The sequence below is a fragment of the Malania oleifera genome, chromosome 9 (assembly GCF_029873635.1).
Source record: "Malania oleifera isolate guangnan ecotype guangnan chromosome 9, ASM2987363v1, whole genome shotgun sequence".
Taxonomy (NCBI): domain Eukaryota; kingdom Viridiplantae; phylum Streptophyta; class Magnoliopsida; order Santalales; family Ximeniaceae; genus Malania; species Malania oleifera.
In genome coordinates, this window is record NC_080425.1 from 39,094,572 (window position 1) to 39,166,660 (window position 72,089).

The following is a 72,089-nucleotide window of genomic DNA, read 5'->3' on the forward strand; positions in this document are numbered from 1 at the left end:
AAGACAAGCAAAACCTAGTAAGACTTGTTTGGGGCTTTCTGTGAACATGTTGTGGGTCACTAAACTCCATTCGGATCGAAATTGTGGTAATTTGAAGTTGGGACAGGAACATAGTTTATTACTAAGAGATTTGCACAAAATGAGAGAGAGAGAGAGAGAGAGAGAGAGAGAGAGAGAGAGAGCATAATTTAGTTACTAGAGAGGGAGGCACAAGAAGCAACAACGGACATCTAAAAGACAATTGGCTATAGACGTAAATGTCGTTTAAAAAATGAATGTCAATGTTGTGTGTGAACATACTAGTACTAATATGTTAAATCCCATAAGAACTCTGCATTAAGCATTCTTGGGTGAGAGTAGTACTTGAATTTGTGCCCTTTAGGGAAGTCCTTATGTTGCACCCTTTTTTAAATTTTTTTCATGCCACAATTTTCGTTCTCATTACATGAAAGCACAAAGACAAGCAAAACGTTGTAAGGCTTGTCTGGGGCTTTCCATGCATATATTATGGGTCTTGTAATTCCATCTAAATCAAAATTTATAGCAATTTTAAATTGGAAGGGAACCATAGCTTGTTGTTGAGAGAAAAGAGAGAGAGTGAGAATGTAATTTAGTCACAAGAGAGGACAGCACAAGGAGCGACTGGCCTCCATAATTCAATTGGCTATAAGGTGAATGTCATTTATATGGGGAAAAAAAATGCATGAGAACGTTTGTGATTATACCAACAATAATGCATCGAGATATTATCATATTCCATGGTTAAGCATGTTTGGGCGTGAGTAGTCCTAGGATTGGTGACTTCCTTGGAAGTCTTCGTGTTGTGCCCTTTTTTAATTTTTTTTCCATACAATTATATTTTCGTTCTCATTACATAACAGTGCAGAGGTGAGTAAAATGTCATAGGGCTTGTCTAGAGCTCTCAGTTCATATGTTGTGGGTCTTGCAACTCCACTAGGATTGAAAGTTATGGCAATTTGACCTTCGGGCAAAATCGTAACTTGTTGCCAAGAGGTTTGCAAGGAGAGAGAGAGAGAGAGAGAGAATATTGGAGTAACAAGAGAGAATGACACAAGGAGCGATGAGCATCCGAAAGACAATTGGCTATAGGCATAAATGTCGTTTATATGGGGGGAAAAAATTGAATGTGAATGTTGTGTGCAATCATACCAACATTAGTGGACCAATCCCATCAAGACTTTGTAATTAAGCGTGCTTGGACAAGAATAGTACTAGGATGGGTGACCTTCTAGGAAATCCCCCTCACTCCCCTAATATTCATTCACGAAAACCTTCTTGCTCCAATTACAAAGGCATACATGAAAAAAAAAATTTAAAAGGAATTAAAATTAAAAGTGATTGTGCAAAAATTTGTCTAGTGTGCATGTGTTGGCCGCGCGCGCGTAGAAGATAGCCTTATTCTATGCATAGCTAACTTCAATAACTTTCGAGTGCTTAAAATGATGTTAGAAACATTAAGGAGATCTATTGCGTTGAAATTTAACATTGACAGCTCAGCTTATCAATTTAGTGACCACACTCCCACTACATCAAAGAAGATGATGGGAAGGAAACTCAATAGTCAATCTGGGCATGGAATATTTTATCTGAGGGCAAGAGAACTGCTTCGTTAAAATCAGCCAATTCTAGTGTTCCTATCCATATGATGAGTTCATTCAAACTACCCATCATTGCATTTAGCAAAATATAAAGCAATAATCAAGGAATTTTGTGTGGGGCTAGAAGGCAAATAGTGAAAGGTACACTTCAAGACCTAGAAGGTGTGCAAATCAACTTCCTTTGGAGGTTACTTAAATTTAGATGGAAATTCTCTTGTATGCAATAAATATATAAATAAATAAATAAATAAAATGTTCTTTTGGAATCGAATGCTTGATATTTTACAAAGTGGAATATTGTCAAATTGCATTAAAAAAAATAAAAAAATAAAAAAGATCAAGCTTGCAAGTTATCTGGAAAGGATAATGAATATCTCGATAATCTTTTCATGAGATGTGTAAAGGTGCAAAATGGTACCCTTTACCAAGGTGATGATTGTTCAAACTTCCTGGGTTTTATCACTGAAAACAACTGTCCCTTCCTTTCTCTAAAGACACTTTAAAGCTCAATTCCTTTGCTTTATGCTATTGCTAGTGTATCTACAAGTGAAGAATTAGTCATTTCAATAACTAGACTTGGGATTGTTTTTCAAATGTATCAAAGAAGCACATGCCGTTCGTAACACCAAGCGTGACTATTTGATGCAGGCACAACAGATCAATTTGGGGCGTTGCTGCTTTAGAGGAAAACTCTCATGAGGCTACGGCTTGCTTTGCTTTTTGTGACGAGGAAGGAAGGCCTTTATGCATAATCGGCCTGTAAAACTTAAAACATCAGCTAAAGAGGCCTAAGCTTAGGCAATCTGTAAAGGTGTAAAATAATCAATCAAAGAAGGGTGGAGAAAATTTACCATCAACTCAGATACGAAAGAAGTCGGTGATGATATCAACCATCTTCATAGCCAAGATGAGCAAATTTACTTCAAATATTCATAATTTTAAACATAAGATTTAAAATTGCATACATTAATTTGTGGGCATAGTTTGATGGCCTCGCTCATTATTTAATAAGCTGATGCAGCAGTCAAAAATTTCACTCCTCTGCCTCCTATTTTTTCTTCTGATGCATAATGATAATGTCCTCGAAGCTATGGTTAATGAGTGTTTTGACTTATATTAGCATTCTCCTTTTTTATACTAGTGCTCTCTCACTTCTTGGCATGTGGAATTTCAATTGTCATATCCCTTGAAATTACTATTTAAAACTTAAGGCCTCTGACATAAAAGTCCCCAAACTTTTACAGTTTGATCGTCTCCTAAGAAAATATTTAGCAATTATGAATGGTACTATTTGAAGACGTTTTGCAAATAAAAAGGAGGATTAAAGAAAGATCTCTAGCAATTATTAAGCAATTATTGAATGTGATTAGTTGTTTGCCCGTTTAATGGCTCATAATAAAATTGGAGAGATTTCACGGAATAATAGAAGACAAGACATGGGAAACCCCCAGTGCGAAACAAAATGTTGAACGCTAGAATTATTCTCTCTTCTTTTTGAGTGGAGAAAATTCAGGATCCAATCGGCAACCAACAGTAGTCTTCCTAAGTCTGAAATCTTCTCCCTGGCATAGCCCCTGATCTGATCCAAAGTCTCTGGACACACTAACAGCCCATCAACTATTCTGCCAAAGACTGTTAAAAGACTCCTGAAGTAGTGAAAAAGATGCCCAGAATCTGATTACTGAAAAAGCACATAACACCCAAATCTGAAAACGGCACCTACTTGGCCTTCACATGTGACAGGTGGTCATTGTTGATCCTATCAATCATTCCGGTACAATTCATCAAAGGTTAACATGCATTTCTTCTCCAGCCACTACAAATATTTCATCCACCCTGCAAAAGATATTCAACTGTCAGAACTTTTTGCAATGACCAACAGTGAAACAGAATATTTGGAACTTCAAGCCAGCAATAGAATTCAATATTTTCTGGAGATCAAACGGGATTCTGTGTCAGACAACTTCAGTATGGGCATGGAATGTGTTTGACACACTTGCAGAGAGTGAAAAAATTTGACATTCGCATGTCCTAATGGTCAAAATATGACTTTCAAATGGGCCTCTTTTGAAATACTCATGCCATTTAGATTCTTACTCTCTGTTCTAGGATGAGATGCTGTGGAGATTCCACTAAACAGCACATTCTCTCTTTGCTACAAACATTATACGTTCGGGAATTTCACACCATTACACGGCATGACAAGATGTGTAGCTGGCTATGCTTTGTATCTGTGTTTAAATATGTTTCAATTTTACACGATCCTGAAACAGAAAATACAACTAAATGGCTGGTGGTAATTAACTTCTACATTGCAAATTTATGTTTCGTACTTCATATTTTGGAAATTAACTCAATTTAGCCCATTCTTTTTATTTTATAAAACTGACAGAGGTAACCTCAGATGCAATCATTCAATTTCTGATTATTGATGCTTCTAGCTGCAACATCTGTTTCCTAACAGAAATGTACACAATTGAGCTCGAAAATTTTGGGTTCAATTCTAACCTGTAAGTATCTATGTTCACCTCAGCAAGCCATGTTGTTAGATAAACCTGCAAGACAATGATTTTGTGGTTCCGTCAAAGGCGAGAGCATTTGAAAACGAAGGGTAACTAATTTACAACACCATGGTAACTACCTTTTCGACCCCTAGTACTTGTGATTGTAGTACTATGCATTTAATAATAAAAATAATTTTTTTTCATATACTACAACTAAATACCTAGCACTACAATCACCAAGCAATAGGTTCATCATTGTTGAATCTTAAGTTCTTGGATGGGGTCTAAAGATTCATAAAATCACAGTAGCTTACATAGTTCATGCCTGAGTTGTTTCATTACACATGCATGCCATATTCATAATCCATAATGCAACATCCCTAATGCAGGTAGGTGATAACATAAGATAGGTGGTGAACCATGTGCAGTTGAGTCCCGCACGCATGATCCAACACTCTACACAAACTCACAACTACATGAATGTACTAATATTTGTATTTTCATTTTCATAATACATGCACTACGAGGTGAACCTAATACCTGTAACACCTCGTTGTTTGGTTGATGGTTAGATTGCATAGCCGGAGTATCTGACTTAAGGCCCCTTATTGTTGGAGGCACCAGCTCACAATTTTCTTTGGAATACAAGTTGCATTTGCTCAAATCATCAAATTCCCCAGGATAAAGCTCATTAGACCAATGCAAATTGACTTGTTGAGCTGTCTCATGACTGATGCAAAGTAAATCCAGTACAAGCAACCGCTGCTCCAAACGATACAAAGGATAAAGGCATAGATATAGACTGAAAAATGCTATAAAACTGTGCAAACTCATACACCAAAAACAAAAAAACAAAACAAAACAAAACAAAAAATACCTTCAAATTTAATTCCAATATGAACATCTCAACAAGTTCTTGTGCTAATTTCTCTGATAGTCAGCATGATGAAATTCATCAAAAAATGAAAAGAACACAGCACATTGGAAGAATAAATTGAGAGTGATAACTAGCATATCAATACAAAACAATTGTACATTTTATGCATTCCGTTTTTATTAAAGGGAAAAAATTATCTAAGCACCTCTGAGGCATTCTTAAATATACTAAGTGTTAAACGTTGCATTTGACAAAAATGACTAATTTTTTTCAAAAAAAAAAAAGAACTAATAATTATTCATACCTACAACATAAAAGCCCAGTTAGCTACTATTACCCCAAGCGCACCTACCACATATGCTACATGATGGAGATCACACTCAGTGAGAATTTTTCTATCATAGGCATAGATATGCTATAGGGTCATTATGATTACCTAGGGTTTTATGGTCCAAATGTTTGACAATTATGTGTTGGTACAATTTTTAGGTATTTGATGTTTTGTTTCATTAATTATGATTTGATATTGATTCCTAGAGATTGTTTATTTGTGTAGAATTAGGAGAAAGCCTATATAAAGGCTAGATGTGTAACCATGAAGGACAAATTGGAATATTGAGCATTCAGCAATAATTGAGTTTTGTCTTCATTTTTTTTACAATTTTTAATTTCCAATTTTTTCTATTAACTTTTTGCATCCTTCCCTCATGCCAATCAGTCATGCATCAATTTGGTATCAAATCTTGGATTTCAAAAACTCCTTGAAGCTTAAGTAACATGGATCTACCAAAGAGTGGTAGAATTTGTTTTCCTATTTTACAAATTGTTTTTCCATTTTGATTTTCTTTTAATAATTTTCATTTTTCAGTAAGGATTAGGGACTTTATAGTGTATTAAAGTTTATATGAGCTTGTATATCTAGTGATAGAGTGCTTAAATTTTTTTAAAATTTATTTTCTTTGTTATACTATTTTATTAATTTTCATTTTTCAGCAAGGATTAGGGACTTTATTTTGTGTTTTGAAGTTTATATGAGCTTGTATATCAAGTGATACAGAGTGTTTGGGTTTTTTTAAAATTTATTTTCTTTCTTATACTATTTTATTTTAAAATTTTCTTATCTTCCATTTATAAGTTAGTTATTAAATATTTCATTTCATAAAATATAAATGTTATCTAGTTACAAATTAACAATTTAGAATTTAGTCTTAAGATTACAATAAAGTTATGTTATGTACTTTTAATTTATACTCATGTAATATACTAATATCTAATATGTACAATAAAGTTAGTTACGTAATACGTACATTATGAATATGTACATTTGATAATTCGACCTATTTTCTTCAATTTACTCATATGAAAAGAAAAAAAAAAATTTGTTCATTCATAAACTTACTAGATAGAAAATTACACTACTTACTAGTATAGTAGTTGTAGTCTTGTAGACTTGTAGTATATAGTATTACTTAGTGATTCGTACATAGCATAGTAGTCAGTTACTACTTACTCCTAGTACTTCTTTTTGTTTTTTGTTCTTGTTTTTCCTCCCTTTTGCATCTTCAAATTACTCTTTGAAGGCTTAAAGTAGAAGATGCCTTGCAAGAGAGGAGACGGTCAAGTGAAAGAGAGTGGTACTGGGTCTAGAGAGGATTTCAGGTGGCAATTGACTGATATTATTTCAGGAAATAGGAATCACGTGAAGTGCAAATTGTGGTAAAGAAACAAAAGTGGGCATCACAAGATTGAAACAGCACTTTGACCCATGTAAAAAGGGAAAGTTACTAAGTGTCCAAATGTATCATCTAAAGTTAAGACAAACATGATGCAACATTTGAAAAATATAATGGTGGGAAGGAAAAAGAAGTAGATGATAAAGGAAGACTTGTAAGATAGATTATTTGTCAAGAGATGATGAAGACTGTGAGACTACACTTCCAAGGAGGAAAGTTTTAGGGAATGGGAAGAAAGACAAAGGGACTGGGCATAGTTATGATGACAAAAATGATGGGATCATGGGGCACTTCCACTCAGCGTGACGATCTTGGATGTGGTCAATAATGGGTTGACCCCAAAACTCTTGAAGGCAGGTTGAGGACTATGGATCCTGAACTCTAGAATTGGTCAAAAATTAATGACGGGATTGAGGGAAAAGCTTGGTAGTGCAGTGTCTCGCCTTTTGTGGGGGCGGGGGGAGGGGAGAGGGGTGAGGATCACAGGGACCGCTTAGTTAGGGTGAGGTCTGTAGGTCAAAAAACGGAGGGACAGCTGGGTCTAGGGATACAAAGAGATTGGAGGAACCTATTGACATGTTGATCTTTTCTTTTTTGGTGTTATAATTATTATTGTTCTTTTTTCTGGATTGTTCCAGGCATTTTTCGAGAGATGTCTCATTCTCCCTTGTGTAAATTCTCTTCCTATTAATGAAATTTTCTTTTGCTATCAAAAAGGAAAGGGGTTCAAGGACATATGGAAGGAAAGAAGAGTGGCCATCATGTGTGATGGATGGAAGATCAGTGACAAGAGATGCAATTTTCAACTACACACTCACTTGCATTCAGCTGGTAATTAATTATTTACAAGTTGGAGTTATAAATTATAATTATATTTCTTGCTTCTAAATCTAAATTATTAAAATTGAAGTTCACACTTCTGAATGTATGATGATCATTTTTGTCAAGCTATTACTTGAACCCTACAAATTCAATATAGTGGCAATCTTTCAGAGCACTGTGAGATAATAATGGATGGAGTTAAATCAGTGATTACATGTTGGAGCTTGATATGGACAATCTAATTAGGACATTCAATCAAGTAAGAACATGGATTGGATTGCTTAAAAAACTACCTTTACTTGAATAATTTATTTTGATAACTATTTGAGGTGATGAATATAATGGATTTTAATAATGAAGTTTTTTACAGCTGTTGACGTTTAGGGATAAAGTGAATTCATTTGGAAACCCATTAGCACAAAGCGTTGTTGGAAAAACAAGTCCAGACTAATGACTTCTATAGTTCTTCTATCTACTGAGTAGTAAGTACTAAGTACCAAGTGGCTAATGAGTGAATGATTTTGACAATAAAGCTGAATGGTGGACACATTATGATAGCTGTGCACCTGAACTCCAACACAATATTGTGAGAATATTAAGCCAAACAACCCCAGCTTCAAATTGTGAGCGCAATCGGAGTACTTCTAGCTTTATTCACACAAAGACAAGAAACAGGCTAAAATATGCAAGATTGCAGAAGTTGGTAATGTCAGCACAATATGAAGTCAAAAATATGGCATGCCACTCGAAGAACTGCACAATAAATAGAGGCTGGCCTTAATCCCATCAACATTGATTATATTTTCAAGGAGGATGATCCATTATCTCCATGGCTAGATGAAAGGGAGGAAACTCTGTATGATGGGCAAGATAATTTTGATTGGTTAGAGGTTGATGTAGTAGAGTCACAAACTCAACAACCAACTCATCCTCAAGCCACACAAATTGAGGAGAATTCTAGTCCATCTGCAACTCAAAAGTGATGATAGAGGAGGTTTGACTCCTCCTAGTGGTAATGATGATAGCCCTAGAAGTGGTAAATCTAGTGATAGTTGCAGTGGTAGTGGCGATGGTGGTTTTGGTGAAGGTAAGCAAGTTGAGCCAAGTAATGCCTTTGGAGGAGATTATGGATAGCATCTATGCTAGATGACTTTGATATAAGTGATTTTCCTCCACCTCCTTCGTGTTTTCCTCGTTCTTCATTATCTAGGCATGGCCACAGGCGAAGTGGAAGTGGAAGTGGAAGTGGTGTTGGTGAGGGAAGTGGTAGTGGTCAAAAAAGGAGAAGTACTAGTAGACATGAAGAAGAGCATATAAGGACATCCATCACCATGGTGTCTAACAAAGCTTTGCAGATTTTGGCATTAGGGAGTCATCTTCTTGTAACACCAATACTAAGAGGATTCAGAGGAGCCATACTCCATATCCACAATATTATCTTTCACAACCCCCACCTGCACACTATTATCCACCTCCATCTTATTACCCAGCACCAAGGCTATCCATATCCTGCATATGCTTACCTTATTCCCTTGCCTATTTTTTCCCATACCTTGACAGTTGACACCCAATTTTACCCATGGTCAATTTGATTAAAATAGGAAAAAAAATCATGAAAATAATGGAAAATAGATTATTAACTAATTGAGGGCTCTCCATCTCTCTCTTGACCTTTGCTAGCATATTTTAAGTTTGGATTACATTAGGGCTTCAAATTTTGTATTTTTAAGGTGTCATTGTTTAAATAGCCATTTTTATTGAAATAAAAGGGTATCCCTAGCCTAGTTAAGGGTTTTGCACTAAGAATGAGGAGAAACTTGTGCCCAAACACCCTTTTAGGAGAAGTGAAGGAAACTTCTTGCATCATTAGGTAGGTCTCCCTTCCTCATGTAACTTACATGTGCAATTGCATCCGATTTCACTGTAAAACACTCAATCAATTCAATGATAGAACCCAAAAGTAAGGTGATAATGTCCTTTCGGAATTCTTGAGGCGAGAGAAGCCCTATGCACTTGACCAAGATACCAAATGGTAATTAGGTGGACCAATATTTAACAGATGGTAATCTAAACTTAAACGAAGAATTAATGGCCATGCACAATTCATGTTTGAAATTTCGAAGTCGTAGTACTATTCACAGAAAGGGTGTATTGGGGACGCTGGTACCTTCCCCTCGCATAAGCATATTTCCGAACTTGGCTCTAGTATGTAGACCCTTGACGATCGATTTCTTGGACCCTAGTGTAGCTAATTAAGCAAGTGGTTATTAGTAATTAATTAGGTGTTCTAACCTTGCCTAGACAAAATAGGTTAGTGGGGACTATGTTGATTTGTTTTGAATCTTTGACCCATATCAAACCCCCACTCCTATATCTTAACTCAAGTTCGCCATCTGAGTTTAGGCAATTTAAAGATTCAACCCCGCAAGCAGTGGCCCCTCCAACATGTTGCAACAACTTGGTTACTCCATTAAAGACATTAGAGAGTCAAGCCAAAGAATAACTTCAAAACACTTTAAACATAGAATTAAGTATGGCCTTTGATTCTTTCCAATCTTAATTGTTTGATAACTTTTCTCAAATTGACTAGACGCATGTGTTAAGGGTTATGAGATAAGTTTTCGTGCACAAATCCACTAGCCCTATACCTGAGCCCGTCCTTGTAGGAATAGACAGAGATGTAATAATGTTTGCTCTCATAAGACAATAGCCTCCGCATGGGCCCACAAAACATATCACTCAAATTGTATCTTTTGCATTCGAAGTAGGAATGCAAACAGAGTAGAATTGAAGCAAAAGAGGTAGAACCTGAATGCGTGTCGGGGAATTATTCATATCACCATTCTCGTCCCATTAAGGGATCTACCTCCCATTGAGGATCCAAATCCGCCTACCAACTAAAAAAAAAAAAATGTTCTATATTATTACTCCAAATCCCCTCGGGTCAACTTGAAAATGCATTTCCTTGCCAGATCTAATCCTATAGGGACGTACCGGGGTGAGATATCCACTAACCTAAATCCATTTACATCCCTAGTTTGAAGTTTGTTATCGGTGAGGATTGGGCACTCTACTAGCCTAAGTGTAGGTGATGATATAAACAATTTGGGGACCTTTAGCCTTTAGGGCATAAAGTCAAGCTTACATGCAACAACCTTAAATCTCATACCCTAGAATAAAGATTCAAAGATGATCCCAAAATACAAACCTACCAAATGTGGGACAAAAGCTTCTACCTTCTCCGAGTGAATGTGTTAGTTTGTGCATTTGTTTGAAATTTAACTTTAGGCTTTCTTTTTTTGTTCTTTGACTGTGCATGTTTTATGGAAAACATCATTTCTTTTTAGGTAAGGTAGGATTTAGGTATATCTTTCAAAAAAGACTAGGGCACTTGCACCCATGGTCTTAAATTTCCAAAAGATTATTGAAACTTCCATCAAATTTTCGCTTTCCATCACCTTCAAAATCAAAATCGCAATCGATTTCCAACTTAATAATTTCCATCAAAATTTATGCGGATCATCCGAAATTTTTTGAAATCTTGAAATTTTAGCAAAATTTGTCGAAATTTTAACTATAGAATGAAATTCCCTTGGAATTCAAATGTGTGATTTAGATGCAAAGTGAAATTTTCTCTGTTAATCTAACTTTTTTTTTATTGAAACAAAAGAATATTACAAGGTATTTTGAAATTATATGAAAAATTAAACTTACAAAAACATTTTATTTAGCCATTTATGTCTAAATTATCTTTATATATATAATAAATAATTACAAATGATTCATGAATTTCATTTAGATTAAGATCGAATATGTTTAAAACACATTGTATTATGAATATGTTTAGTACACATTATATTACAATTATTCCACCTCTTACACAACATAAATGTAATTAATTTGTAATATATTAGTCTTAAAACTTACATTATTATATTTATTAACTATTTTTAGAGTTTCATATAAGAATTCCATGTTTTATTACCAATTTCCATCATTTGTCAAATCGAAATCGAAATTTCCATCAAAATTTCTTTACTTTGGAGTATCAAAATTTTAGTCGAAATCAAAATTTCCTTGCTTGCACCTTGTCTCGTTTCATCTATACTCCCATGCTCAAACTATAAACCTCTACCTTCTATTCTTCACTCTAAAGGATGCCACTCCATCAATGCTTAATCTGTGAACACCCATCTATCCATCCTTAATTTAGGGGCAGCTCTTCATTTATTCTCAATTTGTGAACATCCATTTGTCTATGCTCAATCTAAGAGCATATACCATCCATTCTTAATCTATGGATACCCCTTCATCTATGTTCACTTTGTAAGCATCTACCTTTCATTTGTGCCCAATCCACAAGTACCCATCTATCAATATCTGGCATCCATGCTCAATCTATGAGCACTACCTATTCATTAGCACAAATCCATCCACATTCTATATTTATCTAAGATAAATATGTAAGCGTCAAACCATCACCTATGCCTAACATGTGTGCATCCATTCATGCTCAACTTAGACCATCCTTCTATGAGCTCATCATTTCAACATCCATGTTCAATCTGGGGCATCAGTTTATCTAAGCTTAACTCATAAGCATCTAGTCTCCCATACTCAATCTGTAAGCATTTGTCCAACCACGCTCAATCTAGGAGTAGTATCTATCCAGTTATAAGCATTTGTGTCTCCATGCTCAATCGATTAACATGTCATCACCTATGCTCAATGTGTAAAATCCTATCTCCCATGCTCAGCCTATGAGTGTCTATCCACTCGAGCTCAATTTGTGAGCATTTGTCTCTCCATGCTTAATTTGTGAGCATGCAAACTGCTCACAAATATGAGCTCAGATTATATTTATCGAAACTCAATCTACGAACACCAAGTCATTATCCATGCATCATATGTAAGCATCCATTCACACTCAACTTGGATTGTCCTTCTAAGGAGCTCATTACCCCATCCCCCATGTTAAATTTAGGGCAATTATTTATCTATACTCAATTTGTGAGCATTTGATTTCCAATACTCAATCTATGTTCTCAACCTAAAAGCATCTATTTCCCCATGTTCAATATGAACATGTAACCCTCTATGCTTAATCCGTGAGCATCTCTCCACGAGCATTTGTCTCTCCATGCTCAATCCGCGAGCATGTAACTATTGGTGCTAAATATATAAGCATCTACCTTTTGTACCCAATCTGTGGGCACCCATTGATCTATGCTGATATGAGAACATCTATCCGTTAATGCTTAAAAGTGACCATTTGTCTGTATGTGCTCAATCTTAAACATTCAATCATCTATGCTTGATCCATAAGCATCCATCCTCCATGCCCAATCTGTAGGCACCTATTTGGGCCATTTCCAATCCACAAACATCTACGCGCCCATGCTCAATCTATGAGCACTTCTCCAATCATGCTCAACTATAAGCATATTTGTTTATTCTATATTTGTGAATTCCTATTCACCTATGTTTAGCTTTAAGCGTCTCAAGCATCCACCCATAAGCATCTATCCATCTATGCTCAGCTCATAAGCATCTATTCCTCACATACCATGCTCCACCTATAAGCCTATGTCATCACTTAACTCTTCCTATAAGTATCATTCCATCATCGAGAACTTGCGTGCATATGTTCATCATTTATCTTTCCAAGCTCAACTTCAGAGCATCAACTCATCAATCCAAGTTTGTGAGCTTATGCTTACGTATCCTTAGTCTATGAGCATCTATCAATCACTCAAGCATCTAGGCTCAACCTGTGAGCTTTTATTCAACATCTCATCCTTATGATCAACTTGTGAAATATGTTCATTATTTATTCGTGGGATTAACATTGAACATCAATGCATAATTTATTCATTCATGCTCAACCTATAAGCATCATTCCTCCATTATTGGTCTAACATACAAACACTTATTAGTCATTCCTCTAATTTCCCAATATGTGGACATTCACTCCATCTATTTCTTTACATAGGAGCACTCACTCATCCATTAGTTTTATGCCATTGGTCTTACACCCATGGGAGCATCGAATCTTTCAATCTTCCATTCCCCTATTCACTAGCTTTAGCTAGAATAGGTGTTCATACATTCATGCAATCATTCATACATTCATACATCATTCATTCATGCAATCATTCATGCATTCATTCATTCTACCAACAAAAAAAAAAAAAAAAACTAAAAACTAAAAAACTAAAAACTAAAAAAACCAAAAAAACAAAGAAATAAATAAAACAAAAAAAGCGAGGATCTTAAGCATGCAAGCTTCTTCGTAAATATACATTTCATCCTTTTTTTTCTTTTTTTTTTTGTGGATTGAACCCTATGGTGTCGTGGAGCCAAAGAAAAGAGCCTAGGTATACATGGTCGAGGCAAAGCTTTATCTCAATAGTTGGAAATCATCTTATCAGAATGAGCATATGCGATGATGTTTATTTCTTAGTGAATTCGTTATTTAGTTTATTTTTTCTCTTTTTTTTTCTATTAGAAAAAAGAAGTATCTTCGAAAAATTCTCCACATCTATTACATTATTTCGTCCCATGTTGTATCAATTAGTTTATCATGCTTGTGTTGTGCCATGTTAGTCCCTTTTCTACAAGTCTAAGGACGATGGCTTTATCAGATCTAGGGATGTCAGCCTAGATTTTGACTCAAAAAACTCAATTCATGGATATGAAATAATTCGATGAACAATGCAAAATAGATCTAATAATGCCAATATAGGGAATGTTTAAATTGATTGGATGGGATATAAACAAGCCAAAGAAAAATCCGACCAAAGCCATCAGAAGATGAAAAAGAAAAGCAATCAAGATGAAGGCTTGATTGAAAGAAGGAAAAGGGATCGATAGCCCAACCCAACAAAGCTTCAAGATTTTCTCTAGAGGAGCACTACTATCAATAAACAAGAAATGTCTTTTAAAACATTATGTTTGACATATTGAGCTTGAAATGAATGTTTTGTTTTATCACTCATGTGAGAAGGATTATTCTTAAGTTCACTGCTAATATTTGGATTGAAGATAGGTGGTTATCATTTGGCCAACCAGTAAATCCCCAAAAGAACCTTAATGAATTGAGATTCTATTTGTTAGCCCCCGTTTGGGAGCACTTTAAAAAAAGAAGTGCTTTTGGCACTTATCACTTAAAAAAAGAAATTGTGAAAGTAAGTGTTGTTTGGCTTCAAAAAAAAAAGTAAGCACTTGACAACAATAGCAACAAAACCAGGCCTCAAGTCCCATTAGGTGGGGTCGGCTATATGAATCATTTTCTGCCAATTTCTACGATCATGGACCATTTCTTTTGATAGATTCAGGGCTATTAAATTCTTATTCACTATCTCATTCCAAGTTATTTTAGGTCTACCCCTCCTCTTTCGACTGTCCCCACCCCCCCACCCCCCCCCCCCAAATAGTAACTAACTCACTTTTCCTCACTAGCGCACTATGTGGCCTATGTTGCAAGTGTCCATACCATTTAAGTTGTCCCTTCCCTATCTTATCTTCTGAAGGAGCTACACCTAACTTATCACGAATATGTCTATTCCTTAATTTATCTTTCAGTATTTTACCACTCATCCATCTAAGCATTCTCATCTTGCCAACTTTTACTTTTTGGGTATTCTGTTTCTTCGTCGCCCAACATTCTAATTCATATAGCATAGCTAGTCTTATAGCCGTCGTATAGAACTTCCCTTTTAATTTTAAGGGTTTTAAGGGTATTCTACGATCACAAAGCACACTTGAAGAACTTATCCATTTTACCCAACCTGCTTTAACTCTATGCATTACGCCATCTTCAATTTCTCTTTCACCTTGCATAATAGATCCAAGGTATCAAAATCTTCAAGTCTATTTATTTCTTTATCATCAAGTTTAATTTTGTCTCCAATATTCCTCCAACCATTACTAAAATTACATTTCATAAATTCTATCTTCTTTCTACTTATCCTAAAGCCTCTAGATTCCTAAGCTCTCTCCATAATTCTAATTCAGTCTCTACTCCGCCCCTATTTTCATAAATCGATACAATATCATCTGCAAACAACATACACCATGCAACCTCATTTTGAATACTCTCAGTCAGCTGGTCCATCACTAAAGCGAAAAGATAAGGGCTCAAAGCAGATCCTTGATGTACACCTATGGTGATTGGAAATTCTCTAGTTTCTCAACCTATAATTCTTATACTAGTCACTACTCCATTGTACATATCCTTAATGACATCAGTATACCTACTACATACACCTTTTTTTTTTTCTAAAACCCACCATAGAACTTCCTTATGTACCCTATCATATGCTTTCTCTAGGTCAATAAATACCATATGCAAGTCCCTCTTCTTTTCCCTAAATTTTTCAATTAATCTTCTTAAAAGAAATATAACTTCTGTGGTAGATCTCCCAGGCATAAAACCAAATTGATTTTCTGAGACCTTCGTTTCTAGCCTTAATCTTAGTTCAACTACCCTTTCACATACTTTCATCATATGACTCATAAGCTTAATTCCACAATATTTATTATAATTTTGAATATCTCCTTTATTTTGTATATAGGTATTAAAGTGTTTTCCCTCCATTCATCTGGCATTTTCTTAGTTTTTAAAATTGTATTAAATAAATTAGTCAACCATATAATTTCGTTATCACCTAAGCTTTTCCAAACTTCAATTGGGATGCTATCTGGTACTATAGCTTTCCTATTTTTCATTTTTTTAGTGCAAGCTTAACTTCGTTAGCTCAAATTTTGCAAATAAATCTCATATTTTTAGTCTTTTCCTCATTTGTCAAATCTAAGTTTAAGCCTTTTATTTGGTTTTCATTAAACAAATTACTAAAGTAACTTCGTCATTTTTTTTATGTCTTCGTCCTTAACCAAGACAATATCATCCTCACTTTTTATACATTTTACATTTCCTCAGTCCTTACTCTTCCTTTCTCTAACTTTAGCAAATTTAAATACATCTCTTTCCCTTTCTTTTGTATCTAATTTATCATACAAACTAATAAATGATCTGTATTTAACTTCACTAACGGCCTTTTTTGCATCTTTTCTCGTCTCTTTATACTTTTCAAAGTTATCAAAGTTTCTACATTTTTGCCACATATTATACCAAATTCTTTTTGTCTTTATGGATTTTTGGACATCTTTATCCCACCACCAACTTTCTTTGCTATTCGAGCATTTTCCCCTTGATTCACCTAGCTATCTTTTTAATAAAGCTAGCTAATCTACTCCAAAGAGTCTTTATATCTATCTCATCCTCTATAGTCCGATCCCCATCTTTGATCATTTTATCTTTAAATTTTATTATATTTTCTCCCTTTAGGTTCCACCTCCTAGTTCTCTTACCCTGGTTTATTTTATCATTTTTCTTCTATTTTTTAATACATATATCTAACACTAAGACTATGTTGTGTGGTTAGGCTTTCACCTGGAATAACTTTACATTCCTTGCATGATAAATGATGACTTCTATTTTGTTCACTTTTAAAGGTCATTAAGTGTTCTTTTCTTTTCTTAAAGCAAGTATTCATTATACTAAAATCATATGACATAGCGAAGTCTAAGATCATCTCCGCAACTCATTTTTGATTCCATATCCATATCCTCTATATATCCTCTCACAACTCTTTTATTATCTCTTCCAACATGTCCATTCAGATCTCCTCCTATAAATCTCCTCCTATAAAGTTAATCATAAGTCTTCCTAGATGCGAGAGAAGGAAGCCAAAACCTATAGAAAGTCAACCAAACTATGATATCCAAGGAAGGTTTGCTGAAACGGTGCAAACCTGAACAAAGGCAATAACAAAGAAGGGTAACTTTAGGGTTTTAGGAATTTTGGTGCAACTAATGGTGTAGGTTATCAAAACAAAAGGATTAGGGTTCCAGAGAAGGGGAACATCAGAGTCCCAACAAGCTCGTATTCCCAGAGGGTAGGTTCGCAAACTTGCAAAAAGGGATCATCTATGGTTGCAAACTAGCACAAGGGAGGTGGCAAGGGGAATTAAAGTCGCAAGAGGCCCAATCGCGAGGCTAGTCGCCGATGTGAAAAGCATCTAACAAAAGAAAAGGGTTCTAGCATAATCACAAGCTTGCAAGAGGGAGACAGTGAAGGGTTCTAGCATGGTCACGTCAATTGAGAACCTTCGCTCTGCTGCTGCTTTTGTTGACAAACAATTTTGTCCGAGGTCAATTTGACTAAAATAGGGAAAGCCCTCAATTAATTGGGCAAATAATCTCAATAGATTATTAGAAAACAACTAATTGATCGCTCTCCATCTCTCTTTTGACACTTTCTAGAACATTTCAAGTTTTGACTACGCTACGGCTTCAATTTTGTATTTTTATGATTTAAATCGCCCTTTTATTGCAATAGAGGGTATCACTAGCCTAGTGAGGGGTTCATATTAATAATGCGGGGAGACTTGTGCAACAAAACCCTTTTAGAACAGGGAAAGGAAACTCCTTGAACTTTAAGGGCATTTTAGGAAAGAAGCCATCAAGGTAAAGCCCTAGCTTCCAAAAGTTTATGGAAAGAAAGCTAGGGCTCTCAAGGGGAAGGCACGTTGAGAAGGAAAAGGAGGGATACATTAATCAAAGGAAAGACCCTGTGGAGAAAGAGAGAGTGGCTAATGTTGTGGCAAATTCTAGTGAAAGCAGCGTAAATTGTCATGAGTACGAAGGCCAGATAGCAGCATTATAAGTTGTAGTGAATAAGAGGGTCAAAGAGCAGCATGAAGCTGCCAATTATGTCCTCCATCCAAGCTGCTCCTTTGTTATTTGGTTTAAATTGTGTGTGATAGAGGAGGATGGAGGACTGGTTGCTATTTATTGAGGCAGTTTGGAGATTTATTCCAGGAGGCAGTGGCCCTCTGGCATGTTGCTACACATACAGTTATCCACCACCACCCCAACGACAATTCCATGGAGGATATGAATTGAACCAATAATCAATTCACCCATCTAAGATTCCTTAGTATTCTTCTTCATCCGAACAATATCAAGATCAACCAAGAGATGCTTATAATATTGGTTCCTCATATTACTCACTTGAAGGAGTTGGAAATGGATAGGGTAGTAACTCTCAAACTAGGGATGATAGATATGCAAGTTATGAGGATCCTCCACGCCATTCTCTATGGTGGTGACTTGGGAGTTGGAACTTGAAAGTTGGACTTTGAGAATTGAGAGAGTTTGAGACTTGACAGTTGGGGCTAGAGTGACTAATGAGACATGCTTTATTTTTTTATGTGATTAACCATGTTTTATGTGCTACTTGGTTGTTTGTACTCTGTAATATGAAATATGAAGCTTGACTGGTTGAACCATGGTCTGAAGTATGGAGCCATGAATTATGAGCAATAAACTTGTTATGATGTTTGTTTTTTATTATATTTATGATTTCTTACCTTTATAATCAAATATAATTGTAAAAACTAGCCAATATAGGGCTTTTCTCACCAACAGCGACTTGAAAACCAAGTTGATATTCAGTAGTTGCATTATATGTTGCATATAAGTTAATTAAATTTTACTAAAATTCATTTATAACATTAGTTTTTAAGGTTCTGGGATCAAAACATGTGAATATGTGTGTTTTCTACAAGCTTGCTAATGCAAAAAATGAATTCATAGACATGGCAACCTTTACACGTCACAAAAGAAGTGATGGCCATTATCATCACAAGGTGACCATTGCCGTTATGCTGACTGTTCCTATTATTTTAAACCATATCCCTTTCTCTTTGTATAAACCATAATACTGCAAGAGGCAAGCTATTCTACAAATCCGTATAATTCCTTCAATCACACCTCTCCTAGCCTTCAGTTCTTGCTCAACCTTCTCTGCTGCCGCCCACTTGATACCCAGAGAAGCAAAATGCAGGCTCTACAACACCTTCACCCATCAGTGCGGAAGATGATAACTGTCTCTTCCAATTCATTACGCACATATAATCTCCAACTGTACAATAGACCCATCAATGTTGAGAACCAGCACATCCAGACCAGCTTTCTAGGAAGACGCATACCTACTCCCCAACAAAGTAAATCACACTGCCCCACGAAAATATGCTTTGTATGCTCTCCCATCTCTTTAAATGAAACTGGAATGGGAAAAATGGACATCCAATAAACTGGTAGGTTGGACAGAGTGCTTTTAATCAAATCAGCTTACCCCCTTCCGATAGCAACTAACTTTTTCCATCCTGCAAACCTCCTTTCAAATTTCTTAATCACTGGATCCCAGAGTAGCAGAAACAGCCCCCCAACGTAGAGGAAAGGCAGTTACACACACATGAATAATATTTGTTGGGATTGGATTTCATGAGTGACAAAAACTTATATAGTTGGTGTGTGTAAACTTAAAATAGTTTAATGAAGCTTTAATAGTACACTGGTCAAATAGCGTGATAGATGCATATACAGATGCAGTTACAGGTGCATATATAGATTCATTTACAGATGCAGTAACAGATGCATATATGGATTCATTTACAGATGCGGTCACAGATGCAATAACAAATGCATATATAGATTCATTTACAGGTGCAGTTACAGATGCAATAACAAATGTATATATGATTCATTTACAGATGCAGGACAAAAGCAATAGCAGATGCAGTTATAGAAGCACTCATTGATGATAAGCGACTTGGGTATGTCATATACATAGTTGTTAGAATAGTACGATTCTCTATTCGAACCGTATAATTCAAATCGAATAGAAAGGAAATTGAGTCGAAACGTTAGGGGAATCGAATGTGAAGGAGAATCGAATGACTTGGGCTGAGAATCAATGAATCAAATCAAATCACACAATTCGATCGATTCGCTGCTACCGGCACACGTCCACCTCCAACTGCTTTAAAGCCCAGCAAAAACCCATTTTTACACCTTTTTTTGCACAATTAAGTTTGTAGTGCCCTTAACGTAGCTTCTGTCCCAAAGGAGAGAAGAAATGAGACCTTTGGCCTTCCCTCCAACCATTCCTCTGTGCTCTGTCTCTGCCATTGACAATTGAACTTTGAAGGACTGCCAGAGTGCCAGTTGTCTCCCTCTATTCTTCTGTTCTTCCATAGAAGAAATACCAGAGACCATCTCTTCTCGGCTTCCTATTTCTCTGCTCTTTCTGCCATTGAAGAAACAGACGTGAGTCTCATGACAGGGGAGAAGACTCAGCGCTGACTGCAGAGAACCAAAACTGTGTAGGTACGTAACTTGGTTGCCTTCCTTGCATTTTTTATTCATTTTTTAAATTTTAATCAGTTTTGATTATGCTTTTAATTTACTTTTTTTTCTTATTTTAGTTGTTACTTGTTAGAGTTTTAAAGTAAGCCCATGCATTAAAAATGATATTTTTTCTTATAAAACAGTAAAAACACAATAAAGTTCAAATCTTTATTGCTTTTGATGATACATTCTCTTAAAATAGTCTTAAAAACCACAAATTTCAGTTTTTTTATTAATATTTTCTTGATTCAGTCGCCTATTTTTTTAAAATAATGCATACACATGATTTTTTATTGTTAAATCATAAATGTTAAATATATTGCATCAACTATTCAACAATTAATACAATATTATAATGGCTTGCCTATTGAACTTTGTGACATTTTTATAATATTCATTTATTCATTATAGTATTATACTATTATTATTATAGAATAGAGTTATAATAAATTAGTAAATAGTAATATAGTTGTAGTATTATGTATTTATATTATACTTCTTTAGTTGTTTCTTACTCTTTTTGAATATGTTATTCATTGTTTATTTGTAGATTGAAAGTTGAAATTTGAATTGGAAAGTTTGTGCTTATTTGAGTGTTAGTGTGGGAAGATGGTTTCCAGTTCAAGTGCTGAGCCTAGGAAAAAGAGTTCCAATACAAAGAGAAAAGATCCTACATGGGATACCACTGCTAATTTAAGCTGCTTTTTGGGAAGTCAGTGGAGGTCCATTTCTTATATCTATCCTTCTTCCACCCCTCACACTAAACGTGAGGTGGGGAGGGATTCTCATATTCATTTTTGGAAAAACCGGCTGGGAAATGCACGCCCCATTTTCTACTTCTTTCCCCCGTCTCTTTTATCGAAGTTATGAGCAAAACAAAGCTGTTACTTTTTCTGTTGGTGACTTGAACAGTCCTTTGGTTTCCTAGAATTTTCATTTTAGGGGACCTCTCAACAATAGGGAGATGATGGAATTGCCATCTTTGTTATCTTTATTGAGTGGAAGTAACCTTTCTTCGGGGAGGAACGTCCGCTGTTGGTCTTTAGACCAATCAGGAGTACTTTCTTGCAAATATTTTTTTGAATTTTTTATTTGTCCCAACTCTTCTTTCCTGCTATACTCACCTATTTGGAAGGCTAAGGTTCCCCCTAAAATAAAGGAGTTCACTTGGTTGGTCAGTTGTGCTTAACAACATAAATACTAATAACTTGTCGCAAATTAGGAGACCTATGAAGGCTCTCTCTCCCAATGTATGTGTGCTCCATTACAAGAACTCTGAGACTGCTTCTCACCTTCTTTTGCAATGTGAATTTGCTTGGAGTATATGGAATATGCTTTTTGGTGTTATGGGAGAAAGCTAGATTTGTCCTCCCTTGGTGGAAGACTTTTTAGAAATACCCTTCACAAGCTTTGGTAGAAGAAAGGATGGGGAAACTTTATGGAAGTGTGGCTTGTTCTCAATATTATGGGGTTTGTGGATGGAACATAATACTTGAATATTTTCTAGGAAAAATTAAGTACTTTGCGTCTCTGTGGTGTGTCTGTTATGGATATTTTAAAGAGGCAACCTTTTAGGAGTTTCAAACAGATTGGAGGAACACATTAACTTGATAATCTCTCTTTTTCTTGGGTTTTTTTTTATGTTATTGTTTACTCCTGGAGTGTCTCAATTTGTCTCGGGAGATATCTCATTCTTCCTCTTATAAATTCTTTTCCTATTAATGATATCTTATTTTGTCATCAAAAAAGAAAAAAAAAAATGATAAAAGGATGCACTTGAAGTGCAATTATTGTGGGCTTGAAATATGTGGCGGCACAATTAGAATGAAGCATCATCTTGTGGGGGATCATGATAATGTTGCTCCTTGTAAGAAGTGTCCGTTAAGAGGTGAGGGAAAATTTTGTGAATCTTTTGGAAGGAGTAAAACAAAAGAATGTTCACAAAGAAAAAGAAATTTTTCAAGAAGAGTTTGGAGAACAAGAACAAGAAGTTCAAATTATTGTTGGACAAAGAAGAGGCACCATGGATGCTTTTGTAACTAAGAGCAAAGGGGTTAAGGGAAAAGGGTTTAAGCAACAAACCTTAAGTGCGTGAAAAATAGAGAGGCGGTGGTTCAAAGCATTTTCTGGTTCTTATATGGGCATGTTTTACCATTTAACTTGGTGAAGAGTCCATTATTTGCATCAATAATGAAGATGGATAGGGGATATGGAAAGGCCGAAAGGGGTTGAAGCTTCCAAGTTATCACAAGGGTAGAGTGACATTTTTGAAGAAAAAAGTTGATAGTGTCAAACAAATTATAGAAAAAAAATATAAGAAAGAAATGGTAAAGACAGGATGTACTTTCATGTCGGATGGATGGACTGACACGACACAAAGGCATCTCACAAATTTTTTGGTTAATAGTCCTTATGGCGTGGTTTTTCTCAAATTTATAGACACTTCATGTGTTGTGAAGGATGCGTATAAATTGTATAAATTGCTTTGACTCATTAGTGGAAAAGAGTGGAAGGGGAAATGTGGTTCAAGTGGTGACAGATAGTGCATCGGCTTATGTAAGTGCTGGTAAGTTGCTAATGGAGAAGAGGAAACATATATTTTGGTCTCCATGTGCAGCCCATTGCATAGACTTAAATGATATTGGAAATTTGCCTGTCTTTCATTATACAATTCAAAAGGCTAAGGAGGTGTGTGTCATCATTTACCAACACATATGGGTCCCCAACATGTTTAGGGAGTTTTCTAGGGATAAAAAAATAAAAAAATAAAAAATAAAATTTTGAACAGAGCCAGGGTTACAAAATTTGCTACATATTTTCTCACACTAAAGAGTTTTGATGAAAATAAGCTTGCTCTTTGAGCCATGTTTGCATCAGAGGAGTGGGCCAAGTGTCACCATGCTTCGAGTTTGGAAGCTAAGGAAGCGGAGGTCATGTTATTGTGTGATGATAAGTTTTTTGGAAAGCAATAAAGTATTGCATGAAGTGTGTGAGCCCACTAGTGAAAGTTATGAGGCTTACTAATGATGATGCGAAACCAGCAATGAGGTATATATATGAAGCCATGGATAGAGCAAAGGATCAAATTGACCAAAACTTTAATCATCAAAAGATCAAGTATGATCGTATTTGGAGCATCGTTGATACGAGATGGGATTTGCAACTCCATAAGTCGCTTAATGCAGTGGGATATTTCCTTAATCCTAGGTAAGTCGCATGGTCCAAAAACTAAAAAAATTTGATAACATGTTATGTGAGCAGTGAGTCTATTACCTATGCATTTATCTTTCTCACTTTTTTTGTTATAGGTTCCAATATACTAATGGCTTTAATGCAAACATGGAAATCAAAATTGGTCTATATAACACTATTAAAAAAAATGAATCCAAATGTTGAATAAAGGGTCAAGATCGATCAATAATTGGAAAAGATCAAGAAATCCGAAGGGATGTTTGGCTTAAGCACGGCTACTCTAACAAAAGACAAGAAACAACCGAGTATTATATCAATCTGATAGTTGCCTACTTGCCTTTATGATAACTTTTTCATTTTTTTAGTTTTTCCTTTTTGGTTCATAACCAAAAATATGATATGATGTTTATTCATTTGTTTTGATCATTTGTACAGCTAGCTTTATGGTGGGAGAGTTATGGAGAGAAGCACAAGGAGCTTCAAAGACTAGCAATATGAATCCTTAGCCTCACACGTAGTGCCACAGGATGTGAGAGAAATTGGAGCACATTTGAGCATGTCCACTCCAAAAAAGAAAAAAAAGGAACAGCTTGGAACAACAAGGACTAAATGCTCGTTTTTGTCAAGTACAACATTCAACTAGAGCTAAGGCAAGCGAGGAGGCAGCAAAGTGGCGAGACATATTATCTAATTTGTTTATCGGACATGGAATCAAATGATGAAATGATACCGAAAAGGAAGGCCCTTGTTGACCGAAAGACATTTCAAGGATGAATGTGAATAAGTGCTTTGAGGCTAAAGGAAAAGTTGGGCATAGCAAGGAAAGGAAAGGAGGTATGAGTTGTATGACTTTATATTTGCCACTTTATAAGTCATTAGTTTATGAATGTCGGATGGAGCTTTAAAAAATAATTTGTCATATTTTGATAATTTTATAATGCCATACGATAATGTAGGACCAACGAACCTGAGATTTGATCATAGAAGAAAAGGCAAAAATGTTGAAGAAGATGACATTGAGCTAATTGATGCTGAGGAAGGAGATGAAGAAGAAGGGGCACAAGAAGAGACGATTGTGGTATACGATGAAGATGATGATGGTGATGGTGATGATGACGATGACCTTCCATTAGGGGAATGGAATGATGAATGTAGATGCACCACATTGCACATTAGTAGTCTATATTCTATAAATAGTTTAAAGTTTAGCTTGTTTTGTTTTATGATTATGAGACGTGGGCTTCCAAATATCCTTTTTGTTTTTGAAGATGACATCTCATAACACGTGTTAGACTTATAGTTTTGTAGCAAACTACCATAATTTGATACTTGATAGAGATGGGATAGACCATGGTATATCTTTTGATATATGACTAATATTTCCTTTATAAAAATATATGTAGAGTAAAATAGATCATGGTAGGAGTCAAACCTCCAAAACTTGCTTCAACGACAAGCGTCGTTCCAGTTAACAACATGATGGATCCATACTTGTTGAAAGTTTAATGTGTTTTGCTATTTTATTTTGTTGTACATAAGTGCATATCATTTGGAATCAATTTTTCAAATTTTGTACCAAATCTAATGAATCGATTCGATTCTCGATTCATGATTCACTAAATTGGAATTTCGATTCACAATTTGAATCTCGATTTGACAACTATGATTTTGTATCATATTTTAATGATCTTTTACTCTTAAGTAAAATCTTGATTATTTGCAAATTAACATTAGGTTATTGAAAATTCAAATTCAAGATGTCATATCAAGGTTAAATCAAATTTTTGAATTTTCTTATACAAATTTGAAATTTCTTGGAGATCAACTAATCACTTTTTAGAAATATAAGCTACTCCTTCAGGTTGCCCAATTCATTCTCCAACAGGAAAAACGAATATTAAGCATTTAATGCTGATATAGAAGTCGACGGGCTTTACAAGATAAGGGACGATTTCAATATATATGGCTTCATCCAAATCAAGAAGAACTAATCGAAATACATACATCTGCGACAAAGCTCCTCTGCTGATTATGTGACTGATCTCCACTCTAAAGTTGTATAAGTTGTATTTATGATTCAAAGTGTGTTCATTGTAATGTCATTTGATAGGTTAAGACACTTCACTGCCTCTAGCATCACTATAGGGGTACATTCCAATTGTTTAGTCAGCTAGACAATGATCTTAGAAGATCAATTCTCATTTCTTATGTAAATTGGGATTCACTCCGAAAGGGGATTGAGGTCCGAAAGTGCAATGGCACTAATCCTTAGCAAGGTTGTCAAGAGAGTAAACCTGGTTGGCCTGAGTGAAGTGGTACAGGTGTCCTAAAAATGAGCCAAGGAGGCTCAAGTGAGTTTTGGACAAGTTGTCCCATAAAGAGTAAGCCGAGAAGGCTTAAGAGTGGTAAGGATGGTAGTCCTTGAATGTGAGCTAAGATAATTTATAGAACGGTTGTCTTGATTGTGTGATACTCTTCTATAAAAGGTATCCGAATTTAGGGAAAATGCTCAAACTAGTTGGCTTGGGGAGTGGATGTAGGCATGGTGACCAAACCACTATAAAATATTATGTTACTCTCTCAACCTCTCCTAATTGTTATTCTGCAACTTATCTTGAGATAGTTGAGAATGATGTGTGGTCGTTTGTGATCAAAATATGATAGATATTTGTATTACCAAAAAGTTGTAAACTCAAGATCTCATAATTTTGGGTTTTTGATTAAAAAAATTGAACTAAATTTAGAAACCGCCCAATTGAACCCCTCCCCCTCTCCGGTGCCTTATCGAACCAACAATATTTTTATGGATGAGAGGGAAAATTGTATTAAGAACCAAAATAATGTACAGTGGAGGAGGATGAACTATCCTCGAGAAACCTACAACCAGAAAAATTAGAAAAGAGCTGCCCTCCAATACCTTTGAAGATACATCAAAAGAGTGGACCCATAATGAAGCCAAGAACACCATGCTATAAGAGGCTAGGGCAAAATATGGGGCTCTTAAAGATTCTCATGCTCCTCTCGATCCAAAAGGTAGCAAAATTTGCTCTACTATACAATACACCACCCTTTTTACTTGAGCCAAAACCCCTATGCTAGGAAGAAATCTCCCACATTCCGAGGCACCCCCAAGCTTAACCTTGTAAGAGAAGGGAGCATCCCAACAGTGTGATGCCACCTTACAGTGCAGAAAGACATGTGTTCTCGTTTCACTGGATTCACAGCACATTAAGCACATGTCAAAGAGACATACAGGGCTTTCTTATGTGTAACATATCATGTGAATTATTCCTATTCAATATCACAATCCAGATAAAGGTCCAAATTTTCCAAGGAACCTTAGCCTTGCAAATGATATGACTCCAAGGAAAAACGGGAGAATGCATTTTTAAAAGGTTTGAGAAGAAAGATTTAGAAGAGAACACCCCTGAAGAATCATCGTTCCACATTCTCTCATCCTTCATACTCACAGAGGCAAAATGGTCCAACACAGAAAGCAAGGTGGTGAACTCATTGACCAATCTTTCTTTGAGATACCTGAAAAATGGAAGTTCCACAAAAGAGAGCCCCCCTTTGAAGAGATGAATGAGCTGATAGGTGTGTTATGGAGAAAGGAAATCTTAAACAAATGAAGCATCTTCAGCTCCAAAGAAACCTCACCCACCCACACATCCTCCCAAAAGCGCACCCTACTTACATTTCCAACTTTGAAGTGGGTGAGAACCAATAATATGAATATCAATTGCTTCTACAAATTAATAAAAAGACAAACTCATTATGATGTACAATAGACTCATGTTGCCAAAATACGAATGGTAACAGAAGTCTGGCTTCAGCAGCTAAAAAATCTTTTCTTTTCTTTTTTTCAGTACACAACAGATATATTATCTTTGCACAGAATGCCTTAAAGCTCCAATTTATTGCAGGCAAGTACATACCAAAATAAGAGATTGACAAAAATGCAAAGACTGGTATCCCTCCACAATCACCAACATCATCAGAAAACTGCACATGTGGACTATTGCTTGTCCCTTTGAGAAAACACCGCATGGAACCACTAGTGTTGACCATATTAGTTACAACAACAACCTGTTAATAAATCATGAAAGCCAATAGAACAAATATATCACTGCTAATTCACCAAAAAAAAAAAGTCAGCGTGATCATTATTAAATCCACACAATCAATAATATTAATTACCAAGGGGAAACTACAAGCGCTCCAATATCTAGGAAATTCTGAACTCCTGAATTTTAAAATGCTCAGTTGAAACAAACATGATCTAAAAACATATTGACCGCATTGTTCTTACAATAATACAAAAATTCTTGGCAAAACTCAAAAGATAATTGTCAGATTCTCTGAAAAAATTGAACATTATGTCCTCTTTCATCCATGTTGAAATGGGGAAAAAAGGATACTACATCACTAACATGTGTGTGTGAGATCAAGGTCAAAATAAACGCAATGACTGCAACTTATTATTTTTTAGTTGATTTGACTCCATCACATGAACCACTCCTGAATATTGCAATGATAAATATTCAACAAGAAAGTGAGACATAAACCAGATAAGTTTTGAGGCAGCGAGTCTTCCTATCTTATGCTGGACCTTTTTACGCTATCAGCTACATGAAATCAATTCGTATTCCCACTAAGACGCCTTGTTTGCTTTCTAAAGATATTTATAGTCCATCAAAAGCATAAAACTCAGTCTGATGATTGTCCATCTATTTCTGTGAGTGAGGGCAGAAGCAATTATATACCATACCAGGTCCCAGGTGACGTCCCTGCCATGCGGTGCACACCAAGGATGAGGAAAACAGAAATATTTTTAGGTAAACAAAGTTATCATTGGCTCTTGAATCATCTTTTCACATTACATTCATGTATACTGCCTGCTCACCTACTACCACCTTCAACTTGTAACAACTCACAATCACTGATCTTTTCTAGACATTAATCAAGCCATCTCAATTGATAATCTTTAGCTAATAACTTGTTGAGCCCAATCCTAAATTATCCTAAGTAGGCTAACTTTTAATCTTAACATTCCTTCTCTTTCCCTCTTCCATCTTACTGTAGTCATTTAATACATGTAACAATGGCATGATGTAGGATGCCTATCATTTTTTGTTCCATAGAATTAGTCCTTAATTTGGAATCAATGACTGACATAACTTTCTCCAGTGCACTTCAATCCCATGTGAAAAATCATATTTGATATCTCCCTCCACACAGGTTAAGGTACCAAAAGTTCACATTAAATGGAACTAGTGGCCAAAATTTTTAGGCACTGTTTTATGATCAACCTCACTAGAATCTCACTGCATATCTTCTGTTCTGCTGAGCTTTATTTTGAAAAACTTAGGAACACCTTCAACACATTCCCCCAGGTTTAGTTTGCACATATCCTCTCTATATTCTTATGACTCTTATCACTATCACCATACATTATCATAAAAGACATGTCAGTGAGACAATCATATGATCCAAGGATCAATCCAAATTGCACAGAATAGCTCAAGCCAGATTGAGACATCAAGTAGGATCGTCAGAACATAAGCTTGTACAGTAAAATCAGGTGGAATTATCCTAAATTCAGAATTCCACTTATTTAAGCCTGAGAAATTTTAAGTAGCATAGATAAATATGTAGATTTATCCTTAAATAATTTACGAATTTCATGCACGTTACTAAATCCCTTAAAAATTGTGTGAAATGTATTAGATGCTGGAGGTTGTACCAATAATGCAAAGGTATTTGTAATTTATAGTACTTAATATTTGCAATAGTGTGTTTAACATGGATGCACACCTCCATAACTTTTTTTTCATTATAGAATTTGGGGATATGCATAAAAGTCAGGATAATGCCTGAGCTTTTACAAGAAAACTCATTTAATAATAATCTAAATACATGGAACTTATTTATTAATACTGTTCCATAGCTGCTTCCAACTTTGCAAGCTTAATGTGTTTGTGTTTCTAATATAACTAATAATAAACATTTAAGTATACATACCATGTCCTTGTAAGTTGATAAAAGCTTTCTTCGATTGAGATCCTGAAACAAGATTAAGAAAGTATGGTTAGAGATGAGAGGAAAATCAGTAATTATTATCAGGGATGCAGATTCCTCATAGAAAATGTGGTTCAGAACCAAACTTTTTTCAAAAAGATGAGATAAAGATCCTACTATTTTTATCTAAGAAAAAGAACATGTAAGCCAAAGACTTTACTATAAGTTCACAAATACCATTTGTTTCATGACTGAAGTTGACAATCTTCAATAAGACAATAAATGCATAACATAAACATTTTATGAATGCCATTTCATTGTAGCACCAGCTCATGCATCAGCCTTTTAATAAAAAATACCAAATTACCTCACATCCCAGCCTATATGCATCATTTGGCTATGTGCAATCAATCTGTTTACCAAATATTTTACTCTTGAATAAAGGAAGAGTGTGTGTGTGATGTCCGCACCCAAATTTGTCCAGACCCAGTTTAAGCCCACAGGGACCCCATCTAAAGTCTTTTTGGCCTTTTAGGGGATCTGTGAACCCATTCTTCTTTTAATAAAGCCTCTTGGCCATTTTCATTGCATTTTACTTACATTTTTTCATAATTTTCTTTTTCTAGTAGATTAATCTCTTTCCGATTAAATAAAATACTTTTGAAACTCCCTTATTTGTTTTCATCTTAGTCTTAAGGGATTGGAGAACCAAAAAAGGGTTTGCTTCATTGAGCACCAAAATACTAGAAAATTTTCTTGTTCCCATCAAATTTCCCTTTCTCTCCTATCTTCTGGTGAGTTTTCAGCCTTTTTAGAAGTCTTCCCATATACACCATCATCTTCTCAAATGTTTTTTTCACAACTCAAAACATTCATATGCAATCTAAACATCACAAAACCAATACAAAATCAATCAACTCCATCTTTGTGACACTTACATAAAATGCACAAAATCATCAAAATTCAATCACAAGACCTCACAGAGTACAAAAACATGACAAATTCAAACAAACTTCAAATTCAAGCCACAAAACTTCACTTCCACCAATTCGAACTAATTTTTCAAATTGAGACCCAATTAAGCTCTAAATTTCAAATTGAACCTCAATTTTCAAAACTAGGGCTCCATTGACTATTTATTTGCAAAATTAGGATCAAATTGAACTCAAATTTTGAAAATTAGGGTTCAATTGAATATTAGTCTTGCAAATTGTGCTCGATTGAACTTTGAATCCCAAAACTCAAGCCCCTATCACATCAGCATTTCAAACTCAAATTAACACCAAACTCTTGCATTGAACACAAACTAACTCCACATGCACCAAATTGAAATTCAATTCACACATTTCTCACACACTACACACCCACAACTCACCCAATTTCACATGTTTTTCTCATGTCACTCAATTTCATTCTTATCACATTTAATTTCATCACCCAAATGTCCTTAAATCACACTCCCCTAACCTTCCATTTCACTAATTAATCAAGCACACATGCACTAAAATGCAAATGCACACAACCAATTTCTCCCCTTAAGCTCTCACACCCAAGCTCCCATGCATTTACCCAAACCTTATCCTCCCCCTTCAAACATGGCATATTCTCTCTAACTCCCTTGCCACATATCATTTTCTCCTTTTTTTCACTCAAAACAAGCACAATATATATATATATATATATATATTTAGAAAAAATGCTAATTGGAGATTCCCTCCAACCAATTGAAAAAGAATTTTGAAAAAAAAATGAAAAAAAAAAAAAGCAGAGAAGGGAGCTTGTTGCAGGCCCTGTTCATAAAGAAAAGGGGGGGTGGCTGCATTTCAAAACTCTCTAGACAAAACTCTCCTCTCTCCCTTGATTCCATTTGCCATGCTCCATCTCCATTAAAGAAGTTTGAATGTCATTGAAGAAGAAAAGCAAGAAGAAAATGAAGAGCAAGAAGAAGAAGAGGAAGAAGATTCAGAGAATTAGATGTAGTTCCGGATGATCCAGATTCAGTTGATTATCAGATGAGGGTTGGAAGGCAGTCTCACTCAAATCTCTGTAACAGGGAACAGAAGAAAGTACAGAAAAACCAGAAAAAGACAAAGGGGCAGCATAGGAAAGGGAGTTCAAAGGTCTATAGAGGTTCATTTCAAACTAGTTTAATTTCATGTCCTATCATTTTTTAATGCATGCAATCTGATAAAAACAAATTCCAGTACCAGATTGAAAACATGCTTCTGCTAATGCTAATTGAAATGAGTTCCAAAAATTTAGGTGAATTTTAATTGCAATTGGATGCATTGCTTCATGAAACAAGGTTTGAATTGATACAATTTGAAATGATTGTAAAAAAATAATGCATATGTAGTTGAAGTTTGTAATGAAATATGTGTTTGAATTCAAAATCAGTATGATTAATATGCATGTATACTGCTTTGATTAAGAATTAAAATCAATTTTAAAATCAATTATGAAATGCAAATCACTACAATGTTATAGAACACAGGAGAGAGGGAGACTGGAAATCAGATGAGTAAGAAATACAGAGAAGGAAGAGACAGAAAAGAGAGAAAGAGACAAGATAGAGGAGGGAGAGAGCTGAAGAGAAAAGAGAGAGAGTCATGAAAAAACTCAGAACAGAAACAGAGAAACGAAGATAGATGAGAGAGAGACCAGAAGAAAGGTAATAGAAAAAATTAGAGAGAGAGGAAGAGAGAATTTAGAGAAGCAGAGGGAATTCTTAGAGAAAGAAAAGAGAAGAGATACAGAAGAGATTAAAGTAAGAAAAACAGAGCAAAGAACATATGAGAAACTAGAGAGAGAACCGCAAGGAGTCAGGGAGGAAAGAGAGAGAAACCGAGGATTGAGGAGCAGGAGAGAGAGACAACGGATGGGGAGCTTGATAGCAGAGACTAAGGGAAAATTACAGAGCAAGGGTGGCCTGAGAGAGAGAGAGAGAGGACTGAACGAGCAGTGAGAGAGAGAGATTTCTCACCAGAAAAGGCTCCGGTGTATGAGGGCATTGGCCAGCAAGGCCATCAGCAGCAACAGCAGTGGCGATCAGCACTGTTGGCAAGCTCGAGGCAGCAGTTATAGCTGCCTGGTGGTGGCTCAGCCAATCCCTTCCCCGCATGCATGCATTGAGGGAGAAGAGAGAAAGGAGCACTCGTGTTATTTTGACATGTGGCAACAACCTATTCAGCCTTTAAATCTCATTTTCCTACTTTTTTTTTAAATATACTTTGACCTGATCTGACCAGATTAACCCGGTCTGACCTAGCTTGACTCAGTGTGCATGTATTGAGGGAGAAGAGAGAAGGGAGCACTCGTGTTATTTTAAGACCTGGCATGCGCCACATGTCAACAGCCTATTCAACCTTTAAATTGCATTTTACCGGTTTTTTTTTTAAATATACTTTGACCCAATTTGACCGGGTTAACCCAGTCTGAACTGGTTGACCCAGTTTGATCGGGTCGACCCCATTTGACCAGGTTGACCTGCATTTAACCATTTAACCATTGACTCAATTTGACTGGGTTGACCCGAATGATTCATTCACCGGGTTGACCCTATTTGTCCAGGTTGATCTGGTTGGCCTTCTTATTTTATTTTCATTTTTCTTTCAAATTATTCAAATAAATCCTTAAAAATCATTTAAAATAATTAAAAAATACATAAATTTATTTTAAAAAATAAGGAAAATTTTGGGACTTTGAAATTCAAGAAAATACCAAAAAAATCAAAATTTAAAAATAATAAAATTTATAAAAATTATTTTAAAATCATAAAAAATTGCAAAACATATCCCAAAAATTAGAGAAAGTTTCAAGAAAAATTTTAGGACCTCTCGCCTGTCTTTGATCATTTTCCTATGTATTTAGACCTTTGAATTTTGATGGCTTTTTTCTTGCATGTTTTAGTGTGTTTCTCAATGTTTGAATGCATGATTACATGTGTTTGTTTGCTTGTGTGTGTGCATGCACCTCCGCTATAAGGAGGAACTTAATAAAACAAGGTTATATAGTCCTCAATTATCTTCTGAGGGGTGGAGCGTCTAGCAATATCATTTCGGATCTGCCTGATGGTGAATCTATTACTCTCTTATTTCAGCTGCGCACCATTTGTGCATGCATTGCATGTTTGTTTGTATGTGTGATTGTATGCATGTTTGTATGTGTGCGTTGCATGTTTGCGTGTAGCTATGTTTGCGTGTTAGCTCTTTTGTTTTTACATGTGTTAATGTTTTGTTTTAATATAAATAAACTGGCATCCATAATGAACTTTTCTCTGATCTTGGGGTTATGTCTTCACATGCTTCTGAGAAGGCAAAGGTATTTGGGGTGGAGGGGAGGGATGGGACATTTAAAAAAAAAAAAAACACACACACACACACACACAATAAACAATTAATCCTCATATGGAGATTGTTAGGGGTTGTGTCTTCGCACGCCTTTGGGGATTCTGAGGTGAGGGTAGTTTTTGTCTTTCACTAAGCTATCCAATATTTGAAGGTTTGGTAATTGAATAAAATGAAAGTATCAAAGTTCTCAATCAATTGAATTAGAAGAAAATCTTAGGCTCATCGTGTATTGTTTGTTGAATGGGTGTAGTGGGCGCTAGTACCTTACCCTCATATAAATGACTCCCAAACTCAACTTTGGTGATGTAGACCTTGACTACTGGTTTCTTTGGCCTTAGGTTTGACCTAGAGATCAACTAATCAGTAGTAATTAGATGATATACCCACACCTATGTAAATAGATGGTTAGTGGCGACTCCATCAACTTTATTGACCCTATCTTTCACAGTCACCATCATCCCTTACATTTTTACCCCACACATTCACTAACACTTCTATAATATTTTTCATTTATTGGGATTCCCATCCCTCCACGTCCAAGTCCCTTCATAATGTGTCAACATGCAACGGGTGGACTCAAGGTCCACATTCCATAATCTTCAAAGCAAGAGGATGAAATGAACACCCCCTAAAAGCTAGCTGCAAGACATAAAAATACATCACAGCTTTCTATAAAACTCTAAATTATCTTTTGGCTTCACTAAAACAATTCTTAACCACACTGAACCTTTGCCACCTACATCCTCGCTAACTCTGTCCTAGGTAGAACAACTCACCCATAAGAGACTTGATTTCAAAATGCCCTTTAACACTTCAAGAACCCACAATTGCCTAGCGACAAAAAAGTCCATAAATTTAAATCCAGTTGCAAAATTCAATAAGGCAACAATATGTTTGAAGAAAGCTTCAATACAGCTAGCTTTGACATTGAAAATTCCGCCATTTATTTCTAGCCATCACTTATAACTAGCAAAAAAGCTTCATGTTTCACCATAGAGATTCGGTAGTCACTTTCAAAAGAACAAGCTTCCAACACAAGTTCACTATCCCAAGTTCCAATAGCTCTTCTAATATAACTGTACAAATCTGCAACACGTTCATCTGCTTCTTTAGGGAAGGAACAATCAATGAAAAGTATGTTCACATTCTTTAAACTGGCATTATAAAAATAGCATGCTTAGAGACTAGAGTATCATAAGTTCAAAGCGCCATAAGTGTTACAAGCTAAAGCAAAGAACAGAAGCTTCTTAAGGTAGCAATCTAGAGCACAAAACTGGAGACTCTTTAAGTATATCAAGCTAGAGCATAAAACTGAATCTAGGAATCACCCTTCTCTGCAAAAAAACCACCCACCTTTTGCAAATATTCTTTCAATAATTAGCCAGGACTTTTAATGGAAGGCGCCCCATTATATCAGTTGATCAATCACTTCATCATCAGTCTTAGTATCCAAAAAAGCACAGGAGAAATAAATAACAAAAATCTCATGACATCTTAAGTAATGGAGAGAGGCAACCTCAATATCAACGACTAATTCTATAGATTTTGACAAGCTAGGGACCTCGATAAGCTTCTTAGCATCCTTTTTAAAAGAAACTCCATAAAGAAGCCAACCATCAAACCAAAGTAGTGTTCCCTTTCCATACCATTCACATATAGCAGATGAGGCTTCATAAGGCTTCTAAACTTTAGATTTTTTTTTAGCCTAATTAAATTCATTTGAAGGCTTGACACTTCACATGGACCTATCCTAAAGCAACACTTTATGAACCTAGAAAGGCAAGGTTCTTTAATCATTAAAAACCATAGATGTTCAATTACAGCAAGATTTCAGTCAACCACATTGATGATACCCAACTCCCCTTAGATTTCAGGCGACAAACCTCTTCCCAAGCAACAAGGTCATGCTTATTTGAAGTTACCTAGCCTTACCATAAAGACCTTTTATACACTCCTTCCACATCTTTAATGACTCTCTTGGCAATTATAGAAATTAAGCACCAAAAACACTGAGCCCAAAAATAACAACACTAATACTAAAAATGGTGGTTTCTCTAGTGAGGAATAATTTACAAACAAGCAGAACTAGAAAGAAATCTACTGATTCAAAAAAAATAAATACCAAAAGCTCATTCTTCAAACAGAGCCCCACAAGAAATAGAGAGCACCTGTTAGAGATAGACCAGAAACTATACAAAATTCCTCCAACCCATCTTTAATCAACTAAACTAAATATATCTTGTATTACCATCACAAAATTTCTTCAAATCATCTGCAAAAGTCAGATGAGTTATTTCAAGTTTTTTGCATTTGACGTGAAGGCTGAAATTTTCATTCTTAATCTTAACTACAATCTTGAGCCTCCTCACTAATTTTCAAAGTAATAAAAAAAAAGTAGTGTGGCATACTATGGAGACTATATTGCCCACATAATGTATACAGGAACTCATTTCCACCCTTAGTGCATAAAATCACTCTTAACGCATTGTGGAAAATGCAGACCCGAGACCTACGAACATGAACGTCAAACATAACAGGAAATTACCTGCCGCAGAAACAATTTCCTACAAGCCTTCTTTCGAATATTAGGCATGTCCTGCAGAGCACCCAAATCCATTGCTTGCATGTATCTGTCACAATAAGTCACAACGCTTCAAATAAACCCCATTACTCAAACCAAGAAAAAATATTAAAAGAAAAAGGTATGTCCCAGTTTATACAGACGCAAAGATTTCAAGGCAGACATGTATCTGATTCTGAATCAAGATCAGCTATAAATTCGAAATTAATGTCTAAACAAGAAAAAAGAAAGAATAAAATAAAATAAGCATTGAATGAGAATATTTTGTAATAAAAAGGAAAACTTCAAGTACTTCTGAGAAAGATAAGCGTTAACAATAGATGTAGCATGCGTTCTTCCGCTTGACGATAAAGACATCCACTGCTGTCTGTAAGAAACTAATCTCGAAAATTGATTTCTGATGTTTCTCTGAGCAACCAATCTCCATGGCCGAGTCACTGAAGCCGGTTGAGAATATCTGAAGCTATTACAGTTCTGGAGATTTGAACTCGTTGAATTGAACGTTGAAGAAGAAGAAGAAGAGGGAGAGGGAGACTGAGTTGGGCTTGAACCTAACGTCTCCATTGACGGGGACTGAGTCAAGGGTGCGTATGAGCCTTCGATACGCACATTTAGTAAAGCCGGGAAAAAAAAAATGCATAAATAACCTACCTAGATTTCGTTTTTGTTTGGGCAAAAACACATTGACCTCCTAATAAAGCTCCCTTAAAATTTTAAAAATATCAAACATCTGGCCAAATAGCACCAACTTTTTCTTAAATTTTACAAACAAAAATAAATACATCTTTTAAGTTTGTATTTTTGTTTAGCTTCATAAGGGTTATGTCATTTTTGAAATTTCAAAAAAGTGTCTTATCTTTTTATTAAACCCTTTGAAAAATAAGTACCTTTTGCCCTTTTTATTTTCACTTTTTTTATAAACAAGTTAAGATCTGTTTGATATCGTTATTGTTTTTATCTTCTGTTTCTATTTCTCTAGAGTAAAAATAATAGATTATAAAATCGTGTTTGTTTTTATTATTTGTTTTCTGTTTTTGTTGTCGATTTTTTTTTGTTGGCCAAAAAACTAAAAGAAAAAATTTTATTTTCGATTGTTTTGGCAACCTATTGCCAAAAATTTTAATATCCAAAAATAGTTTTTTTGTACTAAATTATTCCTTTTATATACTTTTAAATTTAAATAAAATTTAAATGACCATATATGAATTTAAATATAATTAAAAGAAAAATAAACATAAATTTCAAAAAAAAACAAATTACAAATTTTTTTTCTATTTTTCAATTGTCATCTCCAATAGAATTTTTATTATAAAGTAAAATTTGAAAGTTGAACAAGTAAGTAAAATAATTATAGTAAATTTTATTTTTATTATAGTAATTTTTTAAATATGTATTATTTGTAATTTTATAACTTTAATCATATTTTTATAATATTTTGATTTAAATATGAAAATGAGAACTTTTTTAACTAGGTTTTAAATTTATATTAGTTTTATAAATGTTAACCAAACAAGTTACTAGTTTCTATTTCCAATTTTTTGTTTTTGTTTCTGGTTTTCGTTCCAGTGATCAACCCTTAGTAGTGCACACATGTATATTAATTTGAATAAAAATATTATAACCTTGGGATGGATTTTGAGTTTTGAATTTGTATTTTAGAAGAATTTGGATAAATTTTAGTATAATTTTGTATTATATCTTATTCAAGTTTACACAAATATAAATCAAATACTTCTTCCAAACATAGAGTAAATAAAAAAAAAATTATAAAATAATAGTTAAGTTAGTGTTGAAAAAGACAAAGGCATAGCAAACATTCTAATGGTGCATTTGGGAGCATGGATTTTGGGAATTGGATTTGGATTTGTGTGAATTTGAAAAAAAGTATAATATAAAATTGTATTTGTTGATGCTTGAAAATAGATTGTCACTCCAAAGTAGATTAAGTTGAAAGTTGGTGAAGAATCATTCTCACCTCTTATTTGCAAAATCAATAATGGGATATTGGAAGGTCCCGATGGCCTTCCGCAAACCTCTCAAATGCCTAAGTAAGCTAATAGTTCTCAAATCAAAGTGTGAAAGAGAGAATGGAGAGACTGAATCCCCCTTTTGGTGAACTTACCCCTTTCGTAACTCGAGCATCTTGCTCCTAATTGTCTTAGAGATGTGGATCCTCCATATTTAGATGTGGCTAACTACCTCTTTCCCTTGTAGGAATGTGAGTTTTTTGTCAAAGTGGACATTAAGATTTATCATTGTGGGTGCATGAGTTCTCTTATCAAAGATAGATGGTTAAGGTATTTGGTGAGCTCTGTGGATGAGACTACTTAGAAAGCTAGATAAGGGCAGCTTGATTTTGGGAACTTGGGAGCAAGTTGATCTTGCGAACCTGGGAGTAGCTTAGTCTTGGGAACCTAAAAGCAACTTGATCTTAGGAGCCCAAGAGTAGCTTGGTCTTGGGGTTTGGTTACTACTTGGTATCTCTACAAATGCCCCCTTTTCCTCAACTTGGTAACTTGAACCAAGCTAGTAGACGAAAACGAAGTTTTGACTTTTTGAGTCTGATCCCTATTTTGATGCTAACAGAACATTTGGAACTAATGTGTGTGTCTAGTACTTGAACAGGTTTATAATTCAGCACACACATAAGGTAAAGGAGAAATGGAAGCCCGAAGGACTTAAAGAACAAATTGTCCGGCGTATTCCATGAAGAACCAAAAGAGCAAAAGAAGAGAAGAAGACATTTATTGTTTTATCTTGTAATGCATTTAATTTTGATTTGGTCAGTAATAATGCATGACATGCATGAAATAATTGTTAAGCTCAAGATCAACCATGGACTGGCCTTAAGGACCATAACTTTCATGAAAAACCTTTCATACTCAAAATTAAAACCATACAAAGGTTTTTAAATGTTTTTAAAAACAAAACAGGACCAACATTCAATGTCACACATGTCTCGGTCGACCGACCCTTGCATGTTCATTTTGCCCCAATCGACCGACCTTGTTTATTGGTCAATTTTAAATTACTTCGGCCGACCGACCCTTAAATGCCTTAAATTGCTCAATCGACCGGCATTTGAATTTTAACCAAAAGTGCATGCCTCACCCGACTGACCATCTCAGTTCAAAATCGGCTCAGTTGACCAGCTTTAGGTTCAATTGACCAGTCCTAGGGCCACCCGACCGAACCTACGAAGGTTTGAAAAATCGCCTTGACCAGCCGACCGGCACCTTCCTCGGCCAATTGACCATCTTTGAAAATTCAAATTCTTGTGTGAGGCCAAATGACCGGCGATACCCTGGGTCGACCGAACCTCTCGAGTTCCGATAAATTTTCAGTGCTAGTCTGAGTTAATTTTTTAATTAAACAAATTCCAAAATTACCATTGTGTCCCTAATGGTAAGATTTTTTAGAAAATCTATATATACCCCATTCATTAGCTTAATTAGCAAGTGATTAAGAAGAAAAATCCTCCCAAAATATTTTTGTGCTTTAAACATTTATACTTTCTTATCTTTATTATTTTGACAATCTTTTTAAGAGAGCATACTTTTTGGGCATTCATTCCTTATAGCAAAAATTATTTTACTCTCTTTCTACATTCATTTGAAAAATTCTTTTCAAGAGAGTACCCTTTTTTAGGCATTTATTTATATTATCAAAGACATATACTCTCACTCAATCTTTGTTTTGAAAATCATTTTGAGAGTTTGCTTAGAGTTTCTCCAGATTATTTTTCCAGATAAATATTTTTGAGAGTAACCTTTATATAGGCTTGTGAATCTTTGCTCTTCTATAGCAAGATTCGAAAGCTCACTTGTTCATATTTATAAGAATCCTTTTTTTAGCACAAGCTCTAACTTCCCTTGAACATTATTTGAAAAATCATTTTGGGAAAATTATTGGGATATTGAAAGGAGAACCTTGAGCATATTTTTATATATGACATCTTTGCTTGAAAGGTCTCTCATATTTTTTTTGAAAAAATTATTTTTCACACTCTCAATTTTAATTGAAAAATATCTTTGAGTGAAAAAATATACATACTCACTTGAGCTTCATTTCATATCTTCTATGAGTGCATTCTAGTGATTCAATTTGTACACATCTGCTTTTGAGAAGCGTTTACTTGTACGCATAATTTTTATATCTGTTGTATTCCTGACGTGTGGTCGGAAGAGGATTGCACTATTCTGTAAAGTGCACAGAATTGGTTCAAACCCGGTTAAGAGAACTAGAAGCACCGTCCTATAAGGTGTGGTTGTAGGTTGTGGCTCAGCCCCGAAATTTGAGTTAGGGTATTTCTCGCCCCGTAAGAAAAGGGTGTAATCAGTGTCGCTTCACCCGTTAATTGAGCATTTAGTTAATCCTCTTATTGATGAGCTTGAGGTGGGGACGTAGGCACGGGTTGTCAAACCTCGATAAAAAACCTTTGTCACTCTATCCTTATTCTCTTTACATTCTAGTATTTGCATGCTTATATTTTTCTGTTGATATCACTGCTTGAGTTCTTGAATATTACATTGTGATTGACAGAGAAATACTGGAACTGTGATACTTGTATAAATTATTTTGTTTTTCATATTTATGTTGAATTAATAATTGATTAGACATACCTTAGGGTTGAGTAATATTGTTGTTATCTGATTTAACCTAAGAAGATATTTTAAAATTTCCAATTCACCCCCTCTTGGGATTACACCAATTCCATCAAAGTTCCTTGCATGCTATCCATGACCAAGGTTGCAGCGCCCCGACCCTCCACGTGGGCCCGGAGTGCTAGTAAAACATATAAGTCTCTTTGATACCACTTATATATATATTGCAACCCGCCCTAACCAGGGAAACCCGAGTGCACCTATCAATACTGGAATTAAACCATACAACGGAAGATGCTAAAACATCAAAACACTTTACCATAGTTCTAACTGATCCCAAATACATACATACAACTACCTGTATATATAATACAACCCATCAAAACAAAATGTAACTACTAGTGACTCATCATGTAGAGACCCAAGAAAAATAATGACAATAAAATAATAAAGGAAAAGGGGAGAATAAAGGAAAAGAAAAGAAGGAAAAAAAGAATTATATTAAGGAGCATCAGCAAGAATTCGTCGATGAACTAGGGTTCTCGTCGACGAACATCCTTCTAGATCTCATCGACAATGTACAAGTCTCTCATCAACGAGAGAATACAAAGAGCAGGAAATTCATGCCATTAAGGGTTCATCGACGAACTCATTATCTTCGTTAACGTATACCTTTCTTCGACTCATCAACGAGTACATGTGTCTCGTCGACAAAGGCACGTAGCAGTAGTCCATATATATGTTAAAAATCATATTTTCAGCGAAGATTTTATTTCTCTCTTCACTTTCTCTCTCTACTTTTGGTTTCTCCTCCTTCTCTCCTCCGATCCGGTTCCATTTTTCCCCATTTTGATGATCGAAAGTTACCACGATGATCTCGGGGAGATTCTTTACAACTTAGTTGGAGCGGATTTCTGATTTGGGGTGCTTGGGCACCATCCCAAAATCAGGGTAAGTAAGTTATTTTAGGGTTTACGAGGTTATTTGGAATGTGTAAACCAAGGAAAGGTATTGGATGGTAATATACTGGGGTTTGAGTTGTTTGAATTGGCGTTAATGCAATTTCAGGGTTTGGAGTTCTGGACATTGTAAGCATGGTTTAGGATTTTAACAGGCTTCTTAGGCATTAGGTAAGGAAATAGATTAAGTCAGGTATTTTCAAAAATTTATTTATGAATTAATGTAATTTTTGGGAATACTAGTATTTGTTGGCCTTACAAGACTTGACATACAATTTTGATGCTAACAAACAAGTAAAACTTAATATGATTTGTTTAGTGATGTCTTTTTAGGACTCAATGATGAATGCAAGGTTAAAGAATTTATGAAAGCTTGTACTTAAAAAAAGGATGATCACAGAAGCTTAAGGCATGGATTCAAAGATGATTTAATAAAGCTTGAAGATTATGAGAGCATGCATATTAAAGTGAACTTGCTAAAAGCCTAAAGTACATTGAAAGCTTGAAGAAAAGATGGAATTAAAGCAAGGACATACATGAAGACTTCAAGAGTTGAAGGTTTTAAAAGTTTATTTGAATTCTGAATTTTGGGAAGAGTGTGGATGTTTTGTTGAAAATCATTTTAAGAAAGCAAATTCATTATCACAGGGCTTGAATCAAACTTTTATATTTACAGGACTGCAAACAAACAAAAGTTGAATCTTATATTTTAGTTTGGATATTGTGGTTGATTGGAAAATTGATTGGTTGGATTGATTGGTTGATTACTTGATCGGTTAAATACTTGTGTTGTGGATGTGAATTGAATTATGTTTTAAGTATTCATTGTGTATTTGATAAATCAACAAGTCAAGAATTCGTTGAAAAGAATTAAAAGAAATTTTTAAATCCAATTCACCCCCCTCTTGGGACTACACCTTAGTTTTCAGTATTGAACATATTTTATAGCATATTATAGTATAATATAGAGTAGAACTCACTCATGTGGCATGAGTATAAGTTTAATGGAATAACAGTATGTCTGAATATGTTATTATTTCATGAAAAAAATATGATTTTACACTAATTTGTAGAAAGATCATGAACAGTACAGAAGCTAAGATATTTACAGTATATTATGATATGATAGCCGACGCAGATGCCATGATATGATAAGCCGGCGCAGATGACATGATTAGTTTTAATATGATAGTTTATTCAGAAATTATGAAATGACAATTTTTATTTAGAAATATGTAAAAGCCCAATTTTATTTCATAAATATGAAAGTGTTATTTATGAAGAGAAATATATTATGTGAAATGTATTATATAGTAACAAAACCTGGATGGTTATGTATGTTATGAGCGCGGTACTGTTGCTAGCTAGCCAGATTAGAGAGTAGGATACCCATTGTGTGCTGACCTGTTAGAGGTTTGATGGAGAGTAGGATGGGCGGACCATATTGGTGTATGGCCGAAAGTGCAACTACACTATTCAAAAACTATGGGTCAGACGCCAATTAGCTTCGAAGTGTAGGCGGTGAGTAGGATACCCTCTGTGTACTAACCCGTCAAAGGTTTGATGAAGAGTAGGATGGGCAGACCAAGTTGGGTGGGCAATCATGTGTAGTTATGTCATGTTTGACTTAACCTGGTAGGCTAGCTAGCATTAAGTCCAGCCTACGGGCCGCACAACCCGAGTCATGCGACATTAATTCATGGTTTGCAATTATACATCAAGGGTAATAATTTAGTAATATACAAATTTATCAGATGATTTAAATGTTATGAAAATTCATTATGATATAGTAAGATTATGTTTAAAAGTACATATTTTCATGTGTTATCAGTTACAACATAAAGATATATTACAGTTACATTATTTGTAGTCTATGTTTATAATATGATAAAACTCACATTGCCACACACTGCTATTAGTCTATTTCCCTTAATGAGAGGTGTCTTACCCTAGCATTATAAATATTTTAGAAAATCCTGATAGACGAGTGGAGTGAGCTCCATGATAGAGGAGTTTGTTGGTATTACCCCAATTACAAGGTAAGTAATTGTGTCGAAGACAGGGTGGATTTTTGGGGTATAAATGTGTATATATAGAATAGTAAATCTCTAGTACTATATATAAGTTAAGTATATTATAGTTTCCACTGCTTAGATGACATGTATGTATAAATTGGTAAATTTCCAGTACATATGGGTTTGGGTTGACTTGACTATGTTCTATGGTATCAGAGTATTAAAAGTATGTGGAAAAAAAATATACATAACAAAAAATTTGAGGTCGTTACAAGTTTGGTATTAGAGCCTAAGTTGCTAGGTTCTGTAGACTTTAGTGCAGAGCGGAAACAATACCAGAGTATAGGAATAGATCATGAATTTAGTGAGTCAATGTTGGGGAATTAAGATGAGTATTTAGGGTTTTGTTCCGTGATCGGGAAGCAGGATTTCCGTAGTGGTTTCTGTGTCTTTCTTGAGGTGACGATTTAAGGAAAGCCGTAGTAAACTATTGTCAGGTTGTGTTTCTCAATCGCTGGACTGAATCTTAAATTGAGAATAAAGATGCTAGGTTAATTGATAATATGAGATTTCAGTTAGATAAATATGTTAGTTATGATATGCAAACAAGGTCCTCATATTATGTTAATTTCTTTTTAGGATGGACACTGGGTTAGTAGTGCTCATGCTAGTGGTGATGATGGTGTAGGCCCCTCTAGTGCGAGCGGCTGTAATTCAAACGTAGTTCTGCATAGTGTAGCTCAATAAGTTATGGCTGAGATTGCACGGAACTCTAAGGAGCAGGAAGGACCATTAGCAGATCAGGGCTGCACTGTAGAGAAGTTTTCCAAAATGAATCCTCCGGTATTTTCAGGAGGAGCAGATCTTGCAGTTGCTGAAAACTGAATGCAGGAGATTGAGAAAACACTATCAGTGCTGCATTGCATCGATGAATAGAGGGTCCTATATGCTACAAACAAGTTGATAGGTGTAGTTGAGAGATGGTGGACAACCGTGAAGATGCTTGAGGAACAGAGAACCGTACCAGTGCACATGACGTGAAACCGGTTCAAGGAGATGTTCTTTGATTATTATTATCCTCCCACTCTTAGAGAAGCTAAGATAGCAAAATTCTTGACTCTAACACAAGGGCAACTGACGGTTCAGCAATATGTAGCAAATTTTATCGAGCTGTCACGCTTTGCTTCCTACATCGTTCCAGATGAGGTTAGGAAGGTATGAATGTTTGAGAGGGGTTTAAGGCATGACATCAATAGACAGGTGGCAGTTCTAAAGGTGCAGGATTTCTCCAAATTAGTGGACAAGGCCACAATGGCAGAGGAGAGCAGTTAGAGAGATGTAGGGATGTCAAGTCAGAGAAAAAGGCCCATGTCTCCGAGATTTCAGATAGGGGTCCAGCCAAGGCCTTTGGAGGGGAGAAAGATACGGTAGAGCTCAGAGGCAGGAGACTGAGAGATGTGAGATTCAGGGTGAGTAGGCATATCCAGTTTGCCCTACATGTGGAAAGAGACACTGGGGAGAATGCTGAGTAGGGAGGAATGTCTACTACTGATGTGGTAGACTAGGTCATGTAGTGAGACTGTCGTGCGCAGTAGAGTACTGCTCCTGCTCCCAGACCATTTGGAGAAGATAACCAGGCACCCAGGGGTGGAGTCCAGCAGGGAAACACAACCTCGGCGAGGGTCTATGTGTTGACATCAGGAGATGCTAAGGTTGCAGGCAACATCATGACATATCATATAAAGTTGTTGTTTTATTTAACTCAGGTGCCACCCATTTGTTCATGTCGCTGGGGTATGTCAAGTCGACTGAAGTTGAGTCACAGTTGTTAGATATTGATTTTTTAGTAGCCATACCAACCAGATCGGTCGTGATATGTAGAATGGTGATTAAAAACTATCCAGTGAGTATTCAAGAGAAAATATTGTAAGCTGATCTTGTGGTATTAGACATGTTGAGATTCGATATGATATTGGGTATGAACTGGCTGACAGCTAACTACGCTAGCATTGATTGCCATAAAAAAGAGGTGATCTTTAGACCCCTCGAGAGAGCAGGAATTCAGATTTCTGGGATCGTGTGTGCACGCCTCACCACAGTTAGTGTCAGCCATTCAAGCCAGGAGGCTACTCTAGGATGGTTGCCAGTGGTATGTAGCTTATGTAAAAGAAATGCTAGAGGAAGAATTGAAACTTGATGATATCCCAGTAGTTAAGGAATTCTCAGATGTGTTTCCAGAAGAGTTACCTGGTTTACCACTAGATAGGGAGATTGAATTTGCTATGGATTTACTTCCAAGAATAGCATCGATATCTAAAGCACCCTACAGATGGCCCCAACTGAGTTAAAGGAGCTAAAAGATCAATTGCAGGAGTTTTTAAATAAAGAGTTTATTAGACCTGACGTGTCGCCTTGGGGTGCGCCAGTGCTGTTTGTAAAGAAGAAAGACGAAATGCTGAGGATGTGCATCGATTATAGGGAGATAAATAAAGTGATGATCAAGAATAAGTATCATCTTCCTAGAATTGATGATTTGTTTGATCAGTTACGGGAACCCAGGTTTATTCTAAGATTGATTTGCAGTCGGGATACCATCAAATGAAAATTAATGCAGAAGATATTCCAAAGACAACATTCAGGACCAAATATAACCACTATGAGTTTCTAGTTATGCCATTTGGTCCGACTCATGCACCCACATCATTTATGGACTTAATGAATCGGGTATTCCATCAGTACTTGGATCAGTTTTTTGTTGTCTTTATTAATGATATACTAGTCTACTCAAAGAGTTATGAAGAGCACGAAAATCATCTGAGACTAGTACTGCAGCTACTAAGAGAAAAGAAGTTATGTGTTAAGTTCAAGAAATGTGAGTTTTGGCTAAAGCAAGTCGCTTTCCTCGGACATGTGATCTCCGGAGATGGCATATCAGCAGATCCAAGTAAGATAGAGGCGGTAATGAATTGGGTGAGACTAGAAAATGTTAAGAGATTAGAAGTTTTATAGGTCTAGTGGGGTACTACCGACGTTTTGTGGATGGTTTTTCCAGATTATTGAGTCCACTGACAAGACTCACAAGAAAAAAATGTGAAGTTTGAATGGACCAATGAGCGTGAGCAGAGCTTCCAAGAGTTGAAATAGTGGCTTGTCACTACACCAGTATTATCTATTCCATCAGGAGAGCATGTATTTGTTATATATAGTGATGCATCCCAAAAGGGACTCGGATGTGTATTGATGCAGCATGGGAGGGTTATTACATATGCTTCACGGAAAGTTAAGGAGTATGAAAAGAATTACCCTACCCATGATCTGGAGTTAGCTGCGGTGGTCTACGCGCTGAAAATTTGGAGACATTATCTCTATAGGGGTAGGTGCGAAATTTTTACTGATCATAAGAGCTTGAAGTATTTCTTCATGCAGAAGGAATTAAACATGAGGTAGAAGATATGGCTGGAGCTTATTAAGAATTACGACTGCACCATTAGTTACCACCCAGAAAAAGCAAATGTGGTGGCTGATGCTTTGAGCCAGAAATCAGTGGGAGCAACACTATTAGTAGTGGTGAATGAACATCCAATTCAGATGGAATTGGAGAGGCTCGATGTGGAGTTGGTAGAGGGTGAGCATCAGACATTTATTGCCAACTTGGTATTACAGCTTACCCCATGGGAGAGGATTAAAGCTGCTTAGAGGAATGATGCAGAATTAGAAGAGCTAAGGGATAAAGCGCAGGGCGGACAGGGAGAGGAGTTTAATATTTTAGATGATGGAGCTCTGAGGTTCCGTACCAGACTGTGTGTACTTGCAGATGCTGGAATTAAGAGGACTATCCTAGAGGAGGCGCACAGATCCCTTTACACAGTACATCCTGGAAGCACTAAAATGTATCGGGACCTCCGAGAGTCATTCTGGTGGAGCAGAATGAAAAGGGAGATAACCGAGTTTATGGAGCTGTGTTTGACGTGCCAACAAGTAAAGGCTGAGCACTAGAGACTGACGGGATAGTTGCAACCACTCCACATTCCTGAGTGGAAGTGGGATCATATCTTTATGGATTTTGTAACAAGATTACCGCTGACGTTGCATGGGCAAAATGCCATTTGGGTGATTGTAGACCGACTGACAAAGACTGCTCATTTTCTTCCTATTAAAGTCATCTATTTCATGAGCAGACTAGCTGAATTATATATTTAGGAGATAGTTCGACCTTATGGTGTGCCAGTATCTATAATCTCAGATTGAGACCCATGATTCATGTCCAGATTTTGGAGAAGTTTGCAAGAGGCTTTGGAGTCTCAGCTATCATTCAGTACGGTGTTTCATCCTCAAACTGATGGGCAAAAGGAGAGGATGATTCAGATACTAGAAGATATGCTCCGAGTATGTATGCTAGACTTCAGGGGTAGTTGGTCCCAGTTTATGCCGTTGGGTGAATTTGCGTAAAATAATAGTTACCAGACCAGTATTGGAATGACACCTTATGAGGCATTATATGGTAGGAGATGTCGTTCTCTGCTATACTGGGATGAGGTGGGTGAAAGGCGAGTTTTGGGGCTAGAGTTACTGCAGCAGACATATGATAAAGTTTGACTTATTAGAGACAAAATTAGTGCATCTCATAGTCGGCAAAAAAGCTACGCAAATACTTGCTGCCGAAAATTAGAATTTGATGTAGGTGACCATGTGTGCTTGAAAGTAGCATTGATGAGAGGAGTTATGAAGTTTGGGAGGAAGGGTAAGCTGAACCCAAGCTATATTGGCCCATTTGAAATACTTGAGAGAATGGGTCAAGTTGCCTACATATTAGCTTTACCACCAACATTATCTAGGATTCATGACGTATTCCATGTATCTATGTTGAGAAAATACGTCTCAGATCTTTTCTACGTGATCATCTATGAGGAGTTGGAGATAAGAGATACTTTAACATATGAAGAAATACTAGTGCAAATTCTGGATAGAAAGGAACAGGAGTTGCGTACCAAGAAAATTCCACTAGTGAAGGTATTGTGGAAGAATCATCCAGTGGAGTAAGCTTCGAGGGAGCTAGAGGAGAGATACAACAGGAGTACCCACATCTGTTCAGTGGGGATCAACATTAGTCAGAAAAAGTAAAGTAATAACTCAGGTAAGGTAAGTATTGTATCAATTTTATTTTATGCAGTGCAGGGTAATATGTGTATAAATTGGGTTTTGGGAGAATTTTGGTTAGTTATTATAATCTCCCAGAACCATATGTGTAATCACGGTATTCCTCCGCCATAAGTGATGGTTATTAATAAAATTTTAATGTTTATCTTTAAGGATTTGGTGCAAGAGATGAATAGCAAAATTTGAGAACGAAATTATTATAAGGAGGGAAGGATGTAGACCCAGAAAAATAATAACAATAAAATAATAAAGGAAAAAGGGAGAATAAAGGAAAAGAAATGAAGGAAAAAGGAATTATATTAAGGAGCATCAGCAGGAATTCATCGATGAACCCAGTGTTCTTGTCGACGAACATCCTTCTAAATCTCATCGACGAAGTACACATGTCTTATCAATAAGGGGATACCGAAAGTAGGAAATTCAGGCCATTAAGGGTTCATCAACGAACTCATATCTTCATCGATGAATACGCTGCTTCGACTTGTCGATGAGTACACGTGTCTCGTCGACGAAGCTATGTAGCAACAGTCTATATATATGTTAAAAATTAGATTTTTAGCGAAGATTTTATTTCTCTCTTCACTTTCTCTCTCTACTTTCTGTTTCACCTCCTTCTCTCCTCTGATTCGGCTTCGTTTTCCCCGTTTCAACGATCGGAAGTTACCATGATAATCTCGGGGAGATTCTCTACAACTTAGCCGGAGTGAATTGTTGATTTTGGGTGCTTGGGCACCGTCCCAAAATCAAGGTAAGTTATTTTAGGGTTTAAGAGATTATTTAGAATATGTGAACCCAAGAAAGGTATTAGATGGTAATATACTGGGGTTTTAGTTGTTTGAATTGGTGTTAATGCAATTTCAGGGTTTGGAGTTCGGGACGCTGTAAGCGTGGTTTAGGATTTTAATAGGCTTCTCAAGAATCAGGTAAGGGAATAGATTAAGTCAGGTATTTTCAAAAATTTATTTATGAATTAATGTAGTTTTTGGGAATACTGGTATTGAACGGATTTTATAGCATATTATAGTATAACACAGAGTAGAACTTACTCGTGTGGCATGAGTATAAGTTTAATAAAATAACGATATGTCAGAATATGTTATTATTTCATGAAATAAGTATGATTTTACAGTAATTTTAGAGAGATCATAAATAGTACAGAAGCTAAGATATTTATAGTATATATGATGATATGATAGCCGGCGCAGATTCCGTGATATGATAAGCCAACGCAGATGATGTGATCATTTTTAATATGATAGTTTATTCAGAAATTATGAAATTACAACTTTTATTTAGAAATATGAAAAGCTAGATTTTATTTCAGAAATATGAAAATGTTATTTATGAATAGAAATATATTATGTGAAATGTATTATATAGTAACAAAACCTGGATGGTTACGTATGTTATGAGTGCAGTACCGTTGCTAGCTAGCCAGATCAGAGAGTAGGATACCCACTCTGTTCTTACCCATTAGAGGTTTGATGAAGAGTAGGATGGGCAGACTAGATTGGTGTATAGTCGATTGTGCAACCACACTATTCAGGAAGTGTGGATCGGAGGTTGATTAGCCCCAAAGTGTAAGCGGTGAGTAGGATACCCTCTGTGTACTGACCTGTTAAAGGTTTGACAGAGAGTAGGATGGGCTGACCAGATCGGGTGGGCAATCATGCGTAGTTATGTCATGTTTGACTTAACCTAGTAGGCTAGCCAACGTTAAGTCCAACGAACGGGTCGCACAACCCGAGTCATGCGGGGATAATTCATGATTTGCAGTTATACATCCAGGTTAAGAATTCAGTAATATATAGATTTATCAAATGATTTAAATGATACAAAAATTCATTATGATATAGTAAGATTATGTTTAAAAGTACAGATTTTCATGTGTTATCAGTTACAGCTTAAAGATATATTATAGTTATATTATTTGTAGTATATGTTTATAATATGATAACACTCACGTTGCCACACACTGATATTAGTCTATTTCCTTTACTGAGAGGTTTCTTAGCCCAGCATTACAAATATTTCATAAAATCCTGATAAATTAGTGGAGCGAGCTCCGTGATAGAGGAGTTCGTTGGTATTACCCCAGTTGTAGGGTAAGTGATTGTGTCAGAGACAGAGTGGATTTTTTCGGTATATATGTGTATATGTAGAACAATGAATCTCTGGTATTGTATATAAGTTAAGTATATTATAGTTTCCACTACTTAAATGACATGTATGTATAGACAAGTAAATTCCCGGTACCGACCGACCATAGCTGAGTTAGAAAATAGTTGTAAATATAATTGTGCCTACCTGTGGTCACCCGAAAACTGCATCGAATGGGCCCCCTCGGCACTGACCTCGGGGGAGTACTGTGCCTAGGTCTCCAATCGACTATCCCCTATCACACTTCCATCCCCGTGTGACTACACCTCCTATAAATCTTGCTACGGTACTGTGCTCATAATATCACATTTCATATCCACGGGGTTATAGAATTATATATGGCAATTTACACAATGAAAACTATATTATATCTCTTTTCGTATAAAACCTTTCATTCAATAAAACCCAGCCTCCGGCCGTCAAGTAAAACTCTGCTCCCAGCCGTTGTGTAAAACCCGGCCCCTAGCCGTTATGTAAATCCCAACCGCTAGCCGTTATATCAATCTCAACATATAGTCGTAATATCATACTATATAATATTAGTGAAAACATTCTATTCATATACGCCATTTAAACCATTCTCAGGCACACAAATTTTCATCTGTTAAATCATAATTATTTTAATAATTGAAAACATGCTATATCATATTAAATATCTGCTCAATTGAAAATGCGGGTTTAATTATCTTCACACACACACACACACACACACACACACACACACACACACACACACATATATATATATATATATATATTAATCAAGGAAAAACAGAGATAATCAACCCTACTCACTTTGATCCTTAATAAAGCACACATAACAATTTGAAATTAATAATTCCAATCGGTCAAAACGTTTAAAAAATCAAGTACTTCAATCCAGTAATCTCATATTCAAATTTAATCGGTTGGTTTCGAAAATAATATTTATTAACCGAACTCTAGGCTCAAAAACCTTAGTTTGAACGGTTGGATTAGAAAGTAAAAACTGTAATCATATGTATGTAAACATATACTGCATTTTAATCAGTCCATAATTCAAAAACAACTGACATAATATAATCCTCTTACCCGTTTTCTAAAAAATGACTTGGAACGAATGAAAACCGAAAACCCTAGCTTTCCGAACCGGCCGAAAAACAAGATCCTATGAGCCGAGAGAGGGGAGAGAGGATCAAGGAGCACCCGAAGATGCTCCAGGAGGCTTAGGAGAGAAAGAGAAAGAGTGTGTGTGTGTGTGTGTCTCCAAAAACCCTAAGTAAAGTGAGAGAGAAAAGTAGAGTTATGAAAAAATATAACATAAATTAGCCTTTAAGTAAATAGGCCCGTAGGAAAACCATCGCCAGTTTTTCTAGGCTTGACAAAACTGGCGACTGTTTGGCCTTAAACCAATTGTCGGTTGTTTACCTGTAGGAAAATCAACGATGGTTTTTCTGATCCTCACAAAACCAGCGACGATTTTGGCCTTAGCCAAACAAAAATCCTCTTTTTCCTTTCCTTTTATTTATTTCTTTATTTTCTTGGTTTGGGTTACTACGATCTCCCCTCCTTACAAAAAATTTGCTCTCGAAATTTGCTTATTGGTTTTCATTACATCCACAGAATGATTACTGATCTGCTGATCTGACTCTAGGAAGAGCCTGCGACCACCCACATAGCAGTCTCGTCCCAAATTTATTAATTACCCTCATTTGTGGCAGAGGAATACCGTGGTTACACATACTGTCTCGGGAGATTACAATATTCATACAAAACTCTCTCAAGGACCAACCATGAACAAAACAACAACAATTGATAAAGCTAGCAAACCAACTCTAAGCCTACCCGATTAGAACTGAGCCTCTCTGAACAGCTGTGGATACTTCTGACGTATCTCCATCTCTAATTCCCATGATTGCACCAAAGTACCTTTACAAGCAAAATCCTCTTAGTACATAGCTCCTACTCTTTATGGTCTAGGATATGAACCAATATCTCCTCTTATGCCAAAGTGTGCTCGAGCTTCAAAGACTCGTAATTGATCACAAGCGAAGGATCCAGAACTTACTTCCTTAGCAAGGACACCTGAAACACGTCATGAATCCTAGACAGAACTAGGGGTAATGCTATTCTGTAAGCCACCAGACCAACCCTCTCCAAAATCTCAAATGGCCCGATGTACCTAGGGCTTAGTTTCCCCTTTTCCCCAAATCTCATTACCCCTTTCATCAGAGCAATCCTAAAAAATATGGCATCACCTATCTCGAACTCCAGCTCTCGCTGGTGTATAGCTGCATAGATCTTCTACTAACTCTGTGATGTCTTAATTCTTTCCCTGATAAGTTGGACCTTCTCAGAGGTCTGCTAAATAAGCTCCGACCCAAAATCTGCCACTCACCAACCTCATCCTAGCACAACAGAGATTGGCACCTTCAACCATACAGTGCTTTATACGGTGCTATCCCGACACTGGCCTAATAACTGTTATTGTATGCGAACTCAACTAATGGCAGATATTTAATCCAACTACCCTTGAAATCCAATACACACGCCTGTAGCATATCCTCCAAAATCTAAATGGTCCTCTCTAACTAACCATCGGTCTGTAGGTGAAAAGCGGTACTAAAAGTGAGTTGAGATCTCAATGCTTCCTGTAGACTCTTTCAAAATCAGGAAGTAAACCGTAGGTACCTATCTGAAACGATGGACACAACCACCCCGTGCAATCTAACTATCTCCTGCACATAGAGTTTTGCCAGCCTATTCATGGAATAACTGACTTTAACCAGAATGAAATGGGCGGTCTTTGTTAGTCTGTCAACAACTACCCAGATAGCATTCTATCCATGAAGTGTCAATGGCAATCCCATGACAAATTCCATGGAAATATGCTCTCACTTCCACTTAGGAATGAGAAGTTGTGACCATAGTCCTGCTGGCCTCTAGTGCTCGGCCTTCACTTGTTGACACATCAGGCACTGCTCAACAAAATGGGCGATCTCTCTTTTCATGTTAGAACACTAGAAAGATTTTTGCAGATCCCTGTACATCTTTGTGCTCCCAAGATGTACTGTATATCGAGAGCGATGTGCCTCTTCCATAATGGTACTTTTAATCTTAGCTCCATTCAGTATGCATATCCTGGTGTGAAATCTCAACACCCCATCATCTGAAACATTAAAGTATGCCTTCAACCCATCCTGAACTCCATTCGCAATCTCTATTAGCTTTGCATCTATCGTTTGAGCTGTTCTAATCCTTTCCCATAGGGTTGATTGCACTACCATGCTAGCAATAAAAACCTGGTGATTTCCTTCCACCAACTCCACACCCAACCTTTCTAGGTCCATCCTGATCTGATGTTGAACTCCAACTGCTGAGACTGACGCATTCACTGACTTTCAACTCAAAGCATTAGCTACCACATTAGCTTTTCCTGGTTGGTAACTGATGGTGCACTCATAGTCCTTTATTAACTCAAGCCATCCCCACTGCCTCATGTTCAACTCTTTTTGAGTGAAAAAGTACTTAAAAGTCTTGTGATTAGTAAAGATTTTGCACTTTTCATAGTACAGATAGTGCCTCTAGATTTTTAATGCACAGACTACTGCTGCCAATTCCATGTCATGCATCAGATAGTTCCTCTCGTACTTCTTGACTTGGTGAGAAGCGTACACGATAACCTTTTCTTGTTGCATCAAGACACACCCGAGTCCCTTCTTAGATGCATCATTGTAGATCACAATTCCACCCTCTCCTAATGGAATAGTCAATACTAGGGCAATAACTAGTCGCTACTTCAGTTCCTGGAAACTCTACTGGCACTCACCAATACAATCGAACTTCATGTTCTTCCTTGTGAGCCGCGTCAGTGAACCTTATAGTTTAGAAAATCTAGCTACAAACCAGTAGTAATATCCCACTAGACCCAAGAAACTTCTAACCTCATGCACGTTCTTCGGTCTCACTCAATCAACTACCGCTTCTATCTTGTTCGAGTCCACTGAAACACTTTCCCTGGACACTATATGTAGTGAACCGAATAATTATAATATTTAAATAATATTAAAAAGGGAGGAAATAGAAATTGGAAGGGAAAAGAAAGGGGCAGCAGGCCTCGTCGACTAGTGTACATTTTGTCGACTAGAAAATACCGACGAGCAAACCCCTCATTTCTGAATTTCGTCGACAAGAAAAAGAGTTCGTCGACGAACTTCCTTCATGACCTCATTGACGAGGTGACATGGCTCATCGACGAAGGCCGCAGTATAAATAGTTCTAAATGCGTTTTTTTTATAGAAATTCGGCGCAGAATCCTCTTTTCTCTCTCCCTTCGGTTCCCCAACCTTATCTCTAGTTTTCTGGGTCCATTTTTTGTTAGGTTCTGTAGACTTTAGAATGCAGCGGAAACGATACCAGAGTATAGGAAATGATTTAAGGTTTTGTTCTATAGTCTAAAGGTAGAACTTCCATGGTGGTTTCTGTTTTTTTCCTAGGGTGATGAATTCAGGAAAACCATAGTAAACTATTGTCGGGTTATGTTCCTAGAATGTAGGACTGGGGTTAAGAATAAGTTGGGAATGTTAAGATAAGTGGTGAGGTTAAGTGGGTAAATTATAAGGATAGGATTTCTAAGTTACATTTGTTATTTTTCAGAATGCATCCAGGAGGAGGTAGTGCCCATGTGAGTGGCAGTGATGGAGCAGGGCCATCAGGTGCAGGCAGGACTGACTTTGACTCGGTATTACGTAGCGTGGCTTAGTAGTTTATGGCTGAGATCACTAGGAGCTCGAGGGAGCAGGGTGGTCTGTAGGTTGGTCATAGGTGCACTATCAAGAAATTTATAAAGATGAATCCTCTGGCCTTTTCGGGAGGAGTCGATCTTGTAGCTTCTAAGAACTGGATGCAGGAGACCAAGAAAGTCTTGGCTGTGTTACAGTGTACTGAGGAACAGAGGGTCCTCTTTGACACCTATAGACTGACACGAGAGGCTGAAAGGTGGTGGGTTGCTGTGAGGCTTCTAAAACAGCAGAGGACTATGCCAATAGCCATGACTTGGGATCGGTTTAGGGAATTTTTCTTTTATAGATATTTTCCAACTACTGTCAGGGAGGCTAAAGTGGAGGAGTTCCTAAGTCTAAAGCAGGGACAATTATTAATTCAGCAGTATGCGACACATTTTATTGAGCTTTCTCATTTCGCTCTGTACATTATCCTTGATGAGGCGAAAAAGGTGAGGTGGTTTGAAAGAGGCTTGAGGCAGAGTATTTTCAAGCAGGTGGTAGTGCGGCGGATCCAAGATTTTGTTGAGCTAGTCGATAGAGCAGCCTTGGCAGAGGTTGGTGAGCGACTGGATGCAGTGGAGCAAGGACAGAGGAAGAGATCTGCATCTATAGGTTATTAGCAGGGTCATAGACCGGGTCAGTGGAGGAGAGGAAATTATGGCAGAGGATGGAGATAGGAGACTGGAGGATGTGAGGTTCAGGTAGTGTAGGGTCCCCCAATCTATCAGACTTGTGGTAGGAGACACTGGGAAGAGTGTTAAGCAGGTGGTGTGGTTTGATATCGCTGCGGTAGATCAGGGCATATGGTGTGAGACTGCCTTATCCCACCAGATGTAGTTCCAGCTCCTAGACCGTGCTTGGGAGGTTATCAGGCACCACGTGGGGGCCAGCATAGGAATATGGCGTCAACTAGGGTGTTTACTCTAACGCTGGGTGAGGCTGAGATGGCAGGTGACGTGGTGATAGGTATGGTTATTATGCTTTCTTTTAAAGTTATTGCATTGTTTGATTCAGGAGCTACACACTCGTTTGTGTCCTTGGAGTGCATTAGACTATGTGGAGCAGAAACACAGTTGTTAGACATTGAACTGTTGGTATCTACACTGACTAGGTTAGCAGTGAGGTGTAGTAGGGTGCTCTGAGGTTGTCTAGTTGATATCCAGGGGAAGACTTTGTCTGCTGATTTGATTGTGCTAGACATGCAAGGATTTGATGTTATATTTGGCATGGATTGGCTAGTAGCTAATTTTGCCAGCATACATTTCCGAACATGAGAAGTGATATTCAGACCTCTAGGATGAGTGAAATTGAAGTTCGTAGGGTCGCGAGTGCAATCCCCGCCTCAGCTGTTTTAGCTATTAAGGCCAAGAGACTACTGCTGAGTGGTTGTCAAGGGTTTGTGGCAGTTGTGAAGGAGATTCTAGAGAATGAATTGAAACTTGCTAGCACGCTTATAGTAAAAGAATTTACAGATGTCTTCCTAGATGAATTACCAGGCTTGCCACCTAATCACGAGGTAGATTTTCCTATTGATCTACTTCCAGGTACAGCGCCGATTTCTAAAGTACCTTATCGAATGGCGCCAACAGAGTTGGTAGAATTGAAGAATCAATTGCAAGATTTGCTTGATAAGGGTTTTATAGGACCTAGTGTATCTCCGTGGGGAGCTCCAGTTCTATTTGTGGAGAAGAAAGATGGGTCTATGAGGATATGTATAGATTATAGGGAGATTAATAAAGTGGCAATCAAGAACAAGTATTCTCTACCCCATATAGATGATTTGTTTGATCAGCTCCAAGGTACACGAGTGTATTTGAATATTGACCTCAGATCTAGCTATCATCAGGTAAAAGTGAAAATTGAAGACGTCTCGAAGATGGCTTTTAAGACCAGGTACGATTATTACGAGTTTCTTGTTATGCCATTTGGTCTCATGAATGCTCCTACTATATTTATGGATCTGATGAATAAGATCTTTCATCCATATCTAGATCAGTTTGTTGTTGTTTTCATTGATGACGTACTAGTCTATTCAAGAAGTTATGTGGAGCATGAGACACACTTGAGGCAGGTTCTGCAGACACTACGGGAAAAGAAGTTATACGCTAAGTTCAATAAATGTGACTTATGGCTTGAGAAAGTCGTATTCTTGGGGCATGTTATATTTGGAGATGGTATTTCTGTGGATCCTAGTAAGATCGAGGCGGTAGTGAATTGGGCTAGACCAAGGAACGTCCACGAGATCAGAAGTTTCTTGGGATTAGCGGGTTATTACCGTCATTTCGTTAAGGGATTCTCAGCTTTATTAGGGCCTTTAACACTACTGACTAGGAAGAATGCCAGATTTGAATGGGACGACATCTATGAGTAGAGTTTTCAAGAGTTGAAGCAAAGGCTAGTCACAAAGCCGGTGCTGATCATCCTGTCAGGGGGTGAGGGTTATACTATCTACAGTGATGTGTCCTTGAAGGGACTTGGCTGTGTATTGATGTAGCATGGCAGGGTGGTGGCATATGCACACAGACAGTTGAAAGAGTATGAAAAGAACTACCCTACCCATGATCTTGAGTTGGCTGCAGTTGTACACGCATTGAAGATTTGGAAGCATTACCTGTATGGAGAATGGTGTGAGATCTTTTCTGACCATAAGAGTTTGAAGTACTTTTTTTACGCAAAAGGAATTGAATATGAGGCAGAGAAAGTGGTTGGAGTTAATTAAGAATTTTGATTGTACCATCAGGTATCACTCAGGAAAAGCAAACGTGGTAGCTGATGTGTTGAGCAGAAAATCTAGGGAATCAGTATTGGTGGCTATGGAGATCTTGTATTTGATTAAGATGAATCTGGAGAGATTCGACATTGAATTAGTCGAGAGTGGTTCTTTGGCTCACATTTCCAGTTTAGTAGTGCAACTTATCATGCAGGAAAGAATTAAAGCTGCTCAGAAAAAAGACCCAGAATTAGCATAGGTGATGGATGGAGTGCAAAGTGGTTAGGGGGAGGAATTCAGTGTTGCAAATGATGGAGCTTTGCGGTTCCATTCTAGATTATGTGTTCCTGCCGATGTGGATATTAGAAGGACCATTCTAGAGGAGGTTCACAGATCTCTGTATACAGTTCATCCTGGCAGTACGAAGATGTATAAGGATCTGTGAGAGTTGTTCTTGTGGAGTGGTATGAAGAAAGAGATTGCTGAGTATGTAACCCAGTGTTTGACGTGCCAATAGGTAAAAACTGAGCACCAGAGGCCGGCAGGTCAGTTGCAGCCGTTATTTATCCCAAAGTGGAAATGGGATCATATATCCATGGTCTTCGTGTCAAGACTGCCGACAGCGTTACATGGCCAGAATGCCATCTGGGTGATTGTTGACCATTTGACTAAGATCGCCCACTTTTTACCTATCAAGATCAACTACTCCCTTAATCCTTTAGTGGAGATCTACATTCAGGAGATAGTTCGTTCTCATAGGGTGCCAGTATTGATTATGTCAGATCGAGACCCACGTTTTACGTCACGTTTTTGGGGAAGCTTGCAAGAAGCTTTAGGGTCTCAGTTATCATTTAGCACGGCATTCCATCCTCATTCAGAAAGGAAAACTGAGAGGACGATATAAATATTGGAAGATATGCTCTGAGCATGCGTACTAGATTTTGGGGGTAACTGGATTCAGTTCATGCCGCTAGTGGAATTTGCGTATAATAACAGTTATTAGACTAGTATTGGCATGGCACCATTTGAAGCACTGTATGGCAGGAGATGTCGTTCTCCTTTATTTTGGGATGAGATGAGTGAGCGGCGAGTTATGGGACCAGAGCTTGTTTAGCAAACGTGTGATAAGGTTCAGCTTATCAGAAACAAAATCAGTGCAGCTCAGAGCCGACAGAATAGTTATGCTGATAATCGCCGCAAGAATTTAGAATTTGAATTTGGCGATCATGTATTTTTTAAAATAACTCCATTAAAAGGGGTTGTGCGATTTGGAAAGAAGGGTAAACTTAGTCCTAGGTTTATCGGTCCATTTGAGATTTTAGATAAAATGGGGCCGGTGGCTTATAGACTAGCTTTGCCACCTGTATTGTCCAGAATTCACGACGTTTTCCACATGTATATGTTTGAGGAAGTACGTCTTAGATCCTTCTCATATTATTAGTTATGGTGAATTAAAGCTCAGTGATTCACTAGTATATGAGGAGGTATCAGTACAGATTCTGGATAGGAAAGTATAGGAGTTAGGTAACAAGGAGATTCCTCAGGTAAAAGTTTTGTGGAGGAATCATACAATTGAAGAGGCTTTTGGGGAATCCAAGGAATAGATGAAGCAGAAGTATCCACACTTATTCCAAGAAGTTTAAATGGGTAAAATATAAGTAGTTAGGTAATATTTCTTTTGTAGGTACATGTAATAATTTAATTAGTAAGTGATATTTTAGTTTTAGGAGAATTTTCTTTTGTATATGTAATCTCCCAGAATTTGGAATGTAACCACGGTATTCCTCTGCCATAAGTAAGGGTAAGTAATAAAATAAGTAGACCCTCTTTCTTTTAAAAGATGATAAGTTACATGAACAGTAAATTTCAAGGACGAAATTTTATAAGGAGGAGAGAATGTAGTGGCCCGAATAATTATAATATTTAAATAATATTAAAGAGAAAGGAAATAGAAATTGGAATTCTTCGATGACGTTACAATTGGGCTCATCTATGAGTGTACATTTTGTCAATGAGAAAATATCAAAGAGCAAAGCCCTCATTTTTGAATTTCGTCGACGAGAAACAAAGTTCATCGACGAACTTCTTTCATGACTTCGTCGACAAGGTGACTTCGTCGACAAAGTGACATGGCTCGTCAACGAAGGCCATACTATAAATAGTTCTAAAGGTAATTTTTTGATAGAAATTCGGCAGAATCCTCCCTTCTCTCTCCCTTCGATTCCCCAACCTTCTCTCTAGTTTTCTGGGTCCATTCTTTGCCCGATTGACGATATGAAGCCATCACGACACTCTTGGGAGAGTTCTCTGCATATCTGCTGGAGTGGATCATCGGTGGGTTGAGTTCGGAATTCATCCTAAATTTAGGGTAAGGCTTTCTACTCTGTATTTGACTTTTTCACAATTAGAGAAAGCGTAGTACAAGTAGAAATACTAAAGTTTAGTTATGGGGAATGTTATTTTCAGGGTGTTAAATAGGGAACCCTGCGGGTGCAAGACAGATTTTCTTAGGGGCTTTTCAAGAATCAAGTAAGGGGATAAACTAAGTTAGTATTTTATGCAAATATGTATATTATTACAGCATTTAATTTTAGGAAAATAAATATATTTATATATGTTCTATATTTGGAAAATACTGCTGAAAATGATGGTATGTTAAATATACGAAAACCCTATTTCGTGTGGCATGAGTAGAAATTATAATGAAATACTGTTTTCTAGAAATATGATAAAGATATGGATTTTTATAATGTGAAAAATCGGTGTACGGGCCGTGATTTTTATATGATTTGCAGGCATACAGGCCGAGCTATGAATATGTTTGCCGGCATACGGGCAGAGCTATGGATATATTTGCCGGCGTACGAGCAGAGTTATGGGTATGTTTGCCGGTGTATGGGCCAAGCTATGGATATGTTTGCCAGCGTATGGGCCGAGCTATGGATATGTTTTTCCAGCGTACGGGTTGTGCTATAGATATGATTTGCCAGCGTACGGGCCGAGCTACGGTAAAATGTAAAATACTCGTGTACGGACTGATGATTTTCATGATATACGTATATATGCAAAATGATATGATTGATTTATTAATGGTATGAAATATCCATGTATCACAGTTTCGTATATGCTATATAATATCAGAACTTGGTTAGCTTGGTTTAGGCTAGCACTTGCATAGTACCGATGCTATATGTTCATGATTCATCATGATATTTGTGTTAACGCCGTTGTACGGAGTGGTGTGAGATTGGATGGTCGATGTGGTTTTAAGAAGTGTGAGCGCCCCTGGTGTACAGACCAGGTATGGCAGACCCATCGAACTTATAGACTGTACTATTGACTTGGCAGTGGTCAGCCAACCATTGTCAGGTCCCGCCTTCAAGCCACACAACGCAGTCATGTGGGGGTAATACATGACAACAACTAGTTAACCTACCATGATTGTTTTTGTATTATTTTATATGAGATGAATTATGTTTATGAAAATCATATATGTTCTTCCATGATATGAGAATATATGTTTCCCAGATATGATACAAACAGTTATATTAATATGTTTATATATGATTTTATATAGAACATGGAAATACTCATGTTGTCACACACTAGTATTACTTTATTTCCCTTACTGAGAGGTGTCTTACCCCAAAATTTTGTAAACATTTCAGGAAACCCTGATAGGAGAGCAAGTAAAGCTCCGCTGATTTAGTACTGTTGATCTGCCCTCTTTGAAGGGTAAGTTTTAGTAGGGATAGTTGGATTTTGTGGAAATGTCCCGAGGTCTTTCTTTTGGGATGTATATACTTAAATACAGTGGATGTAGTAATTCTGGTATTATGATGGATGGTTTTGTATTTATGATATTATGATTGTATATTTCCTGCTACTTAGGCTTCCGTTATGTGTTATGATATATCCCCGGTACCTACGGGTCCAGGTGGATATGACCTGCAAGATTTATTATTTTGGGTTTTATTATTACATATAAAAAATATGGAAATTAAGCAGGTCGTTACACTACATGTCCCACGAATGCCACTTGCCCTAACCAGAATTCGCATTTCTTGAACTTTGCAAACAACTTTTTTCCCCTAAGTATCTGAAGTACCAACCTCAAATGAGTTGCATGCTCCTCAGGACTCCTCGAATAAACCAAGATGTCATCGATAAATACCACCATGAAATGATCTAAGTACTCATGGAATACCCTGTTCATCAAGTCCATGAATGCTGCATGAGCATTAGTCAATCTGAAAGGCATAACCAAAAATTCATAGTGGCCATACCTAGTACAGAAGGCCTTCTTTGGTACATCCTCTGATTTAACCCTTACAAATGATACACGGATCGCAAATCGATCTTGGATAAGACTTGTGTTCCCTGTAACTAGTCGAACGGATCGTCAATTCGAGGTAGTGGGTACTTATTCTATGCTGTCACTTTATTAATCTCTCTATAGTCGATGCACATCCTCATCGCCCATCCTTCTTATTTACTAACAACACCGGTGCTCCCCAGGGTGATATGCTCGGTCTGATAAACCCTTTGTTAAGAAGTTCCCGCAACTGCTCCTTTAACTCCTTTAGTTCAACTGGAGCATTTTGTATGGAGCCTTAAAAATAGATGTTGTCCCTAGAAGCAACTCAATGGCAAACTTTACCTTGCGATCAAGAGGCAATCCTAGTAAATCTTCTGGGAAAACATCTAAGAACTTCCTTACCATGGGGATATCCTCCAATTTAAGTTCCTCCCTCGGTGCTTCTTTCACAAATGCTAGGTACCCCTAGTATCCCTCTAGGAGTAACCTATTTGCTTGAATGACTGAAAGAATCTATGGTGCAGAGCACACACATGACCCGACAAATATAAACTCCTACTCCTCAGGAGGTCGGAACACTACCTCCTTCCTGTGGCAATCAATGCTAGCATAGCTGGCTGCTAACCAATCCATCCCCAGAATGATATCAAAACCATGCATGTAAAAGATAATCAAGTTAGTATGCATCATTCTCTCTTGAATCTCCACTAGGCAGTCTCGGATCACTTTACTACATACTACCACTGACGCTGTCGGTGTGACCACCTCTAACTCGGCATCTAACAATTGTGTTCTATCCCGCACAATTTTATGAATCCCCAAGAAATGAAGGAATGTGTCACACCTGAATCAAACAATATAATGGCTTTATTTGAAAGCACGTAAATGTTACTTGTCACCACATCTCCTGCATTCTCAGCGTCGCCGGGAGTCAAGGAATACACTCGCACTTGGGTTGTACCCCTCGGGTAGTTTCCATGCGGTGTGTGGTTACCTCCTCGATATTGCTGTTATGGAGGTACGACATTCAACATCTCACGGCAATCTCCCGCCATATGTCTGGGCTTACCACACTTGAAACAATCACCTAGTCTGCCCCTACACTCTCCCGAATGCCTCTTGCTACACCTTGGGCAAACATGGTATGATGAGGTACCTTGAAATGCTCTACCACCCGTATCCCTTCACTGGCCTTCGCCATTACCATACCTTCTCCAAGGACCCTGCCTTGCACCCGTATGATAACTAGAAGACATTGACCTCTTCTTCAGGTTTTGAACCTCCACATCTCCCTATAAGTTCGCCTCTGCCACAGTGGCCTTATCCACTAGTGTAGTGAACACCTGCACCTGTAACACAGCCACCTACTTTATAATCTCCTGCCTCAGACCCCTCTCGAACTTTCAAGCCTTCGTGGACTCGTTAGGTACTATATAGGGAGCAAAATGTGACAACTCCACAAATCAGGAAATATACTGTTGAACTATCAGCTGTCCTTGAGTCAGGTTCAGGAACTCCTTTGCCTTTGCTTTTCTGACAGATGTTGGAAAATACCAATCAAAGAACACCTCTCTAAAGTGGCTCCACTTCATTGCTACCGGTACCAGTCTCTGCTCCTCTAGCAGCTTTACTGCTTCCTACCATCTCTTGTCTTCTCCAGTCAGCTTAAACATGGCATACAACACCTTTTAGCAGCTTTACTGCTTCCTACCATCTCTCGTCTTCTCTAGTCAGCTTAAACGTGGCATACAACACCTTCTGCTCATCAGTGCATCCCAGTATGACCAAGATCTTTTCAATTTCCAGAATCCAATTCCTTGCAAGGATCGGGTTGGTACTTCCCACGAAGGTAGGGGGCTTTAGGCGAGTGAACTTCACGATAGAACCTCCCAGTTCAGTAGTGGGACGATCTTGCCCCAGAGAACTCTGCATAACCTCGGCCATAAGCTACTGGGCAAAATCTCGAAGCGCCACTGTAGAATCGCTGCCACCCTCATGGGTAACTCCCTCACTGCTACTCCCTTCGGCATTAGCATTACTATCCCTAGGATCCATCCTGAAAATATAACCGAGATGATTTTAGAATTCTAATATCCTAACATATCGGGTGCAATTATAACACTAAAATGCTCACTTTAAATAAATTTCAAATACTGGCCTAAATCTTCTCCCCTAACTTATGACATACTCTGCCAATTTCATATTCTCGTTCTAGTTTTCAAGTTCCTGCCCTTCCGCTCGAAAACAAAACCATCAGTGGATTGCTGTAGTTTTCTGAACCCGTTGACTGATTTCGAAAAACACAGAAGTTCGTCAAGGAATTTCTGTCTCCATGCTTTTGAAGCAAAACTCAACATTCCTATTCTACCCATTCCTATCCTTGTCCCTAATTTGAACCTATACTCCGGTAAAACCATCTAACCTAGTCTGCAGAACCTAGCAACCTAGGCTCACATACCACCTGTAGTGCCCTAGCCCGCCATGTGGCCCGAAGTGCTAGTAAAATATATAAGTCTCTCTGATACCACTTTATATAAATATATATATATATATATATATATATATATTTTGCAACCCGCCCTAACCAGGGAAACCCAGGTGCTCCTGTCAATACTGGAATTAAACCATACAGCGAAAGATGCTAAAATATTAAAATACTTTACCAGAGTTCTAACTGATCCCAAATACATACATATAACAACCTGTCTATATAATACAACCCATCAAAACAAAATGTAACCGCTAGTGACTCACTAACTCAGTTTGTCACCCCCAAAAGTCTAATCCCTAGCCCGTAGACAGTTAGGCACGGTTCCCTGAAGGATCTGAAAAATGATTTGTATAATGGGGTGAGACAGTTCTCAGTAAGACAGATTATATTATTATCAGTGTGGCGCTAGCATGAGTTCTCGTGTGAATATAAAACTTCCATTATTTCACTATATATAATATTACATTTGTAAAACTGTACTGCACTATATATCTGAAAATACATAATTTCATAATAATAAACTGTCGGCTTAATATAACCCATTTATAGTATATTTGCCCATATATGCCTAAAAGATACAACCTGGACTGATAAATTAGCATCGTCACACTATCACATACTCATACGACATGCTTCCCCCCATGACGGGTTGTGCGGCTCGAAGGCTGGACTCGGCTTATGACCGATCGACCATAGCTAAGTTAGAAAACGATTGTAAGTACGATTGTGCTTACCTGCGGTCACCCTAAACTGCATCGAATAGGGCCCCCCGGCACTGATGTTGGGGGAGTACTATGCTTAGGTCTCCAATCGACTATCCCCTATCACACTTCCATCCCTGTGTGACTGTACCTCCTCCAAATCTAGATATGATACTGTGCTCATAATATCACATTTTGTATCCACGGGGCTCTAGAATCATATATGGTAATTTACATAATAAAAAATGTATTATATCTCATTTCATATAAAACCTTGCTGGCCTAACAAAGCTTTTCAATCTTGTTTTGAAGATAACAAATGAAGGATATTTTAACATGTATTGTTGAGTGACCTTATTTCAGGATTAAGTAAAACAACACTCATGATCATGGAAGCAAGCTGGAAATCAAAGTCAATCAAGTGAAGGCTTCTCAGAATATTGAAGCAATAAAAGACAAATGAAGAGCTTAAAGGCTAAATGGGACTTGAAGTAAAGCTGAACCTCAAAAGACTTGAAGACTTAGAGCTAAATAAGTTTATGCTTAGAAAGATATTTGTAAGGAGTTCAATCCAATACTATTTAGATATGTGAAGCTCTTTAGGATCAAAAGACTTAGAGACCATCTCTTGAAAAAAAAAAAAACCCTTGAAAATGATTTTGAAAAAGTTGTAGTTGAGTTTTTCAAAATAAACTAGAGTTTAAAAATAAAAAATGAAAATATTTGAAAAAGAATGGTCTGTCCAACCGACTGACCATTTTTAAACTAAGTTCTACCAGCCGACTAACAAACATAAAGAATGAAAAACTTGCCCAGTTGACTGACAATTTGAATTAGGATTAGTAAGCCGACTAACACTCTAGTTTGTCTAGTCGACTAACCATTTTTGAACTGTGTTCAGTCAGTCGACCGACTATTTATTGAAGATTTTTTGGATAGACAAAACGTTGTCAGCCACCTGTCCAGTCAATTGACCTATACAAAATTTGACCCAATTGAGTGAGTCAGCTGACTGACTCCACCGAGTTTTTGAAATTTGAACTAAACGAGAAGTTTTTCAAAATTAATTATAGGATTTCAAATATTTTGTGATATTGACCAAACACTCCAAGTCAACTTGGTAAATAAGGAAACTCTTCCACAAAAGAGTCTATAAATACCTCCCTTGTTCAATGAAAATACACGCTCAAGCAATACAAAGCATTCTACGTTCATACTCTCCTAAATCCATACTTGCTTACACTCTTGCTAGGAGAACTCTATGAAATTGCTAGTTGATTAAGAGCCTTGCTTCTAATTTGCAACTAAGTTTTTCTCTATCTATAAGACAGAACCTTTGGTGACACTTAAATCTTGAGCTTCGTATTTTCTATTTAGTATTTGCTTTTAAGTATATTAAGTGTTCTAACTTGTACAAATTTGCTCTGTTTTGAGAGTGTTCTTGTACGCAGATTATTACTTCTATTTAGTAGTTCTTTAACAATTCAAGATTGATTTGGATCATTGGACCAAGTGTGGGCTGTCGTTTGGAGAGGTTTCTCTTCGTGAAAAAGAGGTTATTTGTAACAGTTTTGTTTTACCCGGAAAGGAATAGGTATAGTGAAATCCTTAGGTGGTTTTCTTATGGTGAGGATGTAGGTTAGGGATAAGTTGAACCTCATAAAAACAGCGGTGTCACTCTCTTTCCCTTATTCTCTTTAAATTCCAGCAAAAATATAAACTGTGTGGATGTTGTAATTCTCTCAATCATAAAAACAACATGTATTGGAAATTAAATAAACCAAAGCTTAATTTGTTCTTGGGCTTGCGGAAACCGAAAGGAAGTACGTTGGTTAATTAATATTTTGCGGAAACCATAAGGGAGTACGTTGATTGGTTAACAACGCAAAACCTATTAACTGAAGGTTTATTTGAATTCTGATTTTGGAAAAAGTGATTGGATGTTGTTTTGATTATCAATTGAAAGGCAAATTGCATTCTCTACAGGGCTTACATATTCATATACATAGGGTTGCAAACAATCAAGCTAAATATTGCCAAAAGAATTGCAAAGCACATATTGATTGGTTATGTGTATTATGTTTGATTGGTTTAAGTAGTTGATTGATTGTTTATTTGTGTTGTGGTTGTGGATTGAATAAAAGACTTAAGCCTTTTTGTGATTGCTAAAAGAAGTCAAGAAATCTTTAAAATAATTATAAAAGGTTAAGAATTCATAAAAGGATTTAATAGAAATTTTAATAACCCAATTCACCCCCTCTTGGGGCTACACTTTAGTTGTCAAACCTTTCATTCAATAAAACCAGGCCCCCCCGCCGTCAAGTAAAACCCAACCCCCGGCCATTATGTAAAACCCGACCCCCAGCCGTTATATCAATCTCGACATATAGCCGTAATATCATACTGTATAATATCAGTGAAAACATTCTGTTCATATATGTCGTTTAAACCATTTTCATGCCACACAAATTTTCATCTAATAAATCATAATTCTATTAATAATTGTAAACATGCTATATCATATTAAATATCAGCTCGGTTGAAAATGCGGGTTTAATTATCTCTAGAGATTTTATTTGATTTATATATATATATATATATCAAGGAAAAACAAAGATAATCAACCCTACTCACTTTGATCGTTAATAAAACACACATAACAATTTGAAATCAATAATTCCAATCGGTCAAAACGTTCAGAAAATCTAGTACCTCAATCTAGTAATCTCATATTCAAATTTAATCGATTGGTTTCGAAAATAATATTTATTAACCAAACCCTAGGCTCTAAAACCTCAGTTTGAACGGTTGGATTGGAAAGTAAAAATCGTAATCATATGTATGTAAGCATATACTGCATTCTAATCGGTCCACAATTCAAAAATAACTGACATAATATAATCCCCTTACCTATTTTCCTGAAAACAACCCCAAACCCTAGCTTTCCGAACCGGCTATAAAACGGGATCCTACGAGCCGGGAGAAGGGAGAGATGATCGAGGAGCACCCGAAGATGATCTGGGAGGCTTAGGAGAGAGAGAGAGAGAGAGTCTGTGAGAGAGAAAAAGAGAGTTATGTAAAAATATAACATAACTTAGCTTTTAAGTAAACAAGCCTGCAAGAAAACCATCGCTGGTTTTTTTGGGCTTAACAAAATCGGCGACGGTTTTTCTGATCCTCACAAAACCGATGGCGGCTTTAGCCTTGTCCAAACCAAAATACTCTTTTTCCTTTCCTTTTATTTATTTTTTATTTTCTTGGTTTGTGTTACTACAAGGGTGCCATTAGTCATTCCTTTGATCTTGGTTAAATGAGGTCTCCCTTTCCCATATGACTCTTGACGGGGGGTTTCATAAATTCCTACTATTTAGGCCTTTGAGATTCCACATAGTGGGCATGTGTCCTCTTTCCATTACAAAGTTTTTGGCGCCCAATTTTCCCACCAAAAATGGGTCATGTTCTTCAATAAATCCACCCTTGTTCCATTCCTCACTTGTCATTTCCCTTTCGAGTACTCTCCTCAGATTTTTTAGAGCATTTTTATTTGGGAGCAAGTGTTTCTATCAGGTGTTATCATTCTTCTTTGTCATAAGATTTTTTTTGATAGGTACGTGTTCTTTTCATCCTCTTCAAAGTCCTTTTTGAGGGTGATAAGAAGTTATGAAGTGCTAAAGTTGGAGTCAACGTAGGTCTAATCTAGCTTAGCTCTCACGAAGTGGAGTTAGTTTGACTGAGGTGGGGGTCAAAAGGGGAGTTAAGGCTATTGACTTGGTCACCTCATCAACTCATAGGGCGAATCTAGAGGTGTGCACCTTATATAAGGAGTCTTTCCTCTGACTAAGATGGTATTCCATATACTTGTCTTGGTGTAACTTTGAATGCTAGACAATAAGACATCAATCTAGGGAGCTAAGTTTGTGTAAGGATTATTTTTAGAACTGATTGCGGCTCCCCTAGAATCCTCATTTATTTGAGGTATTCCAATTTTATGGGCTCACCCTAGGTCAGCTAGCTCGTAACTCTGAAATGGAGCTTAGTCAGCTTTATTGCCTTGTATCTATTAGTCTATAAAGAGCACAATGATGAGAATGAGGAGGAATAAACCTCTTAGGATTGACAAGTTGCCTTTAGCAGACCTGGCCTCCTCTTGGGAGGTATTTATGCATCTTGGGTTAAGTAGTTTGTCATTGGCAGATCTAGCCTTGTCTTAAGAGGTCATTGTGACTCATGGACTTAAAAGGTTGCCTTTGGAAGACCTAGCCTCCTTTTGGGAGGTATTTGTGGCTCTTAGGCTGATTAGGTTGTTATTGGCAAACATAGCCACCTCTTGTGAGGTCTATATGTCTTTTGGGCTTGACAAGTTGCCTATGGTAAACCTAGCCTCCTCTTGGGAGGCCTTTTCTGCCTCTTGGGCTCGACAAGTTTGCCTTTGGAAAATTTGGCCTCCTCTTATGAGGTTTTCATGCCTTTTGGACATAACAAGTTTCCTTTGGCAAAATTAGCCTCCCTCTTAGAAGGTCTTTGTGCCTTTCGGGTTAATCAAGTTGCCATTGGTAGACCTAGGTTCTCTTAGAAGTCTTCATGCTTCTTGTGCTAATTATGTTGCTATTGTTAGACCTAGCCTCCTTTTGATAGGTCTTTGTGCCTCTTGGGCTTAACAACTTGCCTTTGGCAAACTTGGCCTCCTCCTGGGAGGTCTTTTTTCCAATTAGGAAAATCAAGTTGTCATCGGCAAACTTGGCCTCCTTTTAGGATGTCTTTGTGCCTTTTGGGCTGATAAGGTTGCTATTAATAGACTTGGCCTCCTCTTGAGAGGTCTTTGTGCCTTTTGGGCTTGACAAGTGTCCTTTGGCAAACCTAGACTCCTTTTGGAAGGTATTTGTGCCTCTTAGCCTAATCAGGTTGCCATTGGTGGATTTGGCCTCCTCTTAGGAGGTTTTCATGCCTCTTAGGCTGATTAGGTTACCATTGGAAAATCTGACTTCCTCTTTGGTGGTCTTTATGCCTCTTGGCTTTGATAGGTTGCCTTGGTAGACCTAGCCTCCTTTTTGGAGGTTTTTTAGCCTCTTAGGCTAACTAGGCTGCCATTGACGGACCTAGCCTCCTTTTGGGAGGTCTTGATGCCTCTTAGTCTTGTTATTCATTATTATATGTATTCATAAGTATAAAACATTGATATTCACAATCAAATATGCGACATTGATATTTATAATTTTATATGCAATGCTGATATTTACAATGACATATGGAATGCTA

At 36.9% G+C, this 72,089-nt stretch overlaps 1 protein-coding gene across 2 annotated transcripts; it reads right to left on the bottom strand.

The window, feature by feature from the left end:
* Positions 1-2,940: 2,940 nt before the first annotated feature.
* On the bottom strand, positions 2,941-37,625 carry LOC131164759 (uncharacterized). Of its 2 annotated transcripts, XR_009139338.1 has the most exons (9): positions 37,248-37,625; positions 36,920-37,004; positions 30,029-30,070; positions 27,943-28,093; positions 5,001-5,053; positions 4,664-4,885; positions 4,128-4,174; positions 3,343-3,455; positions 2,941-3,251 (listed from the first exon to the last, which is right to left on the bottom strand). XR_009139338.1 is itself a non-coding variant. In XM_058122188.1 (8 exons), exons 1-8 carry the CDS (start codon positions 37,517-37,519, stop codon positions 3,404-3,406), a joined length of 924 nt encoding a protein of 307 aa, XP_057978171.1. In that variant the 5' UTR covers positions 37,520-37,625; the 3' UTR covers positions 2,941-3,403. The 2 variants fall into 2 exon arrangements, 1 of the variants encoding a protein (XP_057978171.1); XM_058122188.1 differs by having other exon boundaries at positions 2,941-3,455.
* Between the last annotated feature and the right edge of the window lie 34,464 nt (positions 37,626-72,089).

What these genes read in the sequence shown, in the direction of transcription:
- LOC131164759 (XM_058122188.1), bottom strand. Translation starts at nt 37,519, where the DNA reads ATGGAGACGTTAGGTTCAAGCCCAACTCAGTCTCCCTCTCCCTCTTCT. An exon ending in TATCAACTTACAAGGACATG is followed by an intron (nt 28,094 to 30,028) that starts GTATGTATACTT and finishes ATTTATTAACAG; the next exon opens with GTTGTTGTTGTAACTAATAT. An exon ending in TATTGGAATTAAATTTGAAG is followed by an intron (nt 4,886 to 5,000) that starts GTATTTTTTGTT and finishes CGTTTGGAGCAG; the next exon opens with CGGTTGCTTGTACTGGATTT.